General features: G+C 43.1%; 1 protein-coding gene across 2 annotated transcripts; it reads right to left on the bottom strand.

Annotated features, from left to right (window-relative positions):
- Positions 1-561: 561 nt before the first annotated feature.
- On the bottom strand, positions 562-45,243 carry INKA2 (inka box actin regulator 2). 2 transcript variants are annotated; one of them, XM_020780624.3, is made up of 2 exons: positions 41,434-45,243; positions 562-2,628 (listed from the first exon to the last, which is right to left on the bottom strand). In XM_020780624.3, the coding sequence occupies exons 1-2, from the start codon at positions 41,482-41,484 to the stop codon at positions 1,582-1,584; spliced, it is 1,098 nt and encodes a 365-aa protein (XP_020636283.3). In that variant the 5' UTR covers positions 41,485-45,243; the 3' UTR covers positions 562-1,581. The 2 variants fall into 2 exon arrangements, with proteins under 2 accessions (XP_020636283.3, XP_072853295.2); XM_072997194.2 differs by lacking the exon at positions 41,434-45,243 and adding an exon at positions 4,387-4,472.
- Between the last annotated feature and the right edge of the window lie 15,705 nt (positions 45,244-60,948).

Here is a 60,948-nt window from a genome sequence, read left to right as displayed (position 1 = left end):
CATGTGCTGTGGCATCTGGATACCATACCATACCATCACCACACTCCTCAAATTTCAAAAGCTTCAGGTTATCACTGCATTAGCACGGGTTAACAGTTCTTCTGTTTCCCTCTTCAGTGAGTACTGCAGGAGTGTGACAAAGTTGCTGATGTTGTTCTTACAAGTACAACTCACAGAACCCTCCAGCCACCTTGCTAGGATGTTTCAGGGATTCTGGAAATCATAATCCAGAAAAGCAATTTGTTGTGACAGATGTCATCAGGTTTGAAAATACGCTGTGGGAAGTTAAAGAAACTTGAACTGCTGCATCAAATTTAAAAATGAGCTCTATTCTTTGTGAAGTTATTCACATAAATGCAAAAAAATGTGTATTGTGTCCCCATGCACGTTGTGTGTGTGTGTGTGTGTGTGTGTGTGTGTGAGAGAGAGAGAGAGAGAGAGAGAGACAGACAGACAGACAGACAGACAGACAGACAGCAGGCACAACTACTCTGCCAATGTTGCATTTTGAGAGCATTCCACAAGTTTCTCACAATGTACAAATAGTACCATGGAACCATATGCAGAGAGAGGAACATCGCTTTATTAACAAACTCTTGGGAGAGCTGACTGTGGGAAAACTAATTCTCACAGGACTAGATTCATAGACATTAAGAAATGCAAAAGGAAACCACAAAACCAGGAAAAGATCTATTGCAACATGGGGACATCCGTGTGGCATCAAGAGTTTAAGGCTTTGAGGGCAAAATGAAGAGGTGAAAAATGTCAGCTAATCTTAACAGCTGCGATTGGATGGCTAGTTACTACCTCACACTGTTTATACACATTCTAGTATAGTTAAGATCATGAGGGGTGAACTGGAAATAACACTTTACAAAAAGAAACACAGTCAAAATGCAATGTGATGATCAGCTGTACCAACTTCACTCAGTCATTGTTCAAGTCACACAGTCTGTCTATTCTTACAGATTCATGCCTCACTCTTAATTACTAAGTGCTTCATTTGTCTGGTGTGTAAACCAGGATTTAGTGCACACAAGCAAAAGCAGAGTTAAAATAATAATAACAAACACACACACACGCACACACACACACAGAGACCTAACATTCTGTTTCTACCTGAACTGAGCAGAGATGAGGAAAAGTTTAAAGAGGTCCCTCTTTTTTTTTTCTTGGAATACAACTCCTGACTGTGCAGTGATATTCTGGGGGCTGCAGTGCAGGAAGGAAGGAAAAATAATTTTCCCCATCTCTCAATTACAGTATAGATAAACTGAATATGTTTGGCAGTCTTGAAGACAGAGGTTAACTCAAGCTCCCAAACTGCGAAGGACAAGCAGTAGTTTTGGAAAACCTTTGCATATACTTGGACTCCATTTATCAAATATGTGTGGTTACACAAAATGTCTTTGTGGAAATGATTCGTTTTTTCCACACAAATGTTTCATGAAGATGCATCTTCTTCTCATTTTCCTTACCCCACTCTATGTATGACAGATTTATCTCTTTCACCACTCTCACTAGTTTCCCTCTCATATGGGACAGAAGAATTTTGGCAAATGAAGCAATGAGTCTTCCACTTCAGACCCACACAGCTGTGTTAAAATCAAACCCTGGCTGTGTATGCTCTATTGTGCTGTGGATCTTCTTAGCAGAGTGTTTGGCTTTGGCCTTGCTTGTTTCCTTCTTTTGGCACCTTTCTGCTTTGTCATGAGAGTTTGGTATATTCCCATGGACTGGGAAGTAAAAGGTCCCCTTCTGTTTGTTTACTTTTTTGGGCCTCTTTAAGATTTCGGCCTCTGGATTTTCTGCTGGCAGCCAGCAAGGCTTCTCCTTGAGCAACCTGTCTCGGTCTGGCCGGACGCTCCTTAAGAACTTCTTGAAGATGTTGGCTGTGAGGGAAAACTTTCTGTAAAACTCCTGGGATTTGCTGCTTGGCAGGGATGCCTCATTCTGCTCTCCCTTTTTGTCAATCTCAGGCAAATCCAACCAGTTGCCCACTAAATCAGCAAAGATGTTGTCGCCCAAGACAAGAGGCTGTCGATTCCTGCTTTGAGACATTAGTGAGGAAGTCCAGTCATTGGTCTCATCGGAGAAACTGCACTCCCTGCAATCTGATTTGCTCTCAGACAAGCTGCTTGTGTCTTGGGAAAACCAGCTCCTAGACATGAGCTCGCTGGATGACATAAATGTCCTTGGGGAATGGTACTCTGCTGTGCTCACAGTTGATGAAGGTCCACTGGCATGGTAGTACTCTTCACTACCAACACTGTTAAGGGATGATGCTGTGTGCCCATGGCTACTGTCCGGTAAGGTAATGTGGTAAAGGGGGCTGGGAGACTGTGACACCTGAGTAGAACACAAAAAGCCTGAAGAACTGCAGTCGTCCAAATAACCATTTCCCATCAGTTTCTCACTCTGCCTGCTGGCTTCACGCCTTCTCCTTGGCACCTCCTTGTTGTTTTGACAATACTGATGGCGGCCAAGTCCTGAAACCTGGTTCGGGTTGCTTGAAATCTCCAGCTGTTCCAAAGCTGTCTGGACCTGGAGAAGTTTCAGCTCTTGCAGAGCGCCCATCATGCAGTTCATCTGTTCGTGCAGACCGTCGCCAACCTCTTTCATGGATACCTGTTGGGAAAGGGAAAGGAGAAGCTTGTGTCAGTTCAGAAAAAAGTCAAAGGATAAAACTAGGATAAGCCAATACAATCAAAAGAGAAATTAAGTGTATTGTAGTTGCTTTCACTTTTGTGACTTATACAGACCTAAACATTATGCACTATACTTTTTCAGTTTTTGTACAGGACATACAGTTATAAAGGTTTTGTATGTTTCTGATCAGATATTGTTCTTATTTGCTCCTAAGAGACAGGCTAATATTAGAAGGCATGTCTGAAATGAGTTATTTGCTGCATTTCTCACTGCAGGAGCTTATTTCAGTTTATCACTCCTTGAATTAATTCCACTTTTCCCCATCAGTACAATGAACCACATCTTTGTACTATGAATAAACACCCATGAGATCTGTTTTATACAGTAAATAGACAGAAACAATCTTCAAGTTTCGTTAAAAAAAAAAACAACAGATGCAGTGGTAAACCTAGCTGTGTCCTGTTACCATTCCAAACTGGTTGGGAGAGGTAATCTTCATGAAGAACTTTCCCTGGACACAGAAAGTCAGCATGTCAGGGAAGGGGAGGTAGGTTAAGATACTGCTTGCTGACAGTTTTCCATTAGCAATTAAAAAAACCCAACCAACCAGGGAGGAGCACTCTACTTCTGAAATGGCACCATCTAGTTACGTGCTTACCATCTTATCTACTATGTATTTGTGAAAACCAGGTTGTACCTTCAGGTTTTAATGCTATGTTTTACACCAAGAAATGACACATGTGCATTGTACATAAAAATAGTGATTATTTACATTCCATTTCATCAATTTAAACAACACACCATCCCCAGGGTTTAGTTCTGGTTCCAGGCTGACCTTTCGTTAGCATGCCTTTTTTTGCTCGTTTACTTACGTGCCATAATAAACAAGCCAGCTATTTTTGCCAGCTTCTAAATTCTCCACTCTGCCCTTTCACCATAAATTTTCCCTTACAGAGGAACCAGATCTCATTCCCCAAAGCAGCATCATACAGGCCATACTTCCTAACAGCTGCCACTACTCACACTGTTCTCAATTGCAAGGCTGATAGAGAAGATTTAACTCTGAGATGTGCTGAGGTTTCGGCTAGGTTCACAAAAGAACAAGGAGATAAAAAATAAAAGAAACCTCCACATTGTTGAGCCTGTCATCGTGTACGTTCAAAAACTCACTTTGGCCTCCTTTTAGGGCTCTCTTATTCTGCAGCTGTCCCTTTAACACCTGTGCGCATGGCTGGCAACCACATCCCTGTGCATTATCTGCCATCATTTCGCTACATTAGCTCAGCCACCTGCCGTTCCCTGTCTCCTTGGGAGCTGAGAATAGCAAACTCTTGTCAGATCAAAAAAGCAATCATCCTGCAGAAAACCTGGGAGGAGGGCAGGAGGGGACAGAATCAGTGCATCCACCTCATTCACAAGCACGCAGCTCTCCTGTAACTAAGGTTAAATACTAGACACAGACAAAATTATTGAGGTAGGACCAAGAGCTCAATCTGTCTGCTAGAAGTATGACTAAATCAGTGCCAGGCTTAAACAAAGGCAGGCTCCATAACTTCTTACAGTACTGCATTCTACAAGTCTCTCTTCTTGGCTGTCAAATCCAAAGAAACTTATATGCTGACCCTCTGCCCAAGCCAAGCCATATTCCTATAATAGAACAGCTCTTGGGTTACCCATTTGCAGAATCTCCTGGGGGCCCATCTGTTTTCTAAGCCTCAGAGAAAACTATCACCTTACCTCTGTCCAGATTTGCTGTAATGCCTCTTGTCCTAACCTTTCCTGCCTTAATGGAATCTCTCCCTTTTATCTGAAACTCTGCAAAGCTGGCTTTGGGAACAGCTTGGGCCCTCATTGGATATTTCCCATCAAATCCCCTCGCAGGCCAAGTGGTGTAATCAAGCAATGATGAGTGACAAAGGGTCCTCCAGTAATGACTGGGGCTGATAGGGAAGTCAGCATATGCTGGATGGCTGTGCTGTTCACTTCATTGATTCAATTAACTCCCTCATTTTCAGGAGTGGGGAGGAGGAGTATCATCACAAAGCAAGCCTCATGTGACAAAGACCTATTAGGAATTATTAATATTTCAGAGGCGCTCATTCCCAGCTTCTCTCTCAAGAGCGCAAGATTATAACAAAGGAACACTAGCACAGAAGTCTAGTTTAAATTGGCCAGATTTGGTACTCTTACTGTTATGACCTTACTTTTTTGGATTGCATCTCCAAGAATCATGGCAGTAGACTGTGGAAACCTTGGAATCATACACCAAAAACAGCATTTCTCCCCCCCACCAGGTATTTTGTTACAGTTAGACCTGTTCAAAATGTATATGTTCCACAAGATATCCTTTGTTGTATTCAACAGAACCATTTTTAAACAATGTTGCTAGAAAACAGGCCTCTTATTAGAGACCTGGGCAACTGCTATTACACAGAGCAAATAATTCTGAGCTAAAAAGACTAATGTTTCGGTTTATTCAGTTGTGCTTCTGAGAACTATGGGAGGAGCGGGATATTAAAAATATGGTTTGTGAAAGAGACTGAATGTGGAGATAAACTCAAAGAGGGCACTGGATTTGAGAACATTTTTTTGCATTCCTGTACACCTTTTCGGGGGCCAGGAAAGGATGGAAAAAATGTTGATAAATAGCACGTTTATTTCAGTGAGAGGAAAGTGTCATCATGTTCCTCAATGATTCCCAACCTTGGGTCCCCAGATGTTTTTGGACTAAAACTTCCAAGAGGCTTCACCATTAGCTGTGCTGGCCAGGATTAGTTTTATTTATTCAGTTTGGTAGTTAGGCATCCTTCAGTCTCGAGACTATGTTAACGTGCTCTGTACGGAGGGCTTGGAACAGCATCTAGTGTGGCTGAGGAGGCCAATTTGAGAGTGACCATCCCTTCCACACTGAAGACAAATCCAATCTGTTCCCTGTCCAGCTCCCTGATTTTGCTGCTTTTGTGACTTCCTCTTTGCCTCAGCCTGCTGGACAAAGGTCTCTTCAAAATGGGAGGGTCCATGATGCAATGCCTACCTCCAGGTTGACAGTTGTGTATGCAAAAGTGGTTGACTACATAGTACAGTGGTGCCTCGCTTAACGAGCGCCTCGCTGAGCGATGAAATCGCTTAACGAGGTGCTCTGGGCCATCGCTGGAGCATTCGTTCAGCGATGGCCCCTATGGGGATTTTTCGCTTTGCGATATTCGCTAAGCGATTCGCTTAGCGAATATTGCATAACGAAGCGGGGGAGAACAGCTGATCGGCAGTGCCAAAATGGCCGCCGGAAGGTCCGCGCTGCATTTTTGCGCCCTGCCCTCGCTTACCGAGGGCGCGAAGATGGTGGCGCTATGTCAGAACCTCGCTTAACGGTGAGTTTTCAAGCCATAGGAACGCATTGAACAAAGTTCAATGCGTTTCTATGGCTTTTTTAATTCCGTTTAGCGATGTTTCGCTATAGCGAAGGTTAATCCGGAACGGATTAACCTCGCTATGCGAGGCACCACTGTACTGTGACATCACTACAGTCCCAACTTCATTCCTGAGTGATTAGGATTAGAGATGGGCACAAACCAGTGGTTCTGCAAGTCAGCATAGTTCATTGCCTGACTGAACAGCTGATCTGTGGTTCAGCACTCTGCCTACTCTAGTGGGCACCCATTCAGCAGCAGCACCCAGAGGAGGCGGGGCAGGCTGTTGCTGCTGAATCGGCACCTGCTGGAGGAGGCTGGGCACCAAACTGCAAATCAGCTGCTCAGCTGGGAAACAAACCGCACCAAACCATTAAACCAGTGGTTCGTGCCCATCTCTTGTAAGGCTCATTCAGTAAAAAAGCTGAGGTAAAAAAGAAAAAATCTCAGTTTACCAACAAACGGGGTTAAAGTACAGACTTGGGATTGAACCCACTGACTGAAATATTTTGGATATTTAGAAATGCTTTGAATGCACTTCCAAACACTTAAATAACACATACATGGGAAATGTTAGTATCACACTGGCTAAGTTTCTATTATCTCTGAATAATCTTCTCCTAAGATTTAAACTATTTTTACTAGGATCTTTATTATTAACATGAAAACTAACAAGCAGATTCTTATTTTTACAGTGGACTCTCGACTTACAGACGGCTCAACTTACAGACTTTTCGAGTTACAGACTTCTCTGGCCGCAAAATTTAGGTTCGACTTGCAGCCGGAGAATCGACCTACAGACCGGGGAAAAACCAAAATGGAACAAAAACAGCCGGTTATGGGATTAATTGGTTTTCAATGCATTATAGGTCAATGGAGACTCGACCTACAGACTTTTCGACCTGCAGCCACCGTTCCAATACGGATTAATTCCATAAGTAGAGGTACATTTTGGATGTTTTAATTGCTATCATTCACCCAAAGTTATCCAAATAAAAGCAACTTTATATGTGTGTTTACAGTACATATTTTGTTGATTTTAGTTATTTATTGTATTTATATAATATGAATACTGTTATTCTTTGTGTGACACAGGATACAATTTAAAAATACATCATCAAACAACAGTCTTGAAGATGCTGGATTCTGGGTGTTGGTTATAAATGTGATTATAAATTTTGTCACATATAATGAAATCAGATCATCTAGTATGTAGAATTACTTCAGAATGCTTAAAATGCAGGCTTTTTAAAAAGGCCTAAGATGCAAAAGATTCCAGCCTTTAGACAAGCTTCTCCACAACTAAGGTGCCACGAGAAGGCCCTCTGTGCTGGAATGCCAAAAACTGGTGACTTTGTTTATAGTGACATACCTGCTTTTGTTAACACTTGCAGATGATATGACAGGAAAAGAATTTAATCCAATTGCAGAAGGGGATCCTTTAAAAGAAGAACTATCAGATTGAAAACTTTGCTGATTGCAAACCAGCCACAATAGGGAAGTGGTGGTGATGATTAAATATATGTTTTTCTTGGTTAGGTAGGGCTAACCTTTCCTATTTTCCCTCCCATTGCTTCCAGTGAAAAGTAAAATAACATGCCAGTTTCAGGGCTGGTACGGTTCTCTTTTTTTCATATAAATTTTTTATTTGCCAACATAAAATTTACAAATATACAAAGGGAGCATCATATATAAAATAAAGAACATACAGTGGTGCCTCGCTTAGTGATGTTAATCGGTGCAGCAAAAATCACCGCTAACCGAAAACATCACTAAGCGATTTTTAAAAGCTCATAGGAATTCACTGAAACTCCTTCAATGCGTTCCTATGGGCAAAAAACTTACCTTTAAGCGAAAATCCTCCATACGGCGGCCATTTTCGCTGACCGGTATGCGAGGAATCCAGCAATGGAGGTGGCTCTAGTGTTTGTTTGTTTGTTTGTGGCTGCTGACCGGAGTGAGGGAAGCTCTGGAGGAGCAGGAGGCGGCGGGCGGGTGGGCAGGAAGGCAAGCACTTCCTGGCCAGGTTTCTGGCCCTCGGCCCATTCTCTTAGGCCAGCCTTTGAGGCTCCCTGGGTTTTGTTTTGTTTTGTTTTTTGCAGCCCCAGCACCTTCGGGGCTTGCTCTGTTTATTTTTGGGTGGTTTTCTGTTTGCAGCCCCAACACTTTCCTATGGGACTTGCAGTGTTTTATGTTTTATTTATTTTTTGGGTATCTTTTTCTTAGGCTGGAATGGATTAATCGGTTTCAATGCATTCCTATGGGAAATGGTGCTTCAACTTACGAACATTTTGAGTTGTGGACATTGTTCCAATATGGATTAAGTTCTTAAGTCAAGGTACCAATGTAGAAAATTTATTATTCTTGTCCTTTTAATCTCTTTGTTAGTCTGTCCATTTCTATGCATTCTAGTATTTTTTTAAAGGATCATGTCATCTTTTGGTGGATCTCCCTCCTTCCAGACCTGTGCCCATACTAATCTAGCTACTGTCAGAATATGTGATATTAGGTAGCAGCTTTGCGTATTTATATTATTTGGTAATAATCCCAACAAGAAAATTTCTGGTTTGAATTCTATATCTTGCTTGGACATTTGCTTAATCCACATATGAATTTTGATCCAATATTTTCTTGCTATGTCACATGTCCACCATGCATAGCAATAAGTACCTTCCTGATTTTTGCATTTCCAATATTTGTTTGACATATTTGCCAAAACTTTTGCAAGTATGGATGGATGGAGATGCCATCTATAGAACATTTTAAACAAATTTTCTTTACAGGAGGTTGCTAATGTTAGCTTGGAATTTTTTTGTCCACATTTGTTGCAATTTTTCTAGTTCTATACTTTATTCAAAATTTCTGGACCATTTTAACATTGTATTCTTAACTCCTTCGCCTTGTGTGTCCCATTGCAATAAAAAATTCTACAATTTTTGAATTTGTTGTTTTTCTGTGGTGAGTAATATTCAATCAAATATAGTATATTCTTTATAGAATCCTTGTTTTTTTTAAAGAATCTTGATTGTAGATTGATCGTAACTGCATTTGGGGCCACCATGAAAAAGTCAGTCCTTGACGCTCTAGTTGAGTTTTTGTTTTTAATAGTCCCTCCTCATTTAGAAGCTCATTATACATCGTTATTTTCCCAAAATGTAACAGGTTTGGGTGAGCAAATGCTTCCATGGTGAGATCCATCTAGGTGTTTTCACATATATTTTAAATTTAATTTTCCCCCAAACTTTTAACAAAGAATTCCTTATTACTGTATATTTCTTTCAAAATATTTGTGGGTTTTAGTTCTTCCATACCATAAAAAGGCATGCCAACCTGCTTGCAAATCGTGTCCCTCTAGGTATAATATTCTCTTTTTTTTTAAGCTTTATCCATTCCTTAATCCAAGTTAAAGCGCTTGCTTGATAATATAGATTCCAATTGGGCAGACCAAATCCTCCCCTTTCTTTTGCATCTTGTAATAATTTATGTTTAATTCCTGGCTTCTTCTTTTACCATATGAATTTTGCAACTAAAGTATTTAATTCTTCAAAGAATTTCTGCTCTAATTTGATTGGTAAATTCTGGAAGAGGAAGATTATTTTTGGAAGAATGTTTATTTTCACCATTGAGATTTTACCTAAAAATGATAGGGGTACGAATATTTTGTCCGAGAGAACAAAGCGGCCAGTAGCAGGCACTGCTGGCCCACCGGCCAGCCAATGGGGAGCCGTGAAAGCGTGACATACCCACCTGTGAGCGTGACACGCCCACTGGTGGGCATGACACACCCCTCCATGAGCATGACACACCCACTCACGAGCACGGGGGTGCCGCCGCCCCCCAGCCGGTCTGCTCACGGAGCCAGCACCCTCCAAACGCGACACCCCCGTGCATGTGGGTGGTGAAGATCCATGTCCGCGGCCCATTTGAAGGAAGCCCACAGACTGGCACTGGGCCGCAGACCGGGGGTTGGGGACCCTTGATCTAAACAAACCACACAGGGAGTGCCCCCAGATCACTTTACACCTAAACCTGTGGAGAAAGTTCTCCTCTTAATGGAGCTTCCAATGGGAAATAAATTAGTTCTGGACCATACCCCATTCCCCACTGCTGATTTATTTAATTGGAAACAAGATCTTCCACCATATGGGAGAGGCCCTTCAGAAGTACCTGGACTTGATCCAACGGAGCATTACTACTCACCGCTCTTCTGAGCAGCCTCCTAAGTGAAGATGAGAAATGCCAGGCTCTTGTTAAGAACTACGTCTGGTATACTACTCATAAGGTTCAACAAATAGCCGATGGCAATGGAACAGTTGATTGGCTTGAAGCAGCAGCCCTCACAACCCGATTTATTGATCCCAATCCTAATATGTTTGCTGGGGCCCACCTGCTGAAAGCAGCAAAAAATGCTGTAATTCATGGCCTCAAACTAAGAGTGCCAAAGGCTGTGAAACATTCACAGAGTGTACGAGATTGTTAAAAAAACCCACGGAATCCACAAATGAATTCCTGACAAGGCTCAAGGATGGTTTTTGCCATCACCTCACCTTGATCCGGATTTGGAATCAACAGCCAGCTGTGCTACAGGTGCAACTCCAAAAGCACCCAGCTATGTTTGACTGCAGCCACTGAACTGCCCATGTCCTGCATCTGGTCTAGTCAGACAGCTATGCATCAGCTGTAGCACAGCTACACAAAAACACATTGCACATGTCTCTCTGCTGTCTGTCTACTGGTTGTCTAAGATACAAGGGTGCATCTGAGGAGAGATACCTGCTCAACAAAATGCTATGTACAACAACTCTGAATCAAGTTTCTTTATTGGACAAGGTAGCTCAGGGTCATGCTCCTAGGGATGGATATTGCAGGAAAAAGGGAGGGACACAAACCCTATTTTCATTTATAATGATGGGAAGGGTGGGAAGGTATGCATGGTTTGCCAATCATGAGCTGTGTGAATGGGATGACTCATGAGGCTGAGGGGTCTGGGAAGACACTGGCATGGATACAAGCTGGTGCCCTAATCATCAGTCGGGAGGTAGGGGTTTCATGGCAGCTGCAGAAAGGACTTGCATTCGGGAGAAATAGCACACTGTACCTTTAACAGGCATCTCCCTCTTAATTGTGAGAGTCTGATTCAGCCAGCCTAAGGCCAACCTGGCTAGTTAGGATTGTGCCCTAAGTCAGGACAGGAAAAAGAAAAAAAAAAGATTTATTTTAGTGCTAATATTTTCTGAATTTGGACCAGGGTTCTGTGACATAAATAGTTCTTTGAATGGCAGTTAGTTCTCCAACATCTTCTAATATCCCATTCTTGACTCTTGACCTAAAAAGGAGTGGATAAATAGCTCCATGTCATTAACTAAGATAGTTAATGGATGTTCATTTGGAGATACTGCTTATCATTTATGAGCTTATAAGAAAAACAAAAACAAAACAGCCCGACAGCAGCAGTATTTATGATCCATGGGACAAGACTTTTATTTCACTCTTGCAAGCAGCCTGGTTGGGCTTAAGAGTTTGAGAGACATTTAAATAACTATTGACATACTGCTGAGGTCATAATGCAAGAAGGTGTCACATGACCTCTGAGGTCACATGATTGCTGGAGCAACAGTGCCTAAGTTCCTGACAGTTGGTCTTTGCCCACGCCAGGGCCTGACGTGCTCTGGTCAATGGGGTCACGAAGAGTCAGACATGACTTAGCGACTAAACAACAAAATAGCTTGTTGGCAGAAGAGGTAAATAAATATTTGGGAGGAACACAAGGTCCTATCCAAACCTGCTCTCTCCCATATATACTTCACACATTTCGTCTCCATCTCACTCCTTATCCAAATCTTCACAGACCCCCACTCAGTCCCTACATCTGAATTCATCCACTATCACACTGACCTGCCCTCCCCACACCTCCCTCCCTCCAGCAACCAACAGAACATGTCTCTTCTCCTCCTACCCACAATCCCCCACCATTGCTCTTCATATTCACATACCTAGACATACTATTACTTTTTCAAAAAAACCCATCACCTCTAGACCCACCCAACTCCCCTCTCATACATATACACCACCTTCTTCCCAGCTGTATGGCTCCCCTACAGAAGATCCTCCCCTCCCAATCCCACACCATGACACATGACAACTCCTGAGCCCCACATGGACAAAAAGCATTCCACTATGCACTCCCCTCATCTCTTCCATGCCCCATATGTCCGACAGCCCTAACGAATCCATCACACCATTTCTAACATGTCTCCCACAATCCATCCCTCAATAGAGGGGTTAAGTGTGTTCCTAGTTAACTCCAAAACTTGAGTCCATCTCTGTATTTCTGGAGCTGGTGGACAATGTATACCTCTACCAGTGTGGATTCATACGCTGGCTTGGAATTATTTTTCCCACGTCTTCTGATCTGACATAGGCAGGTAGAGGCACCAATTGGCACCTACAAGGCTGTGCTGGGGCTGGATATTGGTGCAATTATAAGATCCTTCCCCCCCCCAGCCAGCCCTTTTTCCTTTGAGTTAACCTGCCTGCCCTGGGTCCAGTGTGGCTGAGGTGTTCACTTTGGGGACGGATAGGAATTTTGGGTCTGTCTGATTGGCATATAAAAGGTGGGCGGACGTATTTTTGCCTATCCCACACTGTTTACCCATGGGATTCTGAGGGCTATTCTAGGTTTGAGTCATGTTTAAATAGGTCAAACTGTCAAGTAGCGTGGAAGAGAAGGTGAGCTTCAGTGAGCTCCCAAAAAGCACATGGGGTCCTACTGCACCCAGCATCACAGCAGCCAGGATCTAGCGTTTAACTTGCTGGGATGAGGGGTGAATAAGGTATAGTCCCATCCATTGCATGTCTTAGTTCTAGACAATTGGATAGATGGCATATAGGGAGGTTTTTCATCCCAGTCTGTGGCCAGCTGGGTACGAGCTATTCAGGGGACAACTCTGACCAGGGGCTTGGGACTCAACCGCTTAGGATTGGAGAGGGGGTAAGAGATACCCCTAGAGCCTGCCCCAGGGATGATGTCCAGGCCCCTCTGCAGGATGAGAGTGATTGGAGGTTAAAAGCAATAAAGTGTGGCCCTAGTTAACTCCAACACCTGTGTCCATCTCTTTATTTTGGGAGTGGGTGGGCAGAGATTAAATAACAGTGGTGGGGGAAAATACTGAATATTAGTTTCATGAACTTTAAAATATCATGTGAATAAATCTACAGTGTTTTGGAAATTCATAGTATTACTGTATATTCCAAAGTGTCAATAATCAACAAGGGACCACAGTGGAATATTTTAACTACAAAAATTCTCAAATGCTTTCCAGACAGTTTACATGTTTCCTCTACATTTTCTCTTTTGCATTATTTTTCAACAGCTCCACAGTTCATCCCAAAAGCAAAGTTCCATCGCCCACCCCACCAAATGTAGGATATCCCCAAGAAGAACCACAGGCCTGACACTATACTGATTTCCTACTGATTCTGCCTCTTATCACACAAGAGGTGAATTACCAAGACAGGGCTCACATGATCAGCATTGCTGATTTATCAAGAAAACATCAAACTACTGGCATTCCCATTTGGACATAAGAAAAAAAGTTCTCCTCTTTCTCTTGATCCTGAAGGATAGAGATCCAAGGATTGGACTCTTATAAATTTTAAACACAAGTTTCCAAGAGCTGCAGATGGAGATGGTATTTGTAGCAATCTGTGACAGATTGTTACCGCTGATCATACAGGTAAAAGGTAAAATGAATGGAAGAAGCAGTGCAGGAAGAATAATCAATTATTGGTCTGGATACAACACAATATAATTGTTTAGAGTTCTTGCATGCATGGTCAGAATGGCCACAATGACATCCAGCCTCTAACAGGAAATGGATGAGATGACCACTGTCTCTTCAATTGGTCATGTTGGAGTAAGAAGTTCCTTGCTTAAAATTGAATTTCCTTTTTTCCTCTTTCAGTCTGCATTTGGGTAGGCAGAAGGGGGTGGGTGATTCAGAAGTCATATACTGTGGAATGGAAACGAATAGTGGAGTATTGGATGGTAGAGCTCTTTGTGGTACATGGCGGGTCTTACATACAACTAAACTACATCAGGGCCTGAAAACAGAATTCTACTCACACTGAAGCAAAACTGCTCCCTTTCAGTCTTTGGTGCTACACATGTTCAACTACTGGGTGACAATAACAATATATTTTCAGATATGTTGTGTTCTGCCTACATGGAAGAACCAAATATAAAAAAGGCTTTGTTCTGTTCTACTAGATACCAAGATTCCTTTCCTTTTTGTTTGTTCCTTGTTCCTTGTTGGCCACGGCTCTTTGGCCCTGGCGGCGGCAGCAAACAAGCAGCAGCAGGAAACGAAAAGGAAAGGGAGAGGGAGGGAACCAGTGACAGACCATCAAGACAGACTGATGGACAGGCGTGAGCTCTCCACGGCAGGCTGAGAAAGGAGATGGGGGAGGGGAGCATGCGCGAGAAGGCTGTTCTCTCGGCATCACCTCCTTCCACGGCACGTCTGGGCAGGGAGCGGAGGAGCACCAGGCGGGAGGAAGGAGAAGCATGCGGCCAGGTTGCGAGTGGGCCTCCTCCTTCACCTCAGCCGCAGAGAGGATGAAGCGACAGCAGCAGCAGCCTCGGGTGACCCGTGAATAGCGGGGGGGGGGGGAGAGACCTAAAAGCAGAAGCCCTGGTGATGCCAAACCCCTGAGGGAGAAGATTGCTGGGCAGGGAGAGGGCTCCCCTTCTGGACGCGTGGACGCTTCACGGGGGGCAGGTGGGACCCAGCCCCTACAAGGCGGGAAGGAAGCCCTGCACTCACCAAGTAGGTGCTGCCGCCACCACTCCCGCTCCAGATTGGGCTGAAATTAGAAGCCAGGCAGATTTTGAGAGTGGATGGGCATGTCACGCTTGCGGGTGGCTGTGTTGTGGTCGTGCACATGCGCATAAGCGCGACATGCACCTTCGCAAGCGCAACACACACCCCTGCGTATGTGGGGGGAGATCTGTGTCTGTGACCCAGTTAAAGGAAGCCTACGGACTGGTGCCGGACTGTGGACCAGGGGTTGACGACCCCTGCACTAAGACATTAGCTACAGCAACTGCACCGAATCTTATTGCTTTTGCAGAAGAGACTGCTGCCATGGAAATCCTGTTAATTACTTCAGGGGTAATTAACAGGATTTAATTACCTGTTAAAACAGTCAATCCCCCTGTCTGTGGCCTGGTGCCGGTCTGTGAGCTTCCAAGAACTGGGTCGCAGATACGGATCTCCACCACCCCCACATGCTTGTGGGGGGGGTCATGCTTGTGGGGGGTGTCGCACTTGCATGGTGGGCGTGTCATGCTCACATGGTGGGCAGGTCATCCCTGCAGGGGGCATGGCATGCTTGTAGGCATGACATGCCCACCACACAAATGTGGGGGTGCCCCCGCCCCCCACGCATGGAGCTCACTCCCCCCAGCCAGTCCGCAGCCCCAAAAAGGTTGGGGACCGCTGGCCTATACTATACTACTATACAGTATCATCTGCCATACAGAGTATGCAGAGTACTATCCTCTGCGTCCTTTGCTGACACATGTCCCTTCGAGAGATATGCAGTTGTTCTCTGTTGTCAAGTCACATTTATGCTGAACTAAGAGGGTTTTTGAGGCATGTGAGATGTTCAAGGAGTCATTTCCCAATGCCAAGCTCCACTGAGTTTCCATGGCCGAGCAGGATTTGAACACAGGTTTCCTGAGTCCTGATCCAATATTTTATTCTCCACACTGGCTTTCACTCCATGTACTGTGTACTTTCACTCCATGTATTATGGTTACATCATCTGACACATGCACAGAAGACATCTTTTAATTATTGCAATGGTAGGTCTTAAGCAGATTTGTTCGGGTAACATATTGCTCTCACAAACTATGTTGCTCAGATTAAATTTTAAATCACTACACCAAAATCAACCACATACAAAACAGTACAATATTAAAGCAATATCTAGGTAGAATGCAACTCTGGCCCAGCAGTCTGCCATCGATTCACTTAGAAGCAAATCTCACTGAATTCAATTGTACTTGCTTCCAAGATAGCGTACATAAAATTTCAATCTTACTCAAAAGTCCTTCTCAATCCAATAGATCTTAATTCTGAGAGTGAGCTGTTTTAGGATTGTGATCTTAATAAAGCTTTTCATACAGAATGCATGGTGACTTATTATACAATCTCAAATTCAGATTGCATTTCAGTACTGTATTAAAAAGACCTCAGAGACTGAATAAAGAAGATGCAGCTGGATAAGTTCTTGGTTAGCAAGTTACACAAGAGTTGCCATATAAACTGCTCCACAGTAGGATATCTAAAGGTGCTAGATCTTGAGTGTTTCATTTACAGCGAGTCCATGCTGTGAAACCCGCTAAAACATCAGCATAAGTTCCATGGAGATCTAAATAATACCAAAATTAAAATATGTCTTATTCTTTGTTATAGACTTTTAATTGGCTGATTCTAGGAATAATTGCTTCCAACCTGATTCTGCAACCCAAACCTGAATGTAGGGGTCATAATTAATTGAGGAACTGCTATTTTTTTTATTTAGTGAACGTTATACAAACAGAATTGTTACATAACATACACTGTAGGCAAATTTCCCTTGCAGCTAACGGACAGGTATACAGGCATTTCATGAAATTTTTACCATCTTTAGCTCATTTAAAAATTTATTGGCAGAGTGTGGAAACTGCTGGCTTAAAAACTCCAGCTAGACAGCAGAGAAAAAATCCAGACAGGGACCTACAAAGCATATTATTATATAATTACATGTCTCCCTCAAATATATCATCCCTTATAGTTTGGTTAGTTTTACCTCAACTGGCAATATAATCTCAACAGATTCAGTCAGAGACTCTGGTGTTGAGAAAGAATTTTAAAAGTTTATATTTTACACTTCACTTTGACTCTACCTGCTGACTTCATAACTGTCAGACTCAAACACACAGAGAGCATTGACATTGACATTGTTACTCGACACAGAAGCCTGACTAGAAAAAAAGGCAGGAAAAGGAATCTGAGATAGAGAGGGACCAATTGTTTGCTGGTGTGACTGACATTCAAACTCAAAGTCCCTCCCATCCAAATCTTCCAAAGACATCATGTGCAGCTTGTAGATTCCAACAGAACTGGCCACCTACTCTGAAAATCTATACATAAGAAAAGTTAACTCTATTCTTTTTCCAAAGGTGTTCACATGGGAAGGACAAAGCAGAATAATGCACATGTGCAGAGCACATCATTACACCCTGTTTGTCTGTGAGCACACGTTTTAAGCCGTTCCAACATATTCAATAACATTTAAAATCCTACAAACTGTGAGAGGAAAATCCTCACAACTTGGAATATGGTAGCATTAACACAGAGCACCATGAACACCAACAGACATTTGTGCACTGTGAATGATTTTACAGGAAAAAAACTTAACGAGTATAAAAACCCCAAAAGAATAACTACATTGTTACTACTTATGAATGTAGTAGGTGTTTTTCACATCACTACACTTATCACAACACTGCCAAGTTCATAAAAAAGGCCAAGAAAAAGAGTTCTAAAATTATTTCCTTCATCTTTGAAACACTGGTGAACAACACCCAAAATAAAGTAGTTTACAGAGTCTGGGCAGAACATAGCTATTCTTCATTGGGTCTGGGGGTTCTAGAATCCTAGATTTTTCAAAAATCTCACATTTGCATCAGCTAATATAGAACAACATTTGCATCTTTCAATTCTAAATGGCACAATTTTATGTTTAATTGCAAGTTTTGGCTATTAAAAAGAAGCCCAATAAGTTTCAGAGAAAGCTTGCTGTATGTGGATTTGTCCATGTATATTAAAATAAATATATTTAAGACTCCAAGTGACCTCCCCTTGCAGACATCCATATATGTTTCGTATCCTATCTCAAGACTGCTTATAAAGGTAACAAAAAGACAACAAAATAACATTGTCAGATTGTAGGGTCACAACACTTTATCCTGTCTCCAGCAATCCCATTACAAATAATTTTATATTTTCATTACTTTGGGAAGGAAAAAAAGTATTCTCCAAACCATGCTGTCAGCCAGTAAAGATTTTTATATAGTCTAAGCAGGACACAAAATTCTAGGGCAGGATTCTTAAACCTGGCACCACCAACACATGTTGCTACACAGCTGTGGAAAGTTATGTTTTCGTTTAAAATCCTGGAAAATTCCAGGAACTGTAGACCCAAAGAAGGTAACACTTTTTCAAGCTATGTACCAGAATTCAATCCCCATTATTTCCAACCTGCATGGCATTTAGCCATCCTCTATGGGGATGGGAATTAAAGTGTAGGATGTAGAAAGCTGTTCTCTACATCTACGAACCTGTGATCTGATTTGCTCCAGAATACTGTACAAGTGTACACTGCCAAAGATAAAAACAGCAGTTGCTGTAACGATACAATCCTAATATTTTAAAAGTGCACTTGGAAACATGCACGCACATCCAAGAATAAGAAGCAGCTTGTGGCCCAGGCTTCCTCTTAAATTTTGGGAAGATAGACCATTTGGTCAAAAAGCCACTGACACACAGAATAGGTCTGAGATTATTCTCAGGTATGTATTATTACAGCAAAAATTATGACAAGTCCCAACTGTTTTCTGGAAATTCAGGCTGACAATCAATATGACATCACTGATTAATCAGCATTTCACAGCTACATAATGGGAATCTCTAAAAGCTCCTGGCAAAATTTATATTACGATCCACACTTTCAGCCCACAAATTTAGCCCACTTAATTTAGGCTAAAAAGGACTTTCCTGGGGGCACCGGCTTCTTTGGAGGTGGTGGTGGTTATATCTCAGATGTCCCAAATCCAATCTTTACAAAACTTGGAGGGAATGAGGAGTCAGCCCAGATCGGCCTGATTTGAGGAGAATATAACTTACATGTCCCAAATCAGACCCTTGTCTTGAAACTTTTAAAGATACGTTTTAACAGCAATAACCACCATCACCTTAGAACTGCAGAACCGGAAGGGACCCTATGGATCATCAAATCCAGCCCATCGAGGAGGCACAGCAGGGAATCGAACTCCCAACGTCTGGCTTTCTAGCCAGATACCTAAGCTATCTAGCAGTTTGATTATTATAGTAAAATTGTACCCTGAACTGGCAAGTTTGAACTTGGAAATCAAATGGAACATGCTATATGTAAAGCAGAAGCAGGCACCCACAGATGGTTGTGGGGGAATACAGAAGCCCATTTCCCACATGTGCCCAGATCTAAATGGTCAAATTCTGATTCGGAAAAGTCAATTTCACAAGTTGGGAAACTGGGGGTATCTTACAATGGAGAATCATGTGCTGCTAAAGTCAGTGTTATTATCCATTCTGGCACCACACAGGAGTTGGGAGTGCTTGACACAACTCCTTGGGTGAAATTGCACACTTTGCTTACCTGGTATGATTATAGCACTAAGCTGTGGTTATACAAGACTTAAGAAGGAAGAGCAGTGATGATAGATAAAAGGAACTAGAAAGGAGACACCTGGAGAGAGCTTTGTAGAAGTCCATGGTAGAAAACACAATCAGCCTTAATCTTAGGCAAAGTGAAGGGATTAGCCTGGGCAAAAGCTGGATGGAGCAGGGTGTGTGAGTGGCAGTCATGGCAACCTCCCCACTGTTCTACATGAGTCCATACACCATAAAACCTTTGTTCACCACAACCAGCCTGTTGCATTACTGTAGTTGTAGGGCAGAACAATTATTCCCTCAGCAATCTCAACTCCAAGTCCAGTCAGCTTCTGTTTGCAGACTCTGGACAGGGCACAATTTGACCTTTTTGTCTTTGGCAAAATGTTGTGGGCTTGCCCTAGTAGAGAATGTGTCTGAATATGTTAACCTTGGCCCAAACCATGAGAATCAGACAAGCCTATATGCCTTTAAATGTAACAAACTCTTTTTTCCCCCAGAAATGCTCATTCTGAAGATAATACTGTACTGTAAACATAACAAAAAGATAATATCTCAGACAGGAAACAAAATACCTCTTTTAATTTTTTCTACTTTTCTCCCCAAACCTTCAAGATTTTGGAAACGTGTACAAAAGAGAACTCATCTGATGAGTTGTAATCAGTCACATCTTAATCTCCCAATTATTTATTTATGGAAGAACTGGAGTTCAGAGGACTTCCTTGGAATTCAGTGTCATTTAATCCCCTTGAGTCGATTGTTTTTGTTTCTCATTTGTCATCACATCTGTGCTGCCTGGGACCATGGTAATATTTTGGTACGGGAGGGGGGTAGGGTGTGATAACATAGCCCTGCTGAATAAGAGGCCAGAAGAAGCTTCTCATAATTGGAAGGAAGACAGATGTCCAGCCTCTGGGTGAAAAGAGGTGTCGCCAGGGGAAGTTATTGCTCAGTGAAACCCTGGGAACAGGAAAGAGAGGATTGCTACAGGAACTCTTAATAACGAAGGGGAGGAAGCAGAACCCTCAGTGAACAATATTTGGGTTATTGAGAAAGGATGTATGATCAGCACATTTTTTTTTCTTAACAGGAATGCAGTGACATAAATACCTTAGGGTTTAGAAGGGGCAGCGGGACCGGATGGATGGGTAAAATAATGGATTGGGTATCTGCTGTCAAGCAGATTTTCCACTGAAGAGACATGAATATTGCAGGGGGGTTTTAAGAGAAGGAAAAACAAAACAAGCCTCAAGCAAAATAAAAGTTTCTTTTAGTTTAATTATTCATTTGATTTTTAGCCTGCCTTTTCCACCTAGTGGAGACCCAAAGCAGCACACAAAAAATTTAGTCAACAATTAGGTAATCCAGGGAGATACGGTTTTTCAGGTAGCTTGGACCTAAGTAGTAAGGAGCTGTAAAGGTCAGGACCAGCACTTTGAATAAGGCCCAGAAATGAAGTGGCAGCCAATGAAACTGCAGCAACAGTGGGGTCACACAGTAATGGTAACCAGTCCCAGTCAACAATGGCTGCACCATTTTGCACCAGTTGATATTTCCAAACTGTCACATAGCCAAGAAAGGCTTCTCCAGGAATGAGTGCAGCTAGCACACTTGTTTTAACAGTGCAAACACACTTCTGGCCATTACCAAGACCTGGATGTCCAGGCTCAGGGAGGAATCCAGTACACCCAAGCTGTGCCACCTGAGTTTTCAGAGGGAATGTAACATAGGCTGAATCTCTATTCTTTTGACAGACCAGGAGCACATCTGTCTTGCCTGAATTAAACTTCTATTTGTTCACTCTCATCCAGTCCATCCGTGATTCCAGTCACTAGTTTAGGGCAGATACAGCTTCCTTAGAATTGGGTAAAAAGGAGAGATAGAGTTGAATGTCATCAGCATACTGGTGACAGTGAACCCCACAACTCTGGATAACGTCTCCCAGCTGTTTCTTGTAGATGTTAAATAGCACAGTAGGGGATAAAAGTGAACATGAATCCTCCAACACTACCTTCAGAATTTATAAAGAGGCTTCTTCCTATTAACCCATTTTGAAATGAACTATGTATGCAACATTTGTGTATGCGCATGCACACATGCATACAAAATGCAAAAATGCGAGTAGATAAATCGGTACCACCACAGTGGGAAGGTAACGGTGTTCCGTGTCTAGTCGCGCTGGCCATGTGACCACAGAAGATTGTCTTCGGACAAACACTAGCTCTATGGGTTCGAAAAGGAGATGAGCACCGCCCCCTAGAGTCGGACACAACTGGATAAATTGTTGAGAGGAACCTTTACCGTATGCAACATTTGTGTGTGTGCACGCACACGTGTGTGAAAAGAGGCATATTTTGGCAGAGACAGGATGTCTACCATTACCATCATCATCACCTTACTGAGAAAAACAAAAGAGAGCATGTAAGTCTGAGCCTCCACCCCAGGAACTGTGACATTTAAACTAGGCTGCTGAGCTCTAGTAAAACTTTCATTTATGCTGCTCTGGGCCTCTCGGATGGCTATACATACTGATTCCCATCCTACAGCTAATATTAGTAATATATGCATGAGTCTCCAAGAAGATCTGCCTTGCCCCCCTGTTTAGCTTTGCTACCCAGCAAAGCCCTGAGTATGTGTGTGTCAAACTGCAAGTTACAAATAGCACACAATTAGTTCCAGAGGTATGATTTCAGACCACATTCACTCGCAGGAATCCGACTTCCAAACAAAGCTGTGTGTTCACTCCCCTACCCATGATCAATCACAAAACAAAGCAAGTAATTTACAAACTGCAGGAGGTATGAAAGATGCATGCTGTGACATTCAAATATCTTTTAGCACTCATGGAATCTCCTCTTCCACTGATGTGTTACCTATAAGAGTCTGACCCTAGACTAAAACCCCAAGTCTTTATACCGTAATAATGACAAGACATGAAATCGGAGCTTAGAAATAGTATTTTTTGGACTATAACTCCCTGGGTGTTCTGGGGAATGTAGTTCGCTCATCCCAAAATGTTTCCCAATTGTAATGGAAAGTGTTTTTCAAAAACAGCATTCAAGCTCAGAAAAAAATACTGTATTTTTCTGTGTATAAGATGACCCCACTTTTCCAACTCCAAATAAGAAAATTTGATCACTGCTTTCGCCTGCCACTTCATAAGCCCTGTGAAAGCAGGATCAAAGGCCTACAGAAGTGGAGGGGGAAAGCGGCAATCTTAGGAAGTGGAGGGGTAAAGCAGCAATCAAAGGGCTGCAGGATCACAGCCCTTTGATCCTGCAGCCCTTTCATCGCTGCTTTACCCCTCCATTCAGGGCTTAGGAAATGGAGGGGTAAAGCAATGATGAAAGGGCTGCAGGATGAAAGGGCTGCAGGATTATCCCTCCACTTCCTAAGCCCTGCGGTGTGCATGCACACTCCACTCCGGATCCGCTTGCAGGCGAGGAGGAAAAGCGCCCGCTGCTTCAGTTCTGTGAAGCAGAAATAGAGGGGGTGGGTTCTTACAGGAGCAGGCATAATAAACCAAGATTTCATTTGTAAAATCTAGAAAGGCAAATTGGTATTAAAAGGCCAATTACTTTCAGCTAGAAAGAGATGACATATCACAATCTCTATAGTTCTATAGAGGACCTAAAGGAACAAATACAGCTTTTTATTTCAGTTTTGAAGCTGGACGAAATAACCATGGCCAAAGATCTGCACGCCAGATCACTCAGGAAGCCTTCACAAAACAGCTTTTGCTCTGGAACAATACACAAAATTCCTAAAATAAATACACATTGGTAAACATGATAGTATTTCAAGGTCTTTGGCTTTGCATTTGTGCAATTGCTTCCAGGCATGCAAAACTTTCCCCATTTTCTCACATCCCCTACAAAACCTTCCCAGTCTGCAGAGCAGGACTCTTGTTCCACTAGCAATAATATAGGTACTTCCAGGAGAAAGCCACAGATTTTTTTAAAAAGTCATCTGCATGAATAGCCAGAGCCAAGCTGAAATGCTTCTGATGCAGCAAGGTACATACATTCAACTTGTGCAGTTTCCCTAACTTAAATGAGACGTGTTGCATGATTTATGGAATTTCAAAGAAAAAAAGACATAAAGGCTACTTCCCTTGTGAATTGCTGTTGAATGATTCAGAGCTAAGAACAAGACTCAACCTTTTTGGGACTAAAGTGTTCCTTGGGTAATTCTCTACAGCTTTGTGACAAACCATAGGGAACTTATCCAAAGGGTGCTAATCCCATTTCCCTGCATGGTAATACACCAAAGCTTTTACCTTTTAGCCATATGAGCCAAAGGTATTTTAAGGTTGGCGCCACATGGATAAACTACAAACTCCATTTGCATGACCTAAGGAGGAATGGGAAAGGCAAAGAAGCTGACTCAGCTTTCCCTCTGGCCTTGTCCAGACCAGACTTTATTAATTTGTTTGCAAGTATTTATAGTACAGTATCTGACACTTTTGCTGATGGATACATACTACTAGAAAACAGTTTCCCACTGATCTAGTTTCCTTTGTATTGTCTCTAGTCTCAGGTTCCAATAACAGCTCATGATGCTGCTACATGTTGTATTTCTTTGGACTGGATTACTTCACAACAGTCAGGATTGCAGAAATGTGCTGTGTTAGTTCTGTGCAGGGACCAAGATCAAAAGGCAGCATGTTACAGTGCTCCTGTTCAGGATTCCAGCCAGTGACCCATGCCCTTTCCTGAGGCTAATCCCTTCCATTTCCCCATCTCCTCCAGTTTTGCATCCCTCCCCAGCAAGAATCAATCCACATTCTTTGACTGACATGCTCGCTCCTCATTCGGTAACTATGAGGGTTTGCAGTGAAGCCTTCATTAGTACTGAGTAGCGAGCCCTACTCCTTGGCCGGCACATTAATCCAATTTTTCTTCTTAAGATCAAATATTTTCCTGATACTTCATGCACAACAAAGTAGAGTTATTGACTTCCCCTCTGCTTTTTCCTGCCTAGCCACCCCTGCCACCTGTTCCCATTTTGGGATGTCAGCTTGGGAAATGGATGGCTCTTCCGCTGTGGAGATCTGCCAAAAGAGGCAGCAATGACAGCAGGGAGGTCAACAGGAAAATGCACAGGGCTAGAGCTGCATTTGTACACGACTGCCGGAATGGCTAATGGAGTGAACATCTACATCTTGCTAGAATAACTCCCCAGATAACCTCTCCTCAAGAAGAGAATCATGGGGGGATCTTTCCTGGAGTGATGATACCCAGTAGCTTGAACAGAAACCAGAAAAGGGAAGAGGACAGAATACTAATTGAAAAGTGATGTTTTCTCCTCTCCCCATCACAAGCAATACTCTACAGTATTTCTAGAAGAGAGTTGCATTGTTAGATATAGGTGGGCATGGAGAGGCTAGTAACACTCACATTCTTGGGATGGGGGAGAGGTTATCTGTATACTGTTGTTTTCATCACTGACTGCAAACAAAACTATTTCAGTAATGGGAAAGGGGAGAGTGTTGTTAGCCCGTCTGGTGTTGTTAGACTGTAGCTCCCAACGTATGCGAATTGCACAGCCAAAGGTGTGAGGCCATGTGAGTTGCTTTGACTTTTTTTGCTGGTTAAACTCTTGCCATAGCACTGCCGCCACCCAAAAAACAGACAAAACAGAACACACACATACTCCAAAAAACAACAACCCACTTCTTTCTCTTGTTAAACATCTCTGTATTCAGGAGCTGCTGACCATGGAATATTCATTCATTTATTATTTTAAAATTTCTAATAACAGTCTTTCTGGTCTTGCTTTCAGCTCCAGTTAAGAGAATTCATTTCTTTGCTGGTCATGTTTAGAACACACACTGCTGCTCTTGGATCTCAATCAGAGTGGATTTGAGACTTTGGTCTAGATGGGCGGAGTATAAACTTAATAATAATAATAATAATAATAATAATAATAATAATAATAATAATAATAATAATAATAATAATAATAATAATAATAATAATAATAATAATAAGAATAAGAATAAGAATAATAATAATAATAATAATAAGAATAAGAAGAAGAAGAAGAAGAAGAAGAAGAAGAAGAAGAAGAAGAAGAAGAAGAAGAAGAAGAAGAAGAAGAAGAAGAAGAAGAAGAAGAAGAAGAAGAAAATCAAATCAGTCTAAATCACAATTTAAATCACTGCTGGATGGATAAAATCAATGATTTTTTTAAAATCAGATTTTTAAATTTTAATTCAATTTGATTTTTTAAAAAAAATCACTGATTTTTATCAAACTAAACCCATCCTGTTCTCAATATGAATCCTGAAAGCATGAACAGTAGTAAGCACTGGATTGGGGTTGGGAATATGTGGATCTCCAGATGTGCCAGGCAGGCGCTTTGGTCAATACAACCAGTGCTGAAAAATGACAGCAGAGGCACTCTAAAAACATCTGAAGGGCAAAAAGTAGCCCATCTCTGTAGGCCGGGGTCCTCAACCCCCTGTCCACGGACTGCCAGGACTGCGCTGCGGATACAAATCTCCCCGCACGCGCAAACACATGCACACTCTCCCACGCCTGCACAGCCTCTCCCACAACACCTCCCATGCCCGCACGGACACCCACTAAACTGCATGTTAAACCGGCCCATGGAGGCAAAAAGGTTAGAGACCACTGCTGCAGGTAATAAGAGACTGCCTATGATCAGGAACTTGAATGATAACCAGTGAATTTTCTTTCTTATCCACTACCTGAAAGAGTTATGTTTTTAGTACTAATACTATACAGTGTTGCATGAATGCCCTCAGCTCTTACAGGTAATCTTCCTGCAGGCTCTTTGTGAATAAATGATAATATCTAAGCTTTATAATGACAATCAAATGTGTTTGATGCTGCTGGTAAGCTCATTAGACACACATCAAATTAAAACCATGGACAATTACTATTTGCAAAAACAGCTTCTGGCCAAGCATACAGAGGCACCTGAGCCCCCCTCTCTCACAAGGACCATCCGGATGTTGCTTTTTGGTACTTCAGCCAGATTTATGGATAGGAAATTGGAAAGATATTGTCTTTGGCTTTCTTACCACTATTTCCCCCTCCCTCCACTTTTTTAAAATCTGTAAGAGCAAAGAGACCTTTCTTCCCCTCAAAGATTTTAATTTCACAGCGAAATTTATGAGCTGGAAATTAGATGAGCAGGATATTAATGCCTGTCCGTAAAATCACAATTAGCGGTTACTGCCTAAGAGTTCAGTAGGACTCTCATATATCCATGTTATTCTACTACTTCTTCAGCTCAGGGTTATCTTATTTTTAGCTGCAACATTTGTTTTCTTTGATACACTTATAACCCACTTTTTGACTGTCACAGCACCCTGGAATTCCCAGGCTAGTTTCTTGTCCAGGCACTCAAACCGGCTCAGCTTCAGCAAGGTGGCTGCATCATAGGTTCTTAGAATCAACCCTAAAGAGCTACAGGAAGGAACACCTGGGAAGACAGTAACAAATAATACAGGAGCCCAAATCCTGCTGCCTACTGTAGGCCAGATCATAATATTTGGTTCATTCCTCACTAGAAAACAAACTGTTCCTGCCATGATATGCTTGGGGGGGGCATGTGCATGTTGGCTCAGTGTGTGCTTGCATGCCCTCCCCCCAAGGATCGTGGTGGGGGTGCCTTGTTTACCAGGGAGAAACAGGATGAAAGTTTGCTTGGTGTATATTAAGCAAAAGGATTTCACCCAGGGCTTGCTGTGGTGCACATTCATGCAGAACTGAAGGTTCCCTTGAATCTGCTGCCTGGGGTACTGACTATGTACAGATACTCTTGTTGAGCACTAGGTGTGATGCAAGGAACTTTAATCTCTCATACAGTGGTGCCTCGTATAACGAGTGCCCCGTTTAACGACGAATTTGCATAGCGATGGCAAAAATGCCATCGCTTTTGCGATCGTATAACGAAGGTGCCTGTTTTCCCCATAGGCACAATTTTCCCCCAGCTGAGTTTCACCCCTACTGGGGTGAAACTGAAGCCCATGAGTGGCGACACAGGCTACGGGAGGAGAAGGAAGCAGTTGAGCGGGAGGAGAGAGGAGAGCATGGAGGCTGGAAGAAGCTCGCCGGAGAGGGTTCTGGTCGGACCCTGGGCTCCCCTACGAAGGGAGGACCTCTTCGACATTGAGGGGCGAGATAAGGAAACCATGCCACTGATCGACCCAGGACAAGACCTTCTGGACTTAGAGGACACTACCCCTTTAGCTAAAGGTCCTAGGAACGAATCTACGTTTAACCCGTTTAACCAAGGCATTTGGATGCCCTCGTGGGACCCGTTAGCCGCGAGAGATATTGTTGGTGTTGTTATAGAAAATAAGGTTCCACCATTAAATGTTCCAATAAACCATGATTCTATGATTTTGAGTTTATACCTTGAGAGCCTCTTGTGTCTGTGACAAAGTCTAACGAGGTCCCCTTTGAACCCTCACACTATCCTCACTCTGAATGCTTTAACGCATGTATAGGAGCCCAAGCCAGGGTAGAATAAAAGACTGGTGAAAGGCAGGACTGTTGTCACCCTGAAGAATCACAACTGCACCCTTACAAAGATTTTAACACTTACTTGGGTGAAATTAGGTGAAAAACAAAACACTTCAGCAATTGTACACTGTGCTACTTTAACTCTAAGCACATACTAAGTCAGATTTTCAGACGTGGCACTATGAGACGTAACTACTCATATGCAGAAATACTGTGCTGTTCCCATCTTCTTTCACCCCACATTTATTACACCCACATTTACTACTGATACTGCAGTATTCATCACAGAAACTCACCTCTGCTGCTCTAATGTGCTATGCTAATATCTACTAGGTTCTGCTTCCTATCTAACTGTGCCTTTCCCAGTGAATGAAGGTGCCAGCTGAGAAGATCACAACTTGCAAAGGCGTCTATTTGGGCTATTCAAATTATCTCAATGAAAGCCATCTGGAAAGAAACATGAGTGCACCAGTGGTTATCAGCTTCCAAAGGAAAATACCCAACACAAACATATATAAATGTTCCATTCATTCACAGATCACACAGACATTTGGGACAGACTTTGTCTGAGAGTTGATACAAAGCCCAGTGCTAGCATATTTATATTCAGGGTGTATTTATATAAGCAATGCTTAACATACAGTTTAGCACATGGCAGTGAAACCATATACCAGCAGATGCTGCTTCTCAGCCACTCATCTCCAGGGACAAAGACTGTTTTTGAGAAACTCCAAGATAAGCAATGTCCTGCAAGTAAGTCAGGGTAAACTACAGCAGTCTTTATCCAACTATGATGCTCAATGACGCCAACTGCCCATATGACGTATGCTCAAGGCCATTCACATATTCAGTCTGCTTGAAGATTTCCTCTTCCTGCGGAGATCATGTCTGAGCATGGAAAAATTAATCATTTGGACCGTAACTCCCAGAATCTGCTTACTAACAGACTTTGGAGCTCCCTCCAGCAGGAGGCCAGGCTGGCCCCATCTTCCTCAAGCAGGCAAAGACATTTCTCTTCAAGCAAGCCTTCCCTGAGTGACTTGCTGCCTGAGTGGGGTTTTTAAACAAATTGTTGTACCTTACTGCTTTGAATGTGTTTTGATGTTGCTTTCTTTACCGTTTTTTTTAGTATGGTATTTGTTTGATCCTTTAAAATATTAGTATTCTCACGGTTGTTAGCTTTAAATGTCTTTAATGATGTAAGCCACCTTTTAAGGAAAAAGGTGGGTAAAATACCATTCATTCATTCATTCATTCATTCATTCATGCATGCATGCATGCATAAATAAATAAATAAATAGCAGGGCTAATGGTCATGCTGAATGGAGGATTTGAGGAGATATGGTAAAAAAAATCCAGTAATGCTCCCATGTTCTAAGAAACATAACATGTGATCTAGCAGCATACAGAGAAATTTAGCAGCTATTTCCAACAAGATGGCAGCATATATATATTAGAGGGTGGGAGTTCAATTTCCCACTGTGCCTCCTAACAGGCTGGTTTTGATGATCCATAGGGTCCCTTCTAGCTTTGCAGTACTAAGATTATATATGGAACCACTATATTCCCAGATGTTACTTACCACGGTGCCTCAGCATATTGATAGTTCATGAGCTTTGCTTCTGGATGCAATCATGATTCATGAGAATGTCTGAGAGCAGATGCACAGGAAAAATATATAAAAAGGCTAGCAAGATGGGAAATGTGAACCAGAACGCATTCAGACACTACAGATAGCCTATAATCACTGCTGAAAGCAGTTTACTGTTCAAGAGATATGATTTATGAGAAATCAAGAGTTCAAAGATATCCCATGTTTAATTCCAGAACATCAACTGCAACAAAAGAAAGCAAAGCAATTTGCAAATTACATGAGGTGATAAAAGCTTATGCATTATATTCAGATGCTAGGGATTCCCTCTCCTAATGGTAGATCAGAAGATCATCTGCCCATTTTTCAAGGTTACACTACATAAATCTATGTGACCATCCAGCAATTCTTTAACAAGTGTGAAAATCTTGCAGAAGCTTTTCCATTGACTTGCATCAAGGGTTCAAAGCCATTTTTGTCGTTTAAAGATCAGGCCCTCTCAAAAAATCACCAAGATTTAGAGTAGAGCTTGGGAAAGATGCTTTTTCAGACTAAAATTCCCAAGCTACATAGGGGATTCTGCAAGCTGCACTCCAAAATGCTAATTTTAACAATGCTGCCATAGAACAATAATTCAGTGCAAGTGCATGTGCGTACAGTATGTGTGACTATGAATGTGAATGTTCAAACTGTCTTTGAAAGTTCAACTGATAGCTCTAGATCAAGTTGTGCAATCATTGCTTGATATGCCTTAACATGTTATATTTTAAAAACTAACCTAATACTGTACCCTGAGCTTGGCGAATCTGATGTCTAGTGGCTGTGCTAGCTAACGGGTGCTATGAATTGTAGGCCAAAAAATAAACTTTTCTAAGTTCTGCTACTATCAAAGACTATCTACACTGACACTAAAATGGGTTCTGATTCAGAAAGCATAACAATGTGTGGAGCCTTTATTATCGCCCTCATCACCATCCCCCATCTAAATAGTCAAAGATTGGGACTTCCCATCTTACAAACTAAGCTTCTGTCATTCTGGCTCCAGTCAGCTTTCCTCTCCTTTACACTGCCAGCTGTTAATAAGATTTGCTTCTTTAAGTGGGCCAGCCTTACAAGTCCTCATGCAATGTGACATTTACTTTGCTCCTCTTGACACTGGGGAAGAAATGCTTTTTGTGCACATAATGCAAACCAGCATTTTATTCAATGCAAACTAGGGGCATTAAAATTGAACTCCCACTGAAAATGGTGAATAGAGTGTTTATGTTTTTATCTGAGGATATAAAGAGATTGCTTTTGGTCCTTGGGTGCATTAATAGCTTAAGTCATGACCTGCCTGATAATGAGAAAGTGGTGAAAAAGTCAAAGTCAACAGATTCAATTCCCACCCCCATTATGTCCAGCCAGCTCCAGCTGTCTGGTAAAACTGCTTGCCTCTTTTTTTTAAAATGAAGCTTCATCTACTTTAACTCCTGGTGACATGCACACAATATTGATTTGAAATATTTTACATCACATGCAAGATATAGGATGGGCTCCATTAACAGCACTCCTTTTTGGCTTTTGCAAATTCACAGTCCTGCTCTACTAGGCAGTATATGAAATTATAAAGAGAACAATTTCAGATCAATATGGAACCTAAATTAAAGGCCAAATCTTGAAAGGCACAGCATTCCACGGCTCTAGCCCATTTTAAACACCATTAAATGGACACCCAACGTGAAGAAAGGATGGCCTCCCAGCCTTTGCCAACACATTACATACAACGTAAAGGCAAACCTCCAGAGCTCTGATTTTACCAAAGAACAATACTTGGGTAACCTGATACCTAAAGCCGCAAAGGCACAATCTTATAGTCCTAGGATTGTGTCCTGGCAACACAGGAAAAAGCAAAAGCCCACATCTGGATCTCACCTCCTGATCTTTGTCAGTCACTTTGAAGGTTTCTGCAGGGTCCTCTCCCTTCAGCTCACAACTTTAACATCACAGAGGGGCAGTGTTGGGGGTAAATGCAGTAGAAAGGGAGGGAGAAAGGGAGGGAGAAGAGGGCCTTCTGTCACCAGATCCAAAACTCTTGTGACTGATGGCATATTTTCAAAAGCAACCTGGAGCTTACCTAACCCCTTGCCTTCCTACTCTTACCCAGTAGAGAATTTTCGCTGAACAGACATACCAAGTCCTGTAGAAATGGAAAAGAGCAAAAACTGGTTCCACTGGCAACTTCTGCCAAGTCTCCAAGAGTTGTGGGGCTTTTGGATGTGTTGGCAAACTCTGAGATCAAAGTACCTGTACCCCCATCCCAAGATTGCTGCCTAAAGGATACAGGAACTAAAATAGAAAGGAACCTATTACAGCCATACTCTGGCTAATTACATGCATGTTGGATACTACTACTGGCTTAGATGCTCAAGATCCAAGTATTTTGAAAAATTGCTCTGGAGAGATCGAAGAGCATACTTTCAAGTAAATGTTTACTTGAACATATTAAAACTTAAATATATATTTGCAACTTAAAACAGTGGTAAAATTCCCAGTAAATATAATGAGCATGAACTGCCCCCTTGCAAGACTGCCAGGATCCCCCCTCCAAGTTCTTAGTGCAATGACACTTGGATCCTACGCAAAAGATTGGTTACAAAAGTTTTCTAATCTCTGCATCTGCACATTGCTCATCTAGCCATGCCTCCCCAGCCTTGTCTAGTTAGCAACTGTACTCTCTAGGCTATACCTGCTGCACTTAAATAGTATTGCATGTCACTGCTTAAACACATGTACATTCATGCAAATCCAACCTGCATACCCTGGCAAGCATGAACTCCCACAATTATGCTCCTTTACTATGGGGCCAAGGCTACAGGGTTGGGTGTGGTGTTGGCAGAAGCACTTAAGTTATCTGTCAGCATATTCTGCTTTTTTAAATGGATATGTCTACTTACTATCAATCAGGAGATGATTAATAATAAGAAAAAGCACAGACAGAACCTGAGCTAGTCTGCGAGTCACTTTATAATCCTACTTAAATCTTGCTGAAATCATTGAGAAAACTCCTGAATGTGTTGGAGATGTAAGCCTGCAGTACCATTTTTAAAATGCTTCTTAATTTCACTGAGTTGTTGAGTTCCATAGTTTTTCAAACATTTATTTTGAAAGCAAACTATATCTATATCAGCATTACTGAAAGACCCAACTCAAAAAAAGGAAATAATCTATAATCAATGCATAATGAATAGCAAAACTCCTACTGATTGAAATGGGTTTGTGATGCCCTCTAAGAATCTATCAGTGAAACAGAGTTTGAAAAAGCTGTTCTTTTGGCAGGCAGTTCCTGGGATCTCCTTTGCATTACCCCCCCACCCGCAAAACGTAGCCTTTCTAAGCTCTAAGTGAGCCCGCACACTTACACATCAGAATAACTGTCATTTGTCACTCATTATGATACAGTGGAGCTACTTGTATGTGGACCAAATCCAAATTACGATGCATTTATTATTTAGAATTAAATTTGTAACTATGTAAAGTAAACAAAGCAGTCACTTCTTGCTACAGCAAACATGGGACAAAATGTGGTGTATGCAACTATTGCCTGATACAGCACTAGGTTATGGTTTGATGGATGGAATATATTTAACAGGGAACAACTGCCAACCTTTGCTTTCTAATGATTTTCCAAACACACGATAGTCGTGTTCATGCATTACATTCCTAAATGTTTACTTTTAAAGTATACCATGTGACCACCTAAAAAGAGTATTTTGTGAAGTAGCAAATGATGACTTAAAATAAAGATTATCGCAGCACTTTATGGAACAAACTTACAGAGTACAATGGAAACCCTTCCCAGTTTACAGAGTCTTGCCTACAGGTGCCACTCCCATCTTGAATTGTTTGTCCCTCCCGCCAGAAAGTATGGCCCACAGATGGAGAAAATAACCTGGATAAATGGGAATGGGATGGGTACTTAATTGCTCCCTGCAATTCTCCCCTAGAATTGCCCCTAACCCAATATTTGTAGGAAAAACAAGTTTTCAAACAGACATCTCCAAGATAGTACGACATTTCAGCCTTCAGAGAGGTCACCTAAATTGTGAAATTTCTGAACATGTTCATCTTCCTTAGAGTTCTGCCTTCTTGACTGGATGGAGTTCAGCACATCTGAATGTAATGCTGCTTTTATGTCTGAACTAAATATATAAAATATGTCAGATTAGTCTGTTCTAGTCCACTTTAGATAATCTATTCAATGCTAATTAGCAAACACATTTATTGTCTTCTTCCGTGCACATGATAGTTCATGGACAATGACACATCAGTAGGGTTGCAAGAGCCAAGGCTACATAGGGTGACCTGTTTTGTTCTTTTTTTTTTTAATTTATGTTCTATTGAGATATAATGTACATGTCCCAGTAAGTTCCAGTTCTCTCAACTCACATATCCCCTGTTACATTGATTAAAAATGTAGTATCAGACTGCATGAAAGGTGGCAAAACACAGTAGTGGGTTTAAATGTAAATGTAAAAATAGGTGGAAAAGAAGTTAAACAAGCATTGCATGGATTAAAGGAAGCCACAGCCTTAAGTCTACAAGACTGGAGCAGGGCTGTTGATTACAGGAGCTTTTGGGATTCATTCATTTACAGGGAAGTAATGTGATGTGATGGCACATTTTGTTAGCCACCTAAAATGGTCTTAACTGACCAGATAGGCGGGATATAAATAAAATAAATAAATAAATTGCTAGAAAGTGCCTCTGGCAAGATCTACAATTCATGATTTAACCAAGAACTTCAGTGTTCCGTTTAGAAAAGCAAGTCTCTGCCCAGCATTGTGCCTCCAGAAAAGATTGTGGAAGTTTGACAACTGTAAGATGTGTACAATGAATCAGAAGACATACAGAGAATGAAACACATGTTATTTCAGTTATATGGTAGCTCTAGTCATGGTGTAGTTATGACTGATGAGGGGGTTTCATGTCATTTTCCTCACGGCAATGACTCTGGCAATGTTTTTATTATAGCTATTATTTACTGATGCCGCAGTTCTAGATCTCAGCACTGCCACATCTGAAAGCCCAAAATCTTCACTTGTACCTTTTGCCCAAGCCAATGTTTTAGAAAACCTGTTATGGGGTGAAAATTGTGGCAGGAGGAGAAGGGGACGACAGAGGATGAGATGGTTGGACAGCATCATCAAAGTGACCAACATGAATTTAACCCAACTCCGGGAGGCAGTGGAAGACAGGAGGGCTTGGTGTGCTCTGGTCCATGGGGTCACAAAGAGTCAGACACGACTAAACAACTAAACAACAACAACAATCCCTCTTCCTAGATAAGATGAGTGGAATACATACAGTTAAGGAATGTGTTTCCTGGGGGAAACAATGAGCCCACATCAACTGTAATATGCAGAACCTATCTCTTTAACATAAGGCTTAATATTAGAGATGAATACGAATATAAAAACGGATCACTTTTTCTGACAAATATAGCCGATTTGTTAAATATTCATCAATCCATATTTGTGGGTTCCAGAGACCCCCACGAATATGAAGGGACAAATATTTAGGCCCCACCCACCGCACCCCCACCTTCTTACCTTAATCGCTGCTGCCAGGTCTTCTCATCTCAGAGCCATGCATGTAAAAGTGGCGATTGGCTGTCCCTTGCAAAGATGGTGGCTGCAGCTTCATTTAGGGTAGGGAAGCTGCAGCTGCCATCTTTGCAAAGAGCAGCCTGGATTTCCTTAGGCAGCCAGTCTCCCTTTTTACACGTTGTGGCTGTGAAGGCCTGATGGAGACCTCGGCAGCATCTATTAAGGGGGGTTTGGTGGAAGTGGGGTGGGGGCTAAGGTAGGGAAAAGAAGGGGTTGTGGGGTAGGCTGTTGGGGTGGCTGGCTGAGTGGGGTGGCGGCTGCCTATCGGCTTCTGATCAGTTGATTGGTGGCCGGTAGGCAGAATGAGCTTATGTGTGGTGTGGTAAACTCTCCTGGGGGGACCCAATTTGTGAGTGAATAACTCGGATGTCCGATATCCAATTTTCACCAAAGTTGGCAAGCGTGTTGGGGAAAGACATAGGAAGCTCCATTGTGATTCTGGAGTCTTTAGGTACCTGGGGGTCCTCTTTGTGACTATATAACTCAGGGGTCTGTGGTACATTGTTCACCAAACTTTCAGGTGTTGTAGAAAAGTGTCTGCGGAAGCTTCCCTGCAAACTTGATGTCTCTAGGTCTTCAGGGGGCAGTGTTATAGCTGTTTGAATTGCAGACAAATCAACAGATTGATCCATCGATTTGTCAAAGAATATTCATATACAGTATTTGTTGATCCATTAACCTTGATGAATAACAGATCAAAATAACAGATCAAAAATGAATCACCCTTTTTAATTTGTCCCCATCTCTACTTAATGTTAAGCCTTTGTGAGCAGGTGTGGATTCTTTAGAGATTCAGCCATCTGGGAAGAATGGATGTTTGTCTTTGTCTTTTTGTATGGCAGCTTTTATTTTTTATTTTAAAAAAACAGATTTGAAAGACATATTAAAAAGACATATTTCTTTTCCCAGTATTGCTGTCTATCTTCATATATTTTAAAAAGAAGGGGCATTCCCAAAAGGGCAGTGCTCAAGACTGTTCAGCTTAAAGCAAAAAGTTACAGTTGAAGCTGTAGCATAAAAAGAAAATTCAGAACACAGAGCAACTGGCCCTCCCCATTTAGAACATGGGCAGCCTGAAGCATCATCCAGGATAATCCTTCTAGCCACCTTACTCCCTGTGTAGCATACTATTAGCTACACAGAGAGTTGAAATGAAGCACAGGTATCTGGCTGCAGAGCTAGAAGCTGGGAGTTCAATTCCCCATTGTGGGGGGGAAAGCCAGCTGTATGGCCTTGGGCAAGCTGCAGAGGTCTCAGCGCATTCCCAGAAGAATGGAATGGAAAACCATTTCTGAGTACTCTCTGCCTGGAAAACTCTGGAAATGGTCATTGTATGTCAGGACTGACTTGACAACACATGATTATTATTTTGTTTTTAGGGGGGGTTGCATTAGTTATGGTTTTGTTACATGCCATGACCAAAATAATTAAAAAAATATGAAAATTAAGATGAATTAAAATATGAGCAGTTCTAAGATTCCGATCAAAGTTCATACATTTTCAAAAATCCATACTATTCTGTCTCCTTAAGCATACAACACACAATTCTTCTAGCTCCACCCTCTCAGAGTAGGGGGATTCTCCTTTTCCCGGTCTGAAAAGTAATCAAGACACACAGAAATCTCAGTTCCAATCACTGATCAGAGATAACAGTGCAACTTCCCCCCATGCTACTCGAATTCCCCACTAAGAGGCAAGAGTGGATCAAACACTTATCTCCAGTCAGTGATCAGAGACAACAGAGGCATTCTCTGTGCAAAGGGGAAAGCAGATATTAATGGAAGATCAGGACCAGATGATGTCAGACACCTGATGGGTCTTGGGGCACAGCCTTCCCCCTTATGACATTTTCTGGCCTTCTGGTCTGATCCCAGGGCAGGAATCCAGCTCCCAGACCAATACAACCTCCTGTTCTTGAGGTACTGATCAAAGGATGAGACCAAAGGAAAGGGAACTATGGGCTATGGCGTGGATGAAACGGTTTCAGATTGAGGGGGTAGTGTACACATTGGCACTGAAACAATCTCTGGTCTCTGTGTAATCACATAATCTGAATAGAAATGTAAAACAGACTGTGACTCAAGCTGAAGGAGAAATTCAGCTTAGCAGCGTAGTCACGGTCTATGACTGACACACAAATATTCTTGCTGCATTTAACTAATTTTATGGTTCTGTTATCACCTATTCCTTGGCAACTGAAGGTCTTAAAGACTACTGAGCACACTAGGAATTCTGGTTTCAACCAGCCCTGCTTGGATTTCATTCTGTGATGGCAGACATCTTCTGGGTGTTTAAAAAAACCCTTTGCAGGGTGGATAAAAATCAATAATTAAAAAAATAAAATTGATTGAAATCACAATTTTATTTAAATCAAATCCACCCTGCCCTTTTGTATTGTAAAATTCCTCCTGGCATGCTGACTCTTGTGTGACCTTTTTAAAAACTACAGTCACTATTATTTATTTACAAGTGAGATGCACTTTCCAAACTACTCTGTCAGTTATTTTCTCTCTTTATCCTTCTGAGTTGCTTCCAGAACAATTCAAATGCTTTATTTAAAACCTTCTACTGTTCTTCATCACTAATCCATTAGAACAAAAACTAGGGCACCAGAAGGAAGCATCTGCCGGTAGGCAAGTCTGAGCATGCTACAACAAACCACACTCGTGTCTGAAGGGTAGGATGTTGATGTGTGGTGCTGATATCACACTTATCTGCCTCTGCCCAAAGGGACATTCACTTTCTGAGAGAGAAGAAGAAAGAACTAGGATCTTTCTAAGACACTGCAATTCAGTAACTGAGGTACTACACCCGGACTGTGGAAGTACAAACTCAGTGGAGGCTGGTTCACTACAAAGAATGGGCCGGGGGAACACGGGACACTGCCTTTTGCTGAGTCAGCTGATTGCTCCCCCTAACCCTATATTGCCCACTCTGACTGGCAGCAGCCCTCCACGGATTCAGTGAGGAGTCTTTCTTAGCCCTATCTAGAAATGCAGTTGGTATTTTCTAGTAGACTTCCACGCAAGGATTAACTAGGCCCAACCCTGTAGGAATGAGGCAGAACATGTTCGATAGTATGGTACTCCAAAGAATCCTGTCCCAGATTATGTCCAACCTGCCCACTCATGCCTGCCTCCCTGGCAGAGGGTCAGGACCCCACCTCTGAGTGAATGTGTGGGTTTAGGAAAGAACAGGAGAGAGAATGAAAAAGAAGACTGAGTGAATCAAGAGCGCCCAGCTTGGAAAGCAAGTATAGAAGAAAGCAAGAAGAGGCAGGAACATGTATAGTTTGGGGGCAAGATGCATTTTTGGGCTGGTGAACGAAGGGGGGGCAATGTTTGAGTGAATGCCTGCCTGTGTGTGTGTTCACACTCACGTGCATATGTGAATGCCCACTTTTACTCTGTCTCTACCTGCCAGGCCCCTCTCTGCCTGCTGCTCTTTCCACTGTACCAGCCATTATGACAACAATCAGCTATTATGCAAGCTTAACTTCCAGCCTGAAAAGCAGACAGGGTAATTTCTAAGCATGATAAAAAGCTAGGGGTTGATCCACCTCACAAGGCTGCTGTAAAAGAAAAGTGGGTATTGCAAAATACTGTAGAGTGCGCCTTAGAAGAGCTATAGAAATAACATTATAACTGCATATCAAATTAAAACATTCAGAGGGCCTCTGCAGAGTAACGTGACTGAGTCCTTAAGGGGAAAATCGGGGTTGAAAAAATGCCAGCTGACTGGCCTCTCTCCCACACCATAAATCTGACTGAATGGATATAAACCGAGCAGGCAGTGACAAGACTAGAAGTGACAAGACTAGGCAGGGGAAGAGGAGTGATTGGGGAGAACTCAGAATCCACTTGCAAAACATAACAATGGATTATGACAACACAGCATGGACAGTAAACCCTTTCGTATATTCAGAGCACATCCCAACTGGGGGAAACTGGAGTGGTCTGATTTGTTCTTAAAACATTCTTATATTCGGTTATCTCTATCTCTAATTGAGTGAGCCTTCTCTTCACATTGATTGATATTTTTTTCTCGTGTGAGAAGAGTCCAGACAGGTACACTATTTGGACGGCCTCAATTGGTCCCCCCTTTCAATTAATGGCATTCCCCTTCCTGCCCTCTTCCCCACCTTTTCCCTCAGCTGTCATTCAGCAGATCACACTGACTGACTTTCATTTTTTTTAAAGTGCCATAGAAAAACAGCAATGCATCTGCCTAGCACGGTGGATGTAATACCACCAATGTAGCTTCTTTATCTAGAACAGCGCTGCATCAATAGGAAAATGTAGATGAAAATAGAAGAGGGGGTTTCTTCATCTTCCCTTCCAATGCCACAACCCCCCAAACATATCACAGAGTTGTCACCTCGGGTAACACTGCCCCTAGCTCTATTTTGCTGTGGACTACAGAATAGGCAAATTAGAACTCCAAATTCTACCAAATAAACCTGTAGAACTACTGCTGGACCAAAAAGTAGCTCTAAAGACAGCTCTAAAAGGGGGTGGGATAGATCGCTCTAAGACAAAACACATGTGGATGCCATAAATCAAACAACACAAAAAGTGATCCAAATAGCAACCTACTCTGCCAGTGCGAATGTGGCCTCCCTTACTCATCCCCTTTGGGAAGAATTTTACCTGGACTCCAGTTTCTTCTTTTCCCTCAATCCAAAAGTGGATAATCCAATTGGAAATACTTCCGAGTGAGAAGTAGGGGCATCTGGCTATGAAGTGGCAATACAGCCCAGTGCTAAGCATCGGAGATTTAGGTTCATATGGACTTTGCCATGCAGCCTCTATAGTTTTAATTAACAAAGTGTGAATAGTCATATTCAAAAATAAAGTCAGTCATCATAATGGCCATCTCAGGTGGCAAGTCAGAAATGGAGCTTTTCAAATACTGTACAGTACATGCGGGTCCGGTTTAGAGAAGCAAGTGTGGCACAGCCTTCCTTGCAGTCAGCTGGACAAGGACTGTTGGGCTTCTCCCAGAACTGGGCTTATTCTGCATGAGAATGAAGCGACTCAAATGGGTTGACGACAAAAGTGCACAATGCAAAGCAACAAAAACGCAGGAAGCTTACGAGAGACAGCTAAGGGGGCATCATCCACTTGCAATATGTAACGCTCTCAGACGTGCCTGCAGAAGATTTACAGTCACTCCTATAATTAAATGAAGTGGCTGGCAAGCTGAATGCTTCCAGAGATTAGGCAGCCACATCTGTGCTGGGGGAGGGGGGGCTAGGACGGGAGAAAGGATTCAGACCAGGGCTATCAGAGGAGAAGACAGCTGGGATCTGGGGAAGGGATGACTGGAAAGCTTCCTGATGGAACCCAGGAAAGAAAAAAAAAGTTAGATTAGGAGGAAAATGGGGAAGTGTACAGTATTTGTTTGATCTGGTCTCAGCTGAATCTGCACCATCCAGGAATAAGTAGAAGGAAGACAGTAACAGGTTGTGATGGGGCGCCACTTACAATCGGAGGTAGCCACTTGACCGACTCTGTCGGAACTGATTACAAAGTTCACCTTGCCTGTCACACTCAGACAAACAGAAGGCAATTCCTTTACAGGAATAGCCAAGGCGAGCCGGGTGGGTAGGATGATGGCTCCAGCCGTTCCCTGGCCATGAAGGCAAAGCGATTCACTTTCAGAATATGCTAGCAGGAAAGGCATACGCGCGCACACTGCACACCATCCAGGGATTACAGAAGCACCGATCCGCGTCAACTAGATTTACCTTCCATGCTCGAAAGACAATCTGAGATGCGCAAATCGAGCCTGGAAGGGCTCAGACAGAGCAGGCGGCAGGTGAAAAGGGAAGGAAGGGGGCACGGCCAAGGAGCCTTGTCTTCCTCGCCTTCGAAAAGGGTCCCAGGGCTTGCAAGAACGGGAAAAGGAAAGCCACGGGAAGACTTGCAATGAAGCCCGGACGGGGAAATAAGCGGAGCAGGAAAGAGACACGGAGGGAAAGCGGGGAAAGCAACAGTAATTGTTTGGTCCCGGTTGGGAAGCTGCAAACCGAAAAGAATTAAAGTCGGTGATGAGCGCGTGCGAAGTTTGCAACATTTTGAGCAGAAACACTAACATCTCACCACCACCCCAGCGCCGCTTGCACCTTCCCTTCTTTCTCCGGGCATTTCTTACCAACTCCTGTTTCAACCGGCGTAGGTAATGATCCATGTTTTTCTTTTCCATCCTCGCATCCAAGTCCCTCCGGCGGACTCCCAGGTAATTTAGCTTGCAACGGCTCTCTTCGCCTCGCACCCTGCAAGTCGCGCCAAACTCTTTAAAGGCCCATTTTGTCTTTCCGGCTCTTAGCCAGATCCTGTTCTCTCCGGGACAGGAGAGGGTTGAAAGTGTTTGTTTGTTTTTTTTTTTGGGGGGGGGAAAGCAGCAACAACTGCGCCGCGCCAATCCAAACAAGAAACCCGGTCTTGCCGTTTACAAGGAGAGCGAAGAAAGTTCACCCTGCGCGCGCGGGACCGTGCAAAGCCCGAGTTGCCGCCAACCCTTGGCTCACTTACTCACATGCACGCACGCACACTGAGCGGCAGACGGGCTGGATCCCGACGTCCGTGCGCGCGCGTCTCTCCCTCTCTCTGGCGTTGCACGCCGGGCCGCCTCGCACGCGCGCCTGTCGCTCTGCAATCCCAGAAGCTGCAAAGCTAGCGCCCCCCGTCCCCTCCTTTTGCCAGAAGCGGCTGCAAGCAGGGGTGAGCGACAAGCAAGATCCAGGCACGCGCGGCCGGTGGGCAAGCCCGAACCGCGCTCGCATGTGGTGATGAGGCGGGGTCAAGAGGAAGAGACTTAACACACGCGGAGGGGGGGGGTTGTACCGGGCAGGAGATCCCGCGCCCCCTGGGGGAGGTGGATCTAGTAGTTTTCCAAGTCAGATTAATGCTAATTCCTTCAATCGTGCTCTCGCTTGGCTTGGCTGTTCGGGCATGTCTGCTGTGGCCCCTCTGCCTTCCGAGCCTTATACAGTATGCAGCAGCAGCCACGTGCATGCATGGGTCGCGGTAAGCAAGGTAGGGATCAATGTGAACTTCAGGTGCCCATCTTGACGATTCATAGCTATCACGCCCCCCAGAAATCCAGGTACTACATCTCGATCCGTCTGTATGAACAAATGAGGAAGAGATCTTTTGTAAAGTTAAAGGATCATCATTGCCACTTCAAGACTGGTTTGCATTAAAACAAGGAGAGCCGGCGGCAATCTGTTGTTCCTAGTATAATCCATTTCTCTGCCACCCATTGTGAGGATTGCAGTTAAGGTCAGAGGGAAAAAGGAGGCTGGAGAGATGCAGCGGATGATGTCCTGGCTATTGAGAAAGTCCTAAGGCGTCAGTTGGGCAAGACCTGGCCATGCTACATCACTAAGGGGGGAGCCTTGTGAATCTGAGCTATACCTGCTTTGCATAGACAGGTCCATCATGAAGTGCAGACTCCAGCAGGTTACATCAGGTGAGAAAGCTCTGACTGGGCAGCCTTTGCAGCCTAGACTTGTCGAACCACTGTCCCCATCATCCCTTGCTGCCAGAACCATGAGTTTTGTAGCTGGGATGATGGATGTTGTAGTCCAACACATATGACAGGTGCTAGGTTGTCTGCATTTTCGTATGTAGTTATTGCTACCCATAATTATTTCTTCAGGATAGCATCGTTAGCTGTGGAGTCAGAGGTCTGGAGTCTGATACTCCACTGTGTTTTCTTGATGGGTTGGACTTGATGATCCATAGGATCCCTTCCTAGGATGTTGGTGAAGGTTCTCTCTTTGCTGTGTCTTACATGCTTCTAGAGGCCATAAAATTCTTGCTGGGTTTTAGTGCTAATTTCTTAGTTTGATATGTGCACGGGAAAGAAAGAGACCGAGGGAATAAACACTCTCTTATTCTGTTCTGTGATTCTAAGTGCAGGGCACAGTGACCATGGGAACCCTGGCATCTTTTTTAAGATGCCTGAGATTTCAGTTTGCTGCCCTTTTTATTTTCAACCTTTAAGCATCAACTTCTTGTTAGAAGCAGAACTCTGTATGTTTAAAAAATTGGTGCCAGGGTGCTATAGTATAGCGGATAGTGGCAGACTAGGACTTAACGAGACCCGAGTTCATATCTCTGCTCAACCATGTAAACTCATTGGGGGCTGACGATGGTAAAATCATTTCTTAAGTTATCTGATGTGCAACTTGATGAGACATGAAAAGAACATGTTTAAAAATGAAGGGCTTCACACATGGATGCCCATCACTTGTTTGATGCTTCTTTAACCTAAATTGCTCAGTCCTCCAAGATTCTAGTCCACAAAAGCTAAAAGTTAGCCTTTAAGATGGCCTTGGACTCTTCCTTGTTTCTTTCTGCTGTAGACTAACAGAATTATCCCTCCAAGAATTGCTCAGCTACCATTTCCAAACCATCTCTGCCAACACAACAAGCCAACCGGGATGATCACAGGGCGTCTGGGAGTTGACATCCAAACAAACATTTCTTTTCTAAGCTCCGAATTCTATCCCTTACTTCAATTGATATGAGGTGACGAACTGAAAGTTCTGCATACACTGCAGAACAGTCAGCAGTAACTAATCATACAAAGACATTTCTACCGCCTACTTAGAAGGAACTGGCTGTTTTTTCATGCTATAGCATTATTCCTCTTTTAGTCAAGGCTTCTTTTTTACCTTCAGGGCTGCAACTTTCAGAGAGCTACTTTCTTTTATTTTTTTAAATTTGTATTTTATATTATTTTGTATTTTTAAATAACCGGTTTAAGGTGACAGACCCTCCAACGTTCCCAGCAGGTATCTTCTTTACCAACAGCTTTCAAACAGGAGCCTGTTGAGTGAAAGTCTTCCCTCCTAGGGTAATGGAAAAATATGTTTTTATATCCAAGCTGTTTCTTTGGCCGGCCTTTTCTCTTCAGTCTTAACAGGAACAAAACTTGCAGTTTTACCACATAAACCACTCCATGGAGATTGTTGCCGCCACTGGGTAATGAAGAGTCACAAGTGCTTCATTGAAAGATAATACAGTGGTGCCTTGCATCATGACGTTAATTCATTCCAGTGAAATCACTGTAGAACGAAAACTTCGTGATGTGATTTTAAAAAGCCCATAGAAACTCATTAAGACTAGATTAATGCGTTCTTAGGGGCTTCAAACTCACCGTCGAGTGGAGATCCTCCATAGCACGGCCATTTTCGCTGGCTGTGCAGCGAGGAATCCGTGTGAAAACACAGCGGGCGGCCATTTTGTTTACCCGGTGGCCATTTTGAAACCGCCAATCAGCTGTTAAAAAATCGCTTTGCGATGATTGGTTCCTGAAGCAGGGAACTGATCATTGCAAAGCGAAATTTCCCCATAGGGAACATCGTTTTGTGATCGCAAAAGTTCGTTGTGATGCGATTTCGTTGTCAAACGGAGCGCCCGTCTTGCGGGGCACCACTGGTTTTTGCAAATATTTTTTGTATACATAGTAAACCTTTTGTGATATAGGGAGTTCATAAAAATATAGCGTCACAGAACAATAGGGCAACTCAAACCACAAATGTATGAGAAACAACAACTCAAAAACCTTAATAGAAAACAAGTCCTTTTTGTTGCAGTTTTTTATACTTCAGTACCAATATTGACAAGGTTCCATGTGTGTATCCTTAACCGTGTAAACGAATGTTGAATTCTGTCTATACATTTGTTGCAAGCTACTTGTAAACAGACACACTACCAGCGATGTTGGCAAGTCTCTGAGTCCAAGTCTGAGTTTTTGGCACCAAGTCCCAAGCCCCAAGTTTGAGTCCCTGTTAAAAACAAGTTTTTGTTTATCAGAGAAAAGGGAGGGGGTTCTGAGTTGTGAGTTGAATCACCAGTGCAACTTAAATCTGACTTGACAGAAAGTCTCACAACTTGAATCACCATCCCTGCACATTGCTCATGCTGTATGAGTAGCCACATACAGACTTGGTATTTGTGATGCTATTTGAAAGCCCACTGCAGAAATTCAACCCTTTTCAGTTATGGTCGGATTCACCAGAAGCAAGCAACCAATGATTCTTAAGGGGGGCTGTAGCAACCCCAGACCTACTGGAGTATCCCACCCTGTAGTTATGCTGCCACCAACCATTCACTCTCCCAAGTCACCCAGACCAGGAATGGATTTTAATAAACAAGAGAACAAGGTTTATTGAAAAAAACAAACAGGGTAAATAAAAGGATCAGGTAAATAGGATACTGGAACTTGGTATAGTCCCAATCATACACATACAACAGATTGGTTCCCACGGAACACTTTAAGGTAACGCACAGACCCTGAACCTATCCGTTCTGGCTACCTAGATAGAAACCTGAACCTATCAGGTATGTACTATCTGACGAACAGTTGTACTCAGTCTGACCCACAGACTCCAACTCCACTTCTCCACGTCCTCTCCCTTACGAAGGACTTCCCCCAAATATATACAATACAGCTCCTCCCCCCTGATGTCCCGCCTTCCATAGGATGGAACTTTCCCTCCAAACCCATGACAGACAGGTACCATCAGTGCTGTATGTGACACCTCCCCCCTTTATAAGTTGTTTTGCGGGGGAAAAGCTAAAGTGCTTTTCTCCAAAAAAACAACCAGGATCAAAACACATAAACAGTTATACATTATAATACAATCCCATAACCCATACTTACTCACTCTAGGTCAAACATATCACTTATGCATTTATACATTAATATTTGCAATACATTAAGTTACCTTTATTAATACAAACCAAGCCTGTTCAATAAACAGGTACATTTAACTTTTGGTCACCAATATACACAGTCCATGGTTTCTTCGCCGTCTTCACTCGTCGGGTCTTCTTGACAAGGCGTCAGCAACACAGTTCATTGTCCCTCTGACCACCTTCACTTCAAAGTCAAAATCTTGCAGGTTTAAAGCCCACCTCATAAGTTTACTATTATGTGTTTTCATTGTCTTTAACCACTGCAGTGGTGAGTGGTCAGTGCACAGAACAAAATGTCTTCCCCAGATGTAAGGTTTGGCCTTCTGAATCGCGTATACTATGGCCAGACACTCCTTTTCCACGGTTGCCAAATGTCTCTCACCTTTCCGGAGTTTCCTACTCAGGTAGGACACTGGATGCTGGTCACCATTTTCATCCTCCTGGCAAAGAACTGCTCCTACCCCGCTGTTAGACGCATCGGTGTAGATGATGAACTCCCGGTCGAAGTCGGGAGCACGCAGCACTGGATAATGGATGAGCGCCTCCTTCAACCTCTGGAACGCCTCCTCACAGTCGCTGGTCCACGGGATGCGGTCATCAGTCTTCTTCCGCGTCAGATCGGTCAGCAGAGTCGCCATCTCGCTAAACCTCGGGATGAACTTTCTGTAGTAGCCCACCAACCCAAGAAATGATTTGACTTTTTTCTTGGTGTTGGGTCTGGGCCAATCACGAACGGCTTCTATCTTGGCCTCTAGGGGTTTGATCACTCCTCCCCCTACTATGTGACCCAAGTATTTTATTTCTGGGCTACCCAGCTGACACTTGCTTGCCTTTACTGTTAGCCCTGCTGCACTTAACCTCTGCAGCACTATCTCCAGGTGTTTCAGGTGATCTTCCCAGGTATTGCTGAAGATCCCTATATCGTCAATGTAGGCCACAGTAAAGTCACTGAGCCCTGCTAAGGTCTGGTCCATCAGCCTTTGGAATGTGGCTGGTGCATTTCTGAGCCCAAAACTAAGGACTCTAAACTCATATAGACCGAAAGGGCTGCAAAATGCGGTCTTTTCCTGATCCCTGGGATCAATCCTTAATTGCCAGTAACCCTTTACTAGGTCCAACGATGAAATGAACCGACAACCCCCTATGGTTTCAATCAGGTTGTCTAGCCTGGGCATTGGGTAGGCATCAGGAGTGGTTACGCGGTTTAATTTCCGGTAATCTACACAAAATCTAATGCTCCCATCAGGCTTGTCCACCAGGACTATCGGAGAGGACCAAGGACTAGAAGAGGGGACGATTATGTTCTCCCTAAGCATCTCGTCCAGCTCCTTCCGCACCTTGTCCCTATAGGGTCCCGTCACTCGGTACGGGGATACTGCTTGCGGGGGTGCATCCCCTGTGTGGATCCGATGCATCACTCCCTTCACTATCCCCGGCTTATTTGAAAAAACCTTATGATATTTAGTGAGCAGCACTTTTAGTTCTTGCTGCTGGTCTTGGGTGAGTGCAGGACTGATCTTCACCTCATCTGGGTTGTATTTCACTTCCCCTCTACCCTCCCAGAAGGGCAATTCAGCTTCCTCACTCTCAGCTGCTTTTATGGCAAATAAAACCCTCTGTTCCCCTCTGTAGTAGGGTTTCAGGGCATTCACATGTACCACCCTCCGTGCTTGGTGTTCCTCCTGTTCTATAAGGTAGTTCAGGTCCGACATCTTGGAAATGACCCTGTATGGTCCTGCCCATTTGAGCTGCAGTTTGTTCTCTTTGCAGGGCCTAAGCCAAAGCACTTCCTCCCCTGGGTTAAAGTGCCTCTCCCTTGCTTTCTGGTCATACCAGGTTTTCTGTCTGACCTTCTGAGCTTGCAGGTTTTCTGCTGCTATCTCTAGGTTTCTCTTCAGGTCATTCATTAAAGTGTCTATATACGTCACAACATCTTGTGGGTCACCCTGGGTGATCTGCTCCCAATTCTGTTTGATTAAATCAAGTGGACCTTTTACTTTTCTCCCAAACAAAAGTTCAAACGGACTGAACCCGGTACTGGCTTGGGGCACTGATCGGTAAGCAAACAAAAGGGATTGCAGCTTCTGGTCCCAATTGTTTGGATTCTCTGCCAAGTAAGCCCTAATCATGCGCATCAGAGTCCCATTGAACTTCTCCGTTAACCCATTACTTTCGGGGTGATAGGCAGTGGTTTCCTTGTGTTTAATTCCACAGATTTGCCATAACCGTTTCATGAGCTTTGATGTAAACGATGTGCCCAAATCTGTGATTATTTCTGAGGCAAATCCCATCCTGGACATATACCCCACCAAGGCATCTGCCACTGTGTTAGTTTCGATGTTAGTCAAGGGAATGGCTTCGGGGTACCTCGTGGCATGGTCCACAATGGTGAGAATGAACCGGTTCCCCCTCTTTGTGGCCTTGGGCAAAGGACCCACAATATCCACTCCTATACATTTGAACGGGGTGTCAATCACAGGCAAAGGGCACAACTTCGCTTTGGTCCTGTCACGGTTATTCCCCTGCCTCTGACACACATCACATTGTTTACAGAACTCCTTGATCTGCTTCCCTATTTCAGGCCAGTAAAAATTTTGTGTGATTCTCTGCTGTGTTTTGTTCACCCCCAAGTGCGCAGCAAACATGTCAGAGTGCCCCCTTTGTAAGATCATGGGGCGATACTTTTCAGGTACCACTAGCTGACTTCTGATCCCATCTCCCCCTTTTGAGACATTCATCAGGGTCTCTCTATAGAAAATTCCCTTTTTCTCGTGAAATCTCGCTGGGGTTTCAGGTGTTAGCTGGGTGTCTGTCACCTTTTCAAAACACTTTCGGAGAGTGGCATCTGCCTTTTGCTCTTGGCCAAATTTGCTGTCTGTGGTTAAGGTTTCTGCCACAGCTTCGGGACTACCCTCATCTGCTTCAGCCTCGGGCTCTTCAGTATCCCCCTGAACTGTCCCCGTGGTAGCTTGTGAGCGTGTAATCACTAGCACCCGTTTCACATGTTCAGCCAGGTCATTTCCCACGAGCACGGCTGCTGGCAGAGTCGATGAAATCGCTAGACGCCAAACTCCCCTCCAGCCTTGAAAGCTCACAGGTACCTCAGCTACTGGCAGTGAGATCACCTGCCCCTCAATCCCTGCCACCTTCAGGCTCTCATTTGGGATTATATGCTTCCTAGGAATAATGTCTGGATGGCACAGGGTCACCTGGGAACAAGTATCTCTTAGCCCCCTATACTGATGGTCAAGTATTCCTACGTCCATCCCAGCGGTCTCAAACAATTGCGAATCTGTCCTAACTAGTAAGCAGCGCTTGACCTCCACAAGAGGACCATTTTCCCCAGCCTGATCAGCAGATGTAACTGGTCCAGAGTGAGTCGCCATGGCAACAGGCTCCCTCAGTGGCAAGGAGCTTTGCTCTGCCTGGACACAGAACACCGCTTTTGGCTTGGTTCCACTCAAATCATGAGGCAAATTTCCCTTTAGCTGCTTTAATTTCTCACACTCTGAGATTAGATGGCCCTTTCCTTGACAGAAATAACATTTTCTGCTGTACTTGGAGTCTTTCTCATCTGTTTTTGGTTTTCCCTCCAAAATCTGAGGTCTTGGTGGTTTCATGTCAGAGGGCTTCCCTTCAACATGGGCCCCTCCCCCTTGCTGGTTTTTCCCTGGTCCCTGAGAGTACCTGCTGTAGGTTTCTTTGGGCTTACCCACAGTTTTCCCCTCAGCACCTAAGGGCTTCCTTATTTGGGAAATAAAATCTGCGATCTCCGCCGCTTCTGTCACAGTTTTCGGTTTCCTCTCTCTCACATGGAACTTTAGTTCCCCATGCAGGACTGAATAAAATTGCTCCAGCGCTATCAGGTCTTTGAGCTGCTGGAAGGTCTCTGTCCCCTCCTGAGACAGCCATTTCTCTAGCAACCTCACCAGTTGGGCCCCCACTTGGGTAAAAGTCTGCTCTGGTTTTTTTGTGAGTGACCTGAATTTTTGCCTCAGCTGTTCAGCATTTATCCCATGCCGGGCAAACACCAGTTTTTTAAACTCAGCGAAGTCTTTCAGCAGTTCCACTGGCATCTCTGCATAGACTTCTGCCAGGCTGCCACTGATTAAAGATCGCATAATGGTCATCTTCTCAGTTTCCCTTACTGAGAAGTCCACAAACGCTCTTTCCACGAGGGAAAAGAACACCTCAGGGCAATCTCCCTTGTTGTACACAGGGAATTTCTTCAAGTCAGTTTTAGACAGGCTGCCTTCCCCATTCCCTGGGTTCCCCTCATTATTATTGTTATTCCTATTTCTACTCATTATTTCCAGCTTCTTCAGCTCAAACGCCATTCTTTCTAACTCCAACTGTCTCTGTTTCTCTTCCCTTTCCATTTCAAATTGTCTCTGTTTCTCTTCCCTTTCCATTTCAAATTGTCTTTGTTTCTCCCTTTCCCTTTCCTCCACTTCCCTCACCCTCAGTTCATGCTGTTGGGCTAGGAGCATTTTTCTGAGTTCTGAGGTCAGTTCTCCCATGCTCTCATCCTGCACTGAGCCAAATTCCTCCTCAGAACCTTGGTCTCCCTGTGGTTCTCTCACTTCCCCCATTTCTGCCATTTGGCTTCGAGTCAAGGGCATAATCCCCCCAGACCAGGCTGCCTTCAAAAGTCACGCCTCAAAATAAAACGACGACTTTTTTCCTTTTGCCTCAGAAACAGCCTTCTATAGACTGCTGCTGTCCCTCCAGCACCAACTTGCAACTGTTGCCAGACAGAATTCACCCCCTCTGCTAGGCCTCTCAGCAGACAGGCTAGATCACTGTTACTTCACGCAGCTTTGCCTCAGCCCTTTCCCGCCAAAACGGGTTGCCTCAGAGCTCCCTAATCTAGTCCCCCAATCTGAGTTTGCACGTTCTTCCACTAGCCTACCTCCCCATGAGGTAAGCCTAGAAGATTACCTACGCGCCCTCAGATTTTCCCTGACTAGACCCCCCCTTGCTCTGGGCACACTAGCCAAGGCTTTGCTGGACCACTGGGCAACTGGACCAGTCGGATCCCACCCGCTGGACACCAATAAATGTAGCAACCCCAGACCTACTGGAGTATCCCACCCTGTAGTTATGCTGCCACCAACCATTCGCTCTCCCAAGTCACCCAGACCAGGAATGGATTTTAATAAACAAGAGAACAAGGTTTATTGAAAAAACAAACAGGGTAAATAAAAGGATCAGGTAAATAGGATACTGGAACTTGGTATAGTCCCAATCATACACATACAACAGATTGGTTCCCACGGAACACTTTAAGGTAACGCACAGACCCTGAACCTATCCGTTCTGGCTACCTAGATAGAAACCTGAACCTATCAGGTATGTACTATCTGACGAACAGTTGTACTCAGTCTGACCCACAGACTCCAACTCCACTTCTCCACGTCCGCTCCCTTACGAAGGACTTCCCCCAAATATATACAATACAGCTCCTCCCCCCTGATGTCCCGCCTTCCACTCCCCATAGGATGGAACTTTCCCTCCAAACCCATGACAGACAGGTACCATCAGTGCTGTATGTGACAGGGGCCTAGATGATAGCCCACACATACAGTATCTGACAGTGTGGCAGCTGAGGGGGGCAGGAATGCTGGGTTTTCCTTTGAAGTTACTCTGTCACTGAAATTCAGCAGCATGGCAGCAAAAACAGCAGTGAATTGAGACACCTTTCCCTTTTAAAACAAGGTGTATGGAAAGTATGCGCTTGGTTTGAAATATAATTAGTGCCCCTAAACTTCAAGAAATATGAATTGACTTCAAATCAGAGTCCATACATCCTTTTTAAAAAGAAATTTGAGGGAGGGAGCAGCCTAACAGGGCCTAACACGTTGAGGATGTGTGTGCGCACGTGCACACATGCATGTTGTTGTTTAGTCGTTTAGTCGTGTCCGACTCTTCGTGACCCCATGGATCAGAGCACGCCAGGCCCTCCTACTGCCTCCCGGAGCTGGGCCAAATTCATGTTGGTCGCTTCAATGACATTGTCCAACTATCTCATCCTCTGTTGTCCCCTTCTTCTCTTGCCCTCACACTTTCCTAACATCAGGGTCTTTTCCAGGGAGTCTTCTTTTCTCATGAGATGGCCGAAGTATTGGAGCCTCAGTTTCAGGACACATGCATACACAGAGGCTATTCTTACTTCTGAGTAGATTCACATTTTAGCATTGCCCACCAATACCACAGATTGCGATGTGCTTTTTGATGGGACATGTTTTGCCACCCTGCTGTACAGTATCACTTCTGAGTAGGACAAAATCCAGTGATGATTAACATCTGAGCTGGAAAGTTCAGTCCTAGCAGGCACCAAGTATACAACTGACTTGGTGGGGATATCCATATTTCTTTGTCACCATCACCAGCCTGTGGATAAAAGGCTACCTTGTTCATTCACAGCCATTTTCCATAGAACCACTCAGCCCCAAATCAGAAACTAATGGTGTGCAAAATGGCAAATTTACTGTGGCAAGCAAATCTGCAATGAGTAGGTGTTGCCACGTGCAAGGCAAAAAAAGAGAGTCTTCTACAGATAGAGCTGAGGCACATGCCATGTGTTGCAAAGGATAGGGAGGCACATGGTTTGTGCAGGATATTAACCAGGACAGAGGCAGACTAAGAAGCTGGAACTGTGTAGTGCTTTTCATGAAGTTTGCACTTCTACAAGTCTGCAGGTCTAGGATACTGCCTCATTTTTCTGTCCAAATGAGATGGGCATACTGGGCACCTGAGACCCTTGAATTTTCATGCATCATTCCATTTCACAAGAGCATGCGTTTTCTTTTGTAGCCTTTATTTAGCCAAAGATTACATTGCTGCCGATACTGCTGAGTTTCAAAGGCACAGCTGTTCTTTGAAACCTTCTGTAGTTTATAGAGAAATATGAGCAAATGCTGACACAGATACCACAGAGAGATGGTATAAAAGAATGACTTTTCTACCTTTCAGTGTGGTGAGCTTTTTACAACCAAAAGTTCCATAACGGTGTGTTTATACAAGGGACCACCATGCGCTGAAAGATTCTAAAGATGTTTCAACTAATAGCATTGTCAAGCCTCTGCATAATACATGTATAAATGTGTGTTGGGTGAAGTCATGTCTTGCGTTCAGCGCAGGCAATACAAAAGTGAGCTAGTTCTGTTCATTCTATTTTATTTTTTAAAAGAATCTATAAATATTTTACAAAAATGAAGATAGATATTGAGGTTGGGATCAGATTCCTAGCTTGCTAGTGGGATTGGTGACCAGCTGGAAGACATTAAAACTGGAGAGGATTATAGCTATGCATGCAGGAGTTCCCATATCCTGCCTCTGGCTGGCAACTCCAGCTAAGGCTGGGAAAATGTCTTCTTTGAAGATTGGAAAAGGTGCTGCCAATCAATGGAAGTGAGTTTTGGGGCCCTCTGGATGTTTATTTATTTTTATTTATTTACAATATTTTTTAGCCGCACCATTACCAGTGGCTTCTGGGCGGCGATGGACCAATACTTCCATCATCTCTTACTATTGTCTAAAGTGTATAGTACTGATGAGAACTAGAGCCCAACAGCACCAGGATGGTCACACAAGTTTTCTAACCCCACAATAGACAATACTGCATTATACGGATCACTCCTCTCTCTTGACATAAAGCAGCTTCCTTGTTACAATGCAGAGGAGTTACGTCCCATCAGAATCTGTATTCTAGTTCTGTACTTTACTGTCCAGAATGTGTGGCTGGATTAAGAAAAATGGTTTTCTCAGAGTACGTACACCATTTTCTATATCTCAGGTTTTTGTTCTTCTGTATTTTGGGATCTGATGAAGATTTTGGATGATTAGAATGAAATTCAGGAAGTGGCAGAATTTCAAAGATTCTGGAGTCTTCTATATATCTCAGTATTTGATACAAAGACTATCTTCTGAAAACACTCAGAAGAAATTGAAAAGGCCAAGGAGGAAGAAAAAGACAGCAAACCATTCATTCCAGTGTGCAGGGGAACAATCATGGCACTTGATTGCAAGGCAAAAAAGAATGTGAATCACAAAAATATTCAAAGGTCCACCACATGGGTAGGGCCAGTTGTGTGGCTCCTTAATAAATTGCCCAGATATTTCTAGCAACGTGATAGTGCTGCCAGCATCCTAGCTAACACTTTTAAACAGATCCTGTAATTTGCTCTGCTCTGGAAAGAAGGAAGGGGGATAAGCAGCAAAACAGAATGAGAAAGAGAAGAAGTATCTCTTTGTCACGGCTGCAGTTCGTCCTTCAAGCCTGTTTAGAACTGTTTTCATGTGTGTCGGTAAGTGCTTTTGATTCTCTTTCTCCTGCTATGGGGAAGGGCTGTGTGGAAGATCTGGGCAGTTTCAGAAGTCCTTGTATCAGTTTTCAGACCAATTGATCGTTCAGAAAAGTGAATGTGTAATCATTCTTCCACCATCCTGGGAACAGATGTGTTCCCTCTGAATTACAGTGTAGCTCCATGCCCCCTCCCCACCTTGCACACCTTCTCCTCAGAATTGTACACAGTGGAGAATGGCTGTCTTTTCCTTCCTCACAGGTCATTCTAGGAAAAGGTGCTGAGAAAATTAAAACTTCTCGGTGTCACCGATTTCTCTAATAATTAACCATCCCCTTCTCTGTGGTGAAATTGGCAATGCGTTTCCTCAACCTTGTTGTTTTCACGAAAAACAGATGGTGGTGGGGAAGAGGAATTCCTGTGGGATTCAATGTTTCTAGTTACAGGCCAGTTTCTAGAGCAGATATTGAGGGAGAGGAAGGCATTTCTTCTGCCCTGCCAGCAAATGTAGACATTTTAATGGCTGTTCTTATTTGTGTTCACGACACAAACAAGAATGACCTGGTTTCAGCTTATAGAACCCCATGAAATAATGACCTCCAAAAGGACTTAACAGCCTCGCTCAGTCTTTGCAAATGAAAGGCCATGGCTTCCGTTTTTGAGTCAATGCATCTTATGTTTTGTCTTCCTCTTGTTGCCTTCAGCTTTTTTGTCTTTTCATTGTATGCCCAAAATACGATCACCTCAGTTTAGTCTCTCTTTTTTTGCTTTTAGAATTTGATGCTGATTTGATTTAGCGTATACTTATTTCTCTTTCTGGCTGTCCATAATGCCCATAAAGCTCTCCTTCAACATTTAAGGTGGGAAAAGAATAACTGGTTTATCGTGGTAATGCATTATGAAAAGATTCTTGCATAATAATTAGAGTGCTTCAGAATGTACAGTATGTGTGATTGTTTTCATTGAATAAATAAATATTCAAAAAAGTAAATGTTCAGTAAAAACTGCACCCCTAGCCACCCAGAACCCCATGAATTCAACACAGAAGGCATCAAAGTGGTATACCCGCTCCCAAACACAACATCTCTAATTCAGCCGCTAGATCAGGGGCTCATAAGGTCTTTTGTGGCTGATTGCACACAATACCGTATGGAAAGGATTGTTGGCACTATGGAAGAGCGTCCTGATAGAACTGCTCTCTCTCTCTCTCTCTCTCTCCTTTTGTGTGTGTGCGTGCGTGTATCAACTGTTTATGCTTGAATTTTGAACTATATGGGGGCCCACTGCCCCTAATCCTATCATTGTTGAAGGAAGAAGTGTACAATCCACTTCTACTGCACATGTGTGTAAGGAAGAAGAGGACAATCCATTAAAACTCACCCTTTTGCATTTTAAAAAAATTATTATAGATGCTAAAATAGATTAACATATGTGGCCCTTGCTTGCAGGTCTGTGTAGTTGACCTTATAACGTCATTCAAATGCTGCTTTTAAAAGAGTCCAAACACCAAAGCCTTCCGGCAAGGCTGTCTCTGGCTCCTACTTAATTCCTCTCCAATGTTTTCATATCACTCTCTTTGTCTTATTGTTTAGCATAATGACCAAAAGCCCTATGTTGCTATTTTTCTTTTTTGTACTCCTGTTAAGTTTTCCAATGTCTAATCCCTTAAAAAGGAAAACAAGAAACCAAATCTCCTGATTCAAAAAAGCCCCTATGCAAGTCTGAGTTGAGCTGTGAGTTTCATATATCACTAAAAGGATTTTATTTAAAAATGAATCATTTCCATTGGGGGATTCTTCTTTCCACCTTGCAAGTGGCAGAGTTGCCAGGCTCAACTGTTGTCTCAAAATCAAAGCCAAGAAGCCATGGCCTCGTTGCATGCTTTATCATGAAATCTGACTGCTCTTCTTGGCCAGCTGGACTCTCCCTATAGACTGTTCAGATTAGAGTATATATTTTCCAGGCTGCACAAGGATATCAGATGTCATATGGCAGCTTTGAACAGTTACTTGCTTTTAGAACGAACACACACGCACACGCACACGCACACACACACACACACACACACACACACACACACACACACACACACACACACACACACACACACACACACACACACACACACACAGAGGCATTATGTTGGATGGAGAATTTGAAAAGTTCTCCAGGGAAGTAGGCTATTAATGGTGCATCAGGCAAACGTCTTTCCCACATTCTTCCTGTGCAAGTGAAACAGTCTTAAACCAGCTTACTAAACAGCTGCACTGAACACCGTGAACTCAACTTTCAAGTAAAGAACCAGAAGACAGTAACATTGACTCCTCGGTGCAGAAATGCTATGTATACATATCTTTTCTGTATCTTAGACTGTAATTCAGAGTATGGAGCTGTAGGTAGAGATGGGGCTTCCAGGAACCCCAATTCCCACAATTTGGTGAGAACCCCCAAGCTGGGTCTGAGAGCCACCAAACGGGCAGGAGATAGAGAAGTCCTCTTACCTTTGTGCTGTTACTGCAGTACTTCTTTGTGCTCTTAGAAAAGTGTCCTGCTGCAGCAGGCAAAGAAATTGGGGGGGGGACAACAACCCGAAGGAGGTACACAGGATAGGCAAGCTGCCTGGCAGCAGGCAGTAGCAGTAGCAACAGCAAAATTGATCCAAATAAATGAGAGAGAAACCCTCCATAAAGGATCCAATATGTCAGAACAAAGGCAGGCAAACACTATAATCCAAGATGGAGGGCATAAAGTGGTCAGTAATCCCACCCACACAAATGACTGAAGCAAAGAGAACTCCTTAATGCATTCCAATTATCCAGGACCTTTTACAGATTCATAATTCCTGCTGCCACTCCCCCTGATCAGCTGCTTAAAATGTTCCTTGTGATGGTGTTGGATGAAAAATTTCTTAGGTAATTTGATAGACAAACAGTAGAAGTTCATATTAAAGAGGGAACACAAAACTTTCACATGCCTCTCTTTTTTTTAATACAAATAATTCCTGTTTTAGCGGAATCTTTTTTTGCTAATCAACAAAAGAACATGAAAATGTAAAAAAAAAACCTTTCTTTTGTGTTGGGGCCTGTCCTTAAAACACAAAAGGAACATCCCTAGAGGTAGGTTCTTTAGCTCTGCAGACACAAAGTGACAGGACTTTTTTTTCTTTATTCTTACCGAAAAATGTTGCTACTACTTCAGATGGCAGAGAAGCTATATATGGTAGCCCATCAGGTTCCATCTTTTTCATATGATGTCAGAAACACTACCACTTGAGAAAGCCATGTTTCTTTCTGACAACAGTTCAATGATGCATCAGAATGTCACATCAGTCCCATTGGGCCATTATGTGGGAGAGCATAACACTGACAGGATGCTGATGAATGGCCTATAAAAATGATGGTAGACAGTTGGCACTACACCAGTCAGAGCCATATGGTCCAATGTAAGCATATAAGGACAAAAGGAAACTTGTGGAGATGCAAATAGGAAAGTAATATCGTTAAGTTGTCACAGAATCAGAATTAGCTATGTAAATAGTTGATTGTCTGATTCTTGAAGATGCCGGCCACAGAGACTGGTGAAACGTCAGGAAGAACAACCTTCAGAACATGGCCAAAGAGCCCGAAAAACCCACAACAACCATTCTTCCCAATTGTTTTTTTTATAACAATAGTAAACACTCCATTATCCTTTGCTTCTTGCTTGTGATGATCACATCACTAATCAAGTGTCATGATTACCAATCTTGAGAAACATTTTGGACTCTGACACAGGAAAGAGGAACCAGTTGCTTCTGGAGGTAGCAAATACAGCCCCCAGTGTCAAACCTGAGCTGTGATCTAACCAATCAACATCCCCTTAGAGCCAACGCCATGTAGGCGCAGTACCTGCAGACTCACATTCCACTGAAGGTCCAATTTCCTATAGCCCACACTGTCCAAAACCTCACCAATGCAGACAATAGGGAAGGCTGACTTTTGAGCTGGGTCCAAGGCCAGAGACTTACATTGTTAAGCAAGATGTGGAGCCTGGGAAGAGTATCCTGCCCCCCCCCCCCCAAAAAAAGGAAAGGTTTCATTTTACTTCCTTTCATTGTCCCACCAAATCAGTTGCTTGGAGCTGGCCTGCAACTCCAGCCTAATTCCACCTGCCGGACTAATTAATTGTCAGGTAATTGTCTCTGTTCATAGTCCAATCAAGGCATCCGTAGACACATTTCCCCATTTTAGGGATCCCGATGTTTGAAACTGATGACCAGCTCAGAGACTAGATATCTGATAGAACAAGAGGAAAACAATCCTGCCTTTTATGAAGCACTCCATTAAAAAAAAAACCCTGAAGATTTTGTTTTAAAACCTATGATTTAATGTGTACATATAGTAATTACAAGCATTAAAATCTGGATTAACGAAATATCAACTTGTCTCTGGTATTTATCAAGCTCAGTTGAATGTTCCTTCTCTCACACTTCCACTGGAGCACTTGTTTTCTGAAAAAGGGGTGATTGGGCGACAACCAATGAGAATGGGATAGCCATCTTTCTTCCACAATAATGTTTTTTTAGGCCACTCTGTCAAAATAGGGAGCATTCTGTTCATAAGTATGAAAGAAACATCAGTACGTATGTTGTTGAAGGATTCTTCATACGGTGGCCATTACTTTCTCCTCTTTTGTGCAGGTTCTGATACTTTGCCTTAAAGAGAAGTTCACACCTCTGTGTACATAAGGCTGAAAGCCTTTTGACTTACTCCTCTGAAACTTAATCCAATCCTTGATAGATGTTTTCTCTTCCAAACCTAGGCAAATAAGCGAATGCAAGAAGAAAAAGTCAAGGCCCAGCTGCTTCAACGTAGCACGAAGCAATACCCACAGGATATGGCTTTCTGTTTTCATGGCAACTGGGAAGAACATTGGTCTGAAATGCTTATACTGTACATAATTTGCAGAACTGGTGAACTGTGCAATCTATGTGTAGCGGAAACTTATTCTTCCTTTGCTTTTTGTCTATTTAATTTGGATATAAACACATTTAATTGCCTCAGTGACCAATTCTTTTGCGATGGGGCAGAGGCAGTGGCAGGAGTATTTACAGTAATTACTATTGACTTCCTCACCCTATTTTTGTATGAAATACCACAAATTTTCCGTTAAAATGGGAAGGAAATAATGAGAGGAATAGTAATTAAGCTCTGTCTTCTGTGCACCTTCTGAGAAAGAAACTGACACTGGGTCAACTAAAAGAGGGCTAATCATCTTCTGCGCTCATCAGGGTTGCAGAAAGTGGGTTGAACCCACAAGTATGAAATATCTGGGTTGCTTAGAATTTTCCTAATTGTGGGTACACATTCTTGGCAGAAACTTACAAGGAACGGCTGAATAATTTAGTACTATATTAAGTGCTTGAGTGGAATCTTTTGTTTTAATTTTCTTTCTAAGCAAATAAAATAAAATATGCTAGGGAAGAGAGGAAGAAAAGAAGGAAAAAACAATTAAAAAGGACTCATTAGGGATAAGGGCAGTGGCGTGAAGGTAATAAACGATGCACTAGCAGAGCATAGAAAATTGACATTCCCAAGCTGTGCATTAGGATGAATGGAGTTATAGCAGAAGGAAATATGGGATTGTAAAGCAGCTCTCCTCTTCCTCCATTGTTTCAATCAAGAATGGCCATTATAAAAACATGTCACATTTAAAAATCAACTTTTAAAAACTAACTCCTTAGGTTGTGTTTTCTCCTTTTCCTCATGCTCTCCCCTACCCCCCCTTTTTTGATGTATAGTCTTTTTTTATTGCAATCCTGAAGTCAGGGATTGTTTGTGGAGAGGGGAAATAAAACTTTGTGCCTTTGAACTAATACACACACCAAATCTCAGGTATCCTTTGAAATATGAGGGACCTGGACTCACATGGGCACCACTTGTTGCCTAGGCGAGTTCTCTTAGGCATGGTGATGGCCACAGGGTCCATTGGGATGGGGAGGGATTGGCTGGCATGGGCTGGAATTCCCTGGCTGGCTTTGTATTGGCCAACAAGGGATTTCAAAATGAAAGATTGTGGGACATGGAAACCAGAAAGGGAGAGCTTCCACTCTGGCCTGCCTGCCCGGCTTAAAAACTGAGGGTGCAGCCAGTCCCTGTCCAGTCTGCAGCTTTTCTCCCTCTCCCTCTGTTAAGGTGGTAAGATGTTATGCTGCTTTTTAGTTGCTCCATGTGTGATAAGGGTGAAGGGCAGGTTGTTATCACTACACTGTGCTTATGCGGTCAATTAATGTTGTTACAACTTTGTTGTCGGTTTGGGGCATTGGGGTTGGTTTAAGGGCAAAAACAGGAGCCTACTTGCCCAGAATGGTGAGTGAACCTTTCCGTATAGGGAGACTGGGACAGGGTCAAACTCTGGCCCAGCTTGGGAGCCCTCTGGCCCAACCTTGTGCCTTCAGGTATCTGCGAATCGTAGAGTGGCATAAGCCCATGTGGTTTCCAGAAGATAGTGACTTGTGGTGGAACCTTCAGCGTCTGCTGAAGTGAAGAGTGGTGAGCATTGGGGGGTGGGATCCAATCCCACAGTGCTGGCCAGGGACTGCTGCTGTAACCAATAAAGTTGTGGCCTTTCTCCTTAAAAAACATTTGTGTGCCTTGTTTTCCTTTTTTGTG

The sequence above is a fragment of the Pogona vitticeps genome, chromosome 4 (assembly GCF_051106095.1).
Source record: "Pogona vitticeps strain Pit_001003342236 chromosome 4, PviZW2.1, whole genome shotgun sequence".
NCBI lineage: Eukaryota > Metazoa > Chordata > Lepidosauria > Squamata > Agamidae > Pogona > Pogona vitticeps.
The sequence above is the reverse complement of the archived record's forward strand: the minus strand, read 5'-3'. Positions and strand labels throughout refer to the sequence as shown.

Coding starts and splice junctions, on each gene's coding strand:
- INKA2 (XM_020780624.3), bottom strand. CDS start 41,484: ATGGAAAAGAAAAACATGGATCATTACCTACGCCGGTTGAAACAGGAG. Junction 2,629..41,433: donor GCCGGTTGAAACAGGAGTTG/GTAAGAAATGCC, acceptor CTTTCCCAACAG/GTATCCATGAAAGAGGTTGG.